Genomic DNA, 72,089 nt, shown 5'->3' with positions numbered 1-72,089 from the left:
TTATTTATGACAATTAAACATAAACCATACGACTTAACATGAACTAATAGTTATTTATGATATAAGTGTTAAAAGTACAATTTTAAGGCACGCATGTGCCTTAAAAATGTACTTTTTAACACGTATAGCATACAATATTTTTTCTACAAACGTCTTATATAACAATTGTAATTTATTCATTCTCAATTACAGGACAATAGTCAAGGAAATGAAGCTGAAAAAATGGCAAAACCTCGCAATTTTTTCGTCCAGCATCGATTTGTACAAAAATTTGGAATTAGCCTCATTATACCCTCTAGTTCATTTTCTATATTAAGCCGTTGTACGCTTTGGGTTTTTTAAGGGTGAAAACTACCCCTAATTGTAAAAAATTATAAAATAACATTTTAACCTTTAATATTGTCAATATTTGGTTCTTATTAGTTACATAATGATTGTTTTATGCTTTAAGATATACTATCATAATATTTCAACCCTTAAAACCACCCTTGTTGGAGCTATATATTATAAAAAATTTACTTATCCTAAAAGAATAATTTCGGCTTGCATCGATTTACATAAAAATTTGGGATTAGTATCATCTCACCCTGTACTTCATATTCTATATCATGCTTAAGGGCGTTGATTATTTTTAGGGGTGTAAACTACCCCCTAGTGTCAAAAATTATATAAAAACATTGTAAACTTTAATATGGGTAAAATTTGGTTTGATTGGTTAAATAATGAATGTTTTATACTTTATTTCAACCCTTAAACACCACCCTTAATAACATTACAGTTTTTACAAGTAGATATTTTAATAGATTATACAGAAAAAAAAGTAGAATTAAAGAATTACAAAAACATTTATTTACACAGAAATACAAATTTACAAATATGTACAAATACAAATACAAATAGTTTTTAAGTCATCTTCCAGTATATGATCCTTTTCTGTGGTATTGTACATACATTGAAAATAATCCATTAAGCGAACTATCCGAATTTTTCGAAAAAAAAATTGTTTTATAAACATATCTCCTTTATTTTTGGCGATAAAAATATTTTTCTATAACGGCTTTGTAGGAGTTTTCAAGAGTTATAAGATTGTGTAAACTAAATTCCGTAAGATCTCTTAGTTTTTAATTAGGGTGGGTTTAAAGGGCTCGAATAAGGGGGTGTTTGCTCGTAAATAGAGGTTTTAAATAGCTATATCTCGCTAGCTGTTCACTATCATGAAAATATATGTACAACAGAATTTTAGTTATTAAAAAAGCTACAATTTAGTAGTCCATCATTTTTTTCGTATCTCCAGTATTTTCGGAGATATTTTGAAGTAAAAGGTAAAAAATTGGAAATTCCAAAAAATTATTTTTTTTAAACTCCATTTTTCTAAAATTTGCCCTTTTAAATAGGTCAAACTTCTAGGGTGTATTGATAATACAACTATAAAATGAATTACAGAAAAGTGAAGACCAATTTTTAATTAGGAGGGTAGTTAGGGGGTTGTTTTCACTAATTTTTTCATAGATAAAAGCAGGTACCGACATTTTTTTTGATCATAAGTCGCTTAATTTTTAGGCTATAAACTTAAAATTATTATTTTTTAGAATGCCTAACTGTATGCTTGAGAAAATATAATTCAAGATTTCCTCGAAAAATGCAAAGTTTTTATTATTTTACTTTCATATACATTTCAAATTATGCATTTGACAAAAAAAGCTAACATTTAACATGTCGTATCTCGGTTTGTATTAGTCTTAAAGATATTACAGAAAAATAATTTGGTTTGTGTTACTAAAAGATATAATTTTGATATCTACAGTTTTTTTGATTAAATGCATATTTTTCGAGGTATTTTCAAAAACCCTCTAAGAAAGTCGATTTTTTCATCGAAAAACTGTTACTTTCAAGCGCGAATAACTCGAAAAATATTAGTTTTACGAAGAAAATGTAAAAAACATTTTTTTCTTAGAATTACTTTTTACATCGACATACATGGTTAAAAAGTAATAAAAAATTTCCGCCCCCGAGATGGGGTGGCAACCACCCCCAAGGTTTTAGCGTACAGCGGCATGATATAGAAAATGATCCTTGGACTATTCCCTACCTTCTGTGAAAATTTCAAGTAAATCCATGTTGGACGAAAAAATTGCGAGCCAAAATGCTTCATTTCCTCGACTACAATATCTACAAAAAATTTACTTGAACTTGACTGACATTCCAATTTTATATTTTTCTTGACATTACATCAAAACTGCCTATACTGTCAATACGTAAATCATAACAACTATAGAATAATAACATCTACTTTTATTGTTGTATATTCTAACAAATTTTAATAGTTTTTTTCTACAAACGTGTTAAAAGTGCAATAATACAGTTTAAATTAAATTTTAAAAAACCTTTTAATCCACCTTTTTCAAATTGCGTAAGTTGTATACTATTAATATTAATGTTAATAAATTAAATAGAAATAAAAAAAAAACAAAAAATTGAAGATGGTTATTAATTTTTAAATATAAATATTTTGACGTTCCAAATTTGACAATTCCCTTTTAGCTGCAGTGCCTTCAAAATTTTAAAGCACTAGTGCTTTAAAGTAGCATTTTTAACGCTCCTATGGAGTGCTAAAAATTGCATTTTTAACACGGTTGTAGAAAAACTAATTTAAGGGTGTTGTACCAAAAATTGCCCAAAAAAATTTTTGATCAAATTAATAAATAAAATAAATAGTAAATTTATTTTTAGTAAGGAGGTAAGACATTATTTTTCCTTCTTAAAAATTTACAGCAAAAACTTTACCTAACCTATTCTAATTTCCCTACATTTAAATGTAGTACGTTCTTTAACGGTCAAATATGACAAAACTTTTAATATAATTTTTAAAGAACCGCATGGATTGACATGAAATTTGGCAAACACATATCTAAGAAGTCAAAGAAAAAAGTGATATGGTGCCGATGTGTGCTTTTGCCCTGGGGGTGAATTTCACCCCATCTCGGGGGTGAAAAATATATGTCCAAAATAAGTCCGGAAATGGATAAACTGACTAATTCTAAGTAGCTTTTGTTCCATAGAGTTTTTTCACCAAGTCAATACTTTTCGAGTTACTTGCTAATTATAATTTGTTATACAGGTAGCTGTCTAAAAAAATACCAAGAAATTTCACAGAATCAACGGTAGGGATCTGGCTGTTATTCAAGCAGGGGTTGAAGAGCACCTTTATAGGATAACGCTACTGTTTAATCCACGTTAAAAGAGAGTAAATTAAAAGAGAATAAATTAGAGTCACACCAGGTTTTTATCGTAAGAAGATCAGAAGTTATAGTTGCATGAAAAGTTGTGATAGTTGGGTGGTTCCAACTGATACTGGTATCATCAGCAGAAAGAAAAATGTTTCCATCAATTTTTAAATTAGTGATGTCACTTATAAAGATAAGGAAAAGTAGAGGACCCAATACTGAACATTGTGGTACTCCACATACTTTTTGAGACTAGAGTCAGTATCGTTTGCTCCAACCAGCCGTTTTCTTATTATCCAAGTAAGATTGGAACCAATTCAAAGAAATACCTCGAATTCCATAGAAATTTAGTTTTGTAATGAAAATGTGATTTACAATCAAACGCTTTGGAAAAGTCACAGAAAACAGTGGCAGTATTTACAAAGATTATTGTTTAGTGCTTGGTAAACTTCATAAAGCACAGAAAACATGGCAATAGTGGTACATTTATTAGTTAAAAATCAGAACTGATTTTGTGATAAAATGTTGATATCAATGAGAAAGGACATACGTCGGGTTTTTATGAACCTCTAAATAATTCTAGAGAGCACCGGTAGTAAGTCAATAGGTCTATAGTTACAGGCATTAGATTTTTCACCATCCTTATGAAGAGGAATAATAATGTCTATCTGTATACCTTCTGGAAATTTACATTTTTTAAAGGAATCATTAATAAGTGAGACGAGGAGTTCCGACACATTTTTTGTTAGATTTGAGAAGATTTTTATGGATAGTCCGTCAGTACTACAGGATGCTTTGATTTTGATACTCTGGATCGTTTGGATCAGTTCAGATTTATCGACTGGTCTTATAAATAATGAATTCGAGACCATTCCTGAATTAGGGAGATAGGAAATAGGATCTAAAAATAGCAGATGTTATATCTTTACTCACATTAACGAAGTATTGGTTTTCAGGGTTTAGAGGGGCAAATGTTTGAGCTGCGTGAGTTTGATTTCGAAGATCGTTTATTATGGACCAAGTTCCTTTGGCAACACGTTTAGAGCTGACCAGACGATTTTGATAGTAGACTTTTTTAGCTGATTTAATGAGTTTTAGATAGATTAGATAGGTAGTTGGTGATATATTGAGTGACAGAGATGTTGGTAGCAAAGTCGTACTAGTGTATCCTGCAGTGTTCTTATTAATATCAGGATAAACTAGTTTGGTCTAGTGTAAATTAGTTCATCCTATCTCGTTTAGGACGAACTAGTTTGGGCTAGGCCAAACTAGTTTATCCTGAAATGGGGTTTGGCTGGTAACATATAACACCATTTTCTTTTTACTTTTTTTAAGCTATATTTTTGCTAAGAATATTTTTTTTGATAAAATAATTATTCTTTAAGTTATTTGCAAAAAAAAAGAAGGATAAAAAAAGTTATTTGCAAAAAAACCGTAAAAAAACGTGGTTTTTTGTTAACAAATGAACATATCCACTTGCAAATAACACGAAAAGTGTCGACTTCGTGAAAAAACTCTACATAACGAACGGTACTTAGAATTAGTTAGTTTATCCAATTCCAGAATTATTTTGAAAGTATATTTTTTCACCCCTAATAAGGGATGAAAGCACACATCGGCATCAATTTTTTCCTTTGACATGTTAGCTATGTGTATGCCAAATTTATGTCAATCCAAGCGATTCTTTAAAATCTGCAGCAAAAACCAGTGAGTATATATGGACTAACAGGGATTATATACCTGTAAAATGAGACCTTTCCATTTGTGTCCAAAAATGTGACCTTTCCGGTTAAGGGTTAATTGGGCTAGGACATAAATATTTATGACTTTAAATAGCCACCGTGTATAAAAAATAAAATTAATATTGAAGAATTTTTAATTTTTTCATTTTTATCCAAAAATCTGATATTCTATATTATAATAAAATAAACTTTTCCGCTTGAAATCGGATAAATCCTTAAAATCAAACATTAGACCCTAATCGCTCATTCTCCATTTTTTTGTGAAGTATATTAATCAGTCATGGGGGAACTCCTACCGGCCCGATTGTTTTCTTTCGCCATTGAAGGATCGGATATCGTGAGGCTCGATTTCACCCCTAAATTAATCAAGCCACATTAAAAATGAGTGGCAGTCGTGGGTTCAATTAATTTATTAAATTCCCAACTTCAAGCGATAATCTGAGTCGTTAAAATAACTCATAATTTTCATTTGGGTAACGGCTTACGTGAGTTCCAAATATTAATCGTCAACTGTGGTTCTCTTCAATATCACGCTACCGATTTGACACATGACAAAAAAAAACTTTTGTTTCAAACGGTTGACCACAGTGTGCCATTAGGAATTAATTAGGTGTAAAGCTTACTAAATATATATGACTCACTAGGAGAGCCATTGTATAAATTATTTTTGCCTATTTTTAAAGATGATTCAATAAGATCACTACCTGCATTTTACGGTATTGTCTTAGTTTTATAAATTAAAGTTCTATAAAAATTGGATAAACTGGGTTACGAAGCACGTACCATTTTTTTTATTTAGCTAGTGATTCTATTTTACTTTATGTTTATATAACATCTTTAAACTTTCTTTCCCGCTATGTCTAGGCATGTAGGCATAGCTAGTTAGCTCAATATACATAAATGATATGCTCAGTATATATTATTGATGGGCTACTAGACAGCTGAGACACATAAATTTAAATAAAAACAGTTTAATGTCCATGCATTGCTCCATATGTATGTGAAGGACACTATGTCATAAGTGTTGGCATAATGAATAGTAACGAAAGCATGTGCAATAAAAAATGCCATTTTGACATCCAGCCTTCGATAGTAATGGACCAAGAGCTAGCAACGTCGGAAAAACAAGTATTTTAAGACAACTGGTTCTTTTATTATTCCATATGTTTCGTCGAACACCGTACCGGCCATCTGGCTACTGATACAGGTTGCGTTCATTGCTGCGCCACACACTTGTACAGGTAAATATATCGAATTTAAAATTATTTTAAGACGAAAACTTTTTTGTCATTGCTTATTACTTTTTTGTCATTATTAGAAATATGAAGTATAATTGCCAGACATTTCTGAGATTTAAAAAGTAATGGCAAAAAAATGTTTCGTCTTAAAATAATTTTAAATTCAATATACAGGGTGATTGATAAGTGTGATAAAGCTGATTACATCCGCTATGGTAATAGATAGCAATAAAAGTTAATAACAAAAATTATAGCCAAGTTTGAGCTTCACATTAGAAAATTATTTAGAATGTTAAATGGTGTTCGATAATATAGTGGCAAGCCAAAATTTTGTTTTTTTTTTTAAATAGAATTCCCTATATTTTATTTTATATTCGAAATCTCCCAAACTTCTCCATCACAAAAATATAAAGGTTTGTTAAGTTATATAGGGCGTTTACAAAGTTATAACGAAAATTCTATGAAAATCGTAACAAGTTCAGCTCTCTGTATAAATAAAAATAAGCAAAACAGCAATGGTTTATTGGTGCCATATTATTTTGTTAATTTTGGAAATTTTTAAAAATTGTTATTATTGCTAATTGTCTTTATATCCTACAATACAAGGTGAGTCAAAACGCAAGTACATTCTTTTCTCAGAAATTTTAAATGGAACACCCTATATTTTATATCACTATCGAAAAGTAGCATTACCGTACTTTAATTTTTGTATAATATTCCCTACCTATGTCTAAAGTTAGTTTTCGAGATATTTTCATTTTTTAGAGCTAGTTATTCAGCAAATTAGCAATATCAACAATTTTTATAAATTTTGACAATCAACAAAATAATATGGCACCAATAAACCATTGCTGTTGTGCTTATTTTTATTTACATATTATACAGAAAGCTGTCGTTACGATTTTTATAGAACATTGGTTGTAACTAAAGGGCGGATTATATTTATGAAAATGTATGAAAATATGTAATAAACAAATTAACGCAATAAATTATATAATTGATATAACTATCCTGATAATGAGTTAAAAACAAACAACATTAATACTCAGCAACTTTATTTTTACATATTGTATATATTATATACCATATATCTTAACTATTAATATTGTAAAAGGAATGTACAACTAAATATTTTTCAAAATTTTCTAGGGTAAATGTTTGTCTTTTATCAGAAAACATATGTTTATAATATAAAGAGAAGCTGCGCTCCACATCTAGTGAGGTAATAGGCACATATTTTAATTTTGGCAACAGGTTTCCATCAATACACGTTTCTATATCAAAATGGCCTCTAAAAATGCATGACACATTCTGAATAATTTTGAAGCCGAAATGCCGAATAAACACGCCAATTAAAAATAAACGAAATGCAAACTTTTGTTTCTTTAAAAGTTATTTACAATTTTTGAACATGCCGTGCAGAACACATTTTCACCTTCCATTTGAAGTTCTGCGTACGGTTTATTCCACAGCACATTAAATTTCACTTTGGGCGTTTTCTTAACAATGTATTAACCACGTTTACACTCAACTAAGAGCAGCGCTAAACTAAAGTCCAAGAAAGCAATACTGCTTCGTTCCGGGAGCTGTAAGTCCATTCAAATTATAAACGAAAAATAAATAATAGTTCATTTTATGACTATTTCTGGTTAATACCAGGCCCCACATCCAAGTCGGTCAACTCAATTTGCGGAGATTAAGAATTGTTAAGATCTCAGTTAAATAGTATCTAGAAACATTGATTGAAAACTACCTAGCTAATGCTAGAAATAAACGGACAGGCCCTTTTCCATTGCAGAGTAAAGTGACGAAAATATGTAAATATATGTATTTATTAGGTAAATATGCACTTTTTTCAAAAAATCCATAAATATGTAATATAATATGTAAAAATATGTAACTTAAATATATAATCTGCGGCCTAGTTATAACTTTGTAAGTACCCTGTATAACATAACAAACCTTTATATTTTTGTGATGGGGAAGTTAAGAAGAGTTCGAATATAAAATAAAATAATATAGGGTGTTCCATTTAAAACAACAAAAGTTTGGTCTGCCACTATGTTATCGAAAACCCTGTAACATTCCAACTAATTTTGTAATATGAAGTTCAAAGTTAACTACAGTTTTTGTTATTAAATTTTATTGCTATCTATTACTATAGCGGATCTACTAAGCTACATCACACTAATCAATGACCCTGATTTTTTATTTACCTGTACAGGTGTGCTGCGCAGTACTGAACGCAACCTGTATCAGCAGCCAGATGGCCGGTACGGTGTTCTAGGAAGCATAGGGAACAATATGTTAAATAATCAGCTTTCTTAAAATACTTCCTCGAAATCCCTCTTAGACCATAAATAAAACTTTATGTGGAATGGAACTTTATGTGATATTTAAAGAAGTTAATATAATTCACATACTATCTAATTGAGATAACACTTTAAGCTAGAAGGGGAAGTAAATGATGAACCAAGAACATTACAACAGGAAGTTTTTTCTGCAACAACACAGATAAAAATGACCAAACAGTGAGCCCCAATATATGTATAAGGAGAACTACTCAAACTAATGGACAACAAATTACTTGCAAGACCCACAACTATACTCAACAACATATACAATTCGGGATAAATACCAACAGAATGGCTTAAGTCTGAGTTTATTGCACTTCCAAAAAAACCAGGAGCAAAAAATAGGAAGAATATCGTACGATAAGCCTGCCGAGCCATCCCTTAAAATTGTTCCTAAAGATAATCCATAAGATAATTTACATGCTGTGTGAAATTCAAATTTCCTCCAACCAGTTCGTGTTTATAAATATTGTTAATTGCGAGAAAGCGTTTGATCGAGTACAGCACGCCAAAATAGTGCAAATATTCAAAGAAGAAGAATTAAACAACCAAGATCTAAAAATAACTACTAACCTTTATTGGAATCGGACCGCAAATCTCAGAGTTGAAGGTGAACACATCGAATATATTAAAATCATGCGTGGAGTGAGGCAAGGCTTGAAAAAACTGAAAGCGGCATTCTACTAAATGGGTACATCCTAAACAATATCAGGTATGCAGATGATACCATAGTATTTGCGGGCGACCTAGAAGACCTACAATTTATTATTAACGTATTACAGTAGTTAACACTATGGAATAAATACAAATGTAAATAAGACAAAGCTTATGATTATTTTCAAGGAAAAAGTTAACAGAAATTCAACTCTATACGTCAACCAGACCCCTGTAGAAAGAGTGATTCAGTACAAATACCTCGGCACTATAATAAATGAAGAATGGACCAACAACTAAGAGATAAGAGCGAGCATCGGAAAAGTCAAATCCACCTTCAACCGGATGGGGACCTTCTTCAAGGTTTTTCAAGGACCACAACCTTTCTCTTGGCACAAAAGTAAGAATGCTGCGTGTTCTCTGTCCTTTTTTATGGTGTTGTGTCGTGGACCTTTAATGAAGATATGTACAGAAAATTGAAAGCATTTGAGATGTGGCTGTATCGAAGAATATTTATTGGGGTCAAAAATTGAGGAAATTTTTTATCCAAAACAAATCCAGATATGAACTCCTTTCTGCAAGCAAAAATATTTGGAAAGCAAGGTCCAGGAAGAAGAAGAACACCCTGGTTAAAGAACCCCAGAAACTGGTTCACCAAAACATCCATGCAGCTTTTCCGCGCTGCTGCAGATAAGATAAAGATTGCTTTGATGGTAGCCAACATTTCTGCCACGAACAGGCACATCAAAAATGATCTATTTGTTAAACTCAACATATTTATTAAATTAATATTTTTGTAAGCTAAATATAATGCATTTTATCTAATATTTTTGTTTTCTTTCTTCCTTGAAAATTTCTCTTTTTGGAAGTTTCCTTCAAAATAATGATTATTGTGCTAACTTTTACCTGTTTGTAAAAATCCTCTCTGTTTTATTAATTATTTGCTATCAAAAGTAATTAATAAGTAGAACCCGTACATACCGGTTATGTTAAATCCAGAATGTAGCTCTATGTAGCACTACCATAAATGTGGGCAATTCCAGACAGGAAACAATATCCGCTACGTATGTAAGAGCCTGTGGCAGCTCTCATATCAGATGGAAAGTATAATGAGGGCTTGTTCATTGAATTCAGGTAGTGTTTGTTTTCATACATTCGCTGACCAATAATTTATATAAATAACCCACTAAACGACTGCACTTTAGTTTCATTAGTTCAGTTGTAGTTTTCGTAGACTAATTTTCATTTATAACTTTGAGACTCTTTTTGTAAAATGCAAATGAAAATGCACGAACAGAAAAAATACAATTAAGAATATAATAGGTCGTATTAGGTATTCTGTTTGCTAATTTAAAGTATGTCCCATTGTACTGATTCAATCTATGGCATGCATTATGGGCGAGATGATATTCTATCTTTTACCTTTGATCATATATTATAATACATATGTATTAATCAGGGTATTGTCAAACTAAAATCTAATAACAATTTCTGACTGGAACATTGCAATGATTATTGTATCCACATAAACATTTGACGTTATAGACCCACAGTAGTTATGGACTATTATTGGGACCGTGCAAGTTCGGAAAAGCGACACCTGGTTTCTACACTCTACACTTTTATTCGCTCTTTTAATTATATTGGCCAATCACATGGTCCTTGTTACTGGATAATTGGCAAGGCCATAGTCCAAAAAATAATAAGAAGAAAAATAAGATTTAAGTTATGTTATTAACACGTAAACAATTGTATGTAGTAAATAAAATTAGTTATTAACATGCAGTACTGCAAGCAAAATACAATTAATTAAATTTACCTTTATATAATAATTGCATATCATATCAATAGTGTGGAGCAATATATAATTCTTGTCCTTCAATGACAGTAGTTGTGAAATGTACGTCAATTCGACAATTTCAATTGACACGAATTATTTAAGAAAGTTGCAATATTTTTCCGCTATTCACGCACGATCGTTTCGCGTATCTCTTCCAAGTACTTGCACACCGCGAATATTCGTAGACCCACAGTAGTATAATAAGGAAAAAATTACTATTTACAAAAATTTCTAAAGGTAATGATTGATAAGATAAATATTCTTCTTCTTCGTGTGCCACCTCTTCTAAGAAGGTCGGCAACCATCATGGCAATTCACACTTTCGATACCGCTGATCGAAAGAGATCAGCAGAAGTGCAGTTACATTAAATTATTTAACCAGGAGATGCGTCTTCTTCCACGAATATTAATAAATATCTAAAATATTAATTTAAAATATAGATTTTCAAAAGTTTCGGACTGGTGAAATTGACAGATAACTCCAGCTTCTTTACATACATATGTACAGGCTTTTCTTATAAGCAATAGGAATTTATCTTTTTATCAAAAATTAGGTTCGATAAACAACAAGAAATTACTTTGCTATCACAGTAATTTTAATAACCACAGCAATTTCGTATTAAAACCTTTTGAGTTCAGAATTTATAATTGTATTAAAATGACATTAACAAAAACGGATGCTACAAGAGCCGTGACTTTAGTGCGAGATGGTCACAGCCAATATTGTGCCACCCAGGTGCTAAGCACAAGATGTAACGCCATCGTGCTGAAGGTATGCATGGCCCAGAGGTAACATAGTGGGTTACAAGCGATGCCTAATGTAGAGGGCAAACCCGAGTGAAAAACAGCCTTGGCGGGACAAGGACGCACTGCCCCACTGGACCGATCAGCACGACCCAACTCGTGGGAAGAAAGATGGGACTAAAAAAGAAAAACAAAAACCGCGGGAGAGAGAGCGGCGGGGACGAAAAAGAAAACAGAAGAGGATGGAAAAAAGGGAATATGGAGAAAACTTTCTCAAGGGGAGAAAAGCTGGAGAAGATAAGTGGAAGAAACGGAAAAACCCGGATCCAGAATCATCGCAAACAAAATCAAAGAGAAAAACAGAGAAGATAAGACGGAAAATATGAAAGTAAGGGAAAAAACGAAAACCAAAAGATAAGAAGAAAGAAAGAGAACAGGAAGCGAGAAAAGGGAGACGAGAACAGACAGAATGATGGAATAAATAAAACGAAGGAGATTCAAAGGAAAGAAAATGTAAAGGAAGAAGAAGGGGACGCGAGCAGCTCGGACAGCAAAAGCAGCTCCGATGATGAATGGCGCAAGCAAAGAAAAAGAATAAGAAGATCAAAAAAGAGGGCAGAAACGAGTAGTTCGAAGGGATAGGAACAAACATCCAACTGCAAGGCAAGATCAAAATTGGAATGGCTCTAGGATAGTGTTGCGGCCCTTGAAAACTCATCGTCGAGGTGCCAACCAAATACAAGGATTATCATAAAGCAGGACGTTGACATCTTGAGAAATCGGTTGATCGATTATACAGGTGGAGAAAAACAAGAAGAAAGAAGAGGTTCCAAGGAAGTCTGATTGGACGCCATCCAGAGGTGCGCAGACGTATATGGAGCCATTAAAAATCAATAAAATGGAGACAATGGGTGATTAAATGGATCTAGAGAACAAAGAAGCCATTAAAAGAAGGGTGGACGCTATCACGAACAAAATGGTAATACGTACAAGGAGATATCAGAGTTCTTAAATGAGGACTGGTCGAAGGAGGTCCTCAAAAGAGCTGTAGTGAAAGAGGAGGACATCTCCAAAATAGCAACAGACGTGGTAGCATTTGTTACCAACAACGATGAGGACAACAAAGCCATGGAAACGATCAAAGGTATATTTCCTGATCTACCAGGTGCTCTAGCGGAGGTACTAGGAACTATGAGAATCACGATGCCGTCTCATATAGATGGAACATGGATTGACAAGGATAAATATGGATTCAACGTCTCATAAAAAAGGAAGGAAGAACCCGGTGAAGTTGGGTGAAGTTCGAACCAACACAATGGAAAAGGTGATCCAAAAGGCCAAAGAAGAAGCAGCAGGTAAAGAGCTGGTATGTGACATCATAAAAATCTTCATCATGTGACACAAGGAATAGCAGCGAAAGCAAGATGCTGGAAGATTTTAAAAGACTACACCGGAACGGTGCATCAGTCCATCGAATTTTCGATAGCCGGGACGGGGACCAATGACTCGGTCCGTGCGTCTGGTACATCGGGGAGCGGATACAGCGATGAGAATGACTGGCAAGTATTCGAGAAGCTGATTAAACGGAGAGTGAGCATGATGTAGGTTTAATTACTTACCGATGAAAACTTGGAGAGAATAATTCAAGAAGCGATGGAGGGAAGTAGCATGGGTCGCCGAGATGTAAACAGGATGCCCTACTGGTGGAATGCGGCCATAGAGGCACAAAGAAATTCATGTATATTCATAAAAAGAAGGTTAACGAAAGCAAAGGCAGAGCAGGAGTTGATCCTGATGTCATCGAGGAAATTGAGGAAGAGTACCGCTTAAGGAAGAGAGATCTTTACACGAAAATTTGTACAGAAAAAAAGGAGGCACTGGTGAGAGCTGTGCGAAAATCTAGATGAGATGTGTACATATATGGTGTCAGGGATACAGGATGGCTATGAAAAACAAGTTCCATGCGTACCCCTCGTACGACACGCCTATGGATAAGGCGCTCGAAGTAACACGAGAGTCCTTTCCCGCCGGCAGTTGGCATGGTGTAGGGAGAGACGAGGAAGCTGAGCGGGCCGTACCCTTTACCATAGATGAACTTGTCAAGGCATTGGACGCGCTAAAGACGTGCAGGTCCTCGGTCTGGATCAGATATCACCTGAGGCGGTAAGGAGTTTAGAACGTGAGGAACCTGCGTGGTTTCTAGAACACATGTATGCACTGGTGGAAGTACAGACCTTTCCAGAGCTTGGAGGATATCAAAGTTCGTACCGCTCCCCAAAGTTGGGGAAAAGTATCGACCCATCTGCCTTCTTCCCTGTGCCGGTAAGTTGTATGAAAGAATGTTGCGAGGACGCATTGTTAGCATGATTGAGAGATCGGGTGGTTTATTCCCGAGCCAATTTGGTTTTTGTAAAGGAAAAAGCACGATTGATGCAATCACGAGTGTATTCGACGCATTTAGCAATTGAGGGGATGAACACAGTTGGGTGACCATGTTGTTGTTCGATTTTAGGAATGCATTCAATACGCTACAGTAGGACGAGGAAATGATGGCAATGGAGGATAGGAAATGTTTTGGATAACTGATAAACCTGGTAGCGGAGTATCTGTCTGAGCAAGGAATTATGGTGGAGAAAGGCGCGAGAGACGATATGACGACAAGTGTTCTCCAGGGATCTGTCTTGGGCCCGACACTATGGAACTTGGTAAATATGGAGAGAGTACAACTCAATTCGCATTCGCAGATGACCTCGCTGGGCTGGTAATGGCGCGGGACAGAGCTTAAATAGCGGGTGCGGCACAAAGGAGGCGACAGAAGACCGAAGCGATCATTCTGAAGGAGAAAAAGAACAGGCAAAATGTGTAACTTCAGTATGCAGGGGCATGTCTAGTACCCAAGAAACACGTAAACTACTTAAGAGTGACGTTGCACCGGAATGGAAAGTGAGGTAGCACGTTCGGGTGGTGACCCGAACCCGCAAATAGTGCGGCTGCGTTGGGGTGGGTGATGTCCAACATTGAGGACCCAACTCCGAAATGAGGAGGGCGTTGCACGGTATTGTGGAGTCGATCTTCCTCTACCCTGCACCAGTCTGGAGTGGGCCGGTAGAGATACAGGCTTACAGGGGCTCATGACATGAGCGAACAGAACAAGTCTGCTGGGAGTGGCATGCGCCTACTTACAGGTCTTGTGGGCCATAACTGGATGTGGATGTGGAACAGAACTACATATATGTGAGAAGAGACCTAGGGCTTACTATGGCGGGAGAAGACAGGAAAAGAAAAGGTCAATTGAAAGATGTCAAAAAGAATTAAACAACATGAAGGATGCGGCACAGTGGACAAAGATGCTGCCCCCGAACCAAGAAGATTAGGTGAACGGTGGTCACAGGAGACTGGATTATTTCCTGACGCAGGTGCTCACAAGACACGGTTATTTTAGAACCTACCTTTCTAGGTTCGAAAAGGCTGACACTGATGAATACCAATACTGCAGACACCCGGTCACTATTATACATACGATGCTAAATTGCAACAGATGGATAGTTGAAAGGAACATAATGGAAAGAGAGCCTGGGCCCAGAGCACGCCAAATAGAATTCTATTTTGCTGACGTCACAAAATAGAATTTTCTAATGGGAGAATCGACGGTTGCTAGGCAACGTGACGTCACTAAAACAGAATTATATTTGGCGTGCTCCCGCAGCAGGTGTGAATTTTGTGACAGTGAGAGGAATGATTGAAAGAATGATTGAATATTGGAAATAAATTTAGTGGAACTAGTATACACAACTATATCCGTGGAGTGATCAAGAAGAATAAATAGGAATAAAACAGCAGTAAAACAGCAACGAAAAAGGTAAGAGACAAATATATTCTTAGTAGAAGGTAAAGGGAATAAGTTTTGATTAGAGGCGAATAAGTGATATAAATTGTGTAAGACAGACTGTCGGAAAGAAGCTCTAATAAAAAAAACAAAACATACAAACAAAAATCCCAATTTCGGGACCAAAAAGGGGAAACGGGCAAAAGGGAAGAGCATCCTACTGACAGTCTCTGGACGAATGAAGGTAAAGTACTTCGGAAGCAATGTCGACCTTACAGCGGCCATTTCACTTTCGGAGTGATGGATGACAGAGGAAGGTTTGGTTTAGCAAGTAGACATTTGGCGTATCCTCGGCGACGAGAGGGCGTTTTAAAGTACCTCGAGAACTATCGCTGGGGCTACGAAGGATGAATCCTGCAGTCAGGCAGCGTTCTGGACTGAGATGTCTTTTGAAGAATCCAGACTCCCCCTCTTTAAAGATTAAAAACAAAAAGGTGCTAGGTTTTAGTCGTTATGCTGTTCAAAGAGCCATTCAGTGGTTCAGTCATAACGTCAACAACTACACTAGTTAGTGATTAAGAAATAAACATCATAACTTAACTTGAGCTGGAAAATTTAAAATATAGGATGTAATTAGCTGACCAGTTCGTTAACTTCTTGAAGCGAATTTATTATCAAAAAGACCAGCCCCATGTTCATAGCTATTTGTGGAATACTCCTCATCATTCATCATTCTCATTTCCGCCATATGCATTCGTTGTTCCTCTTTCTTTTTCACTGCCCAACATTCAGTTCCGTGCATCATAGCCGGTCTTATGGCTGTTTTATAGAATTTTCTCTTCAGCTTCATTGGAATTTTTCTGTCAAACAACACACGACTCGCTTCTTTCCACATCATCCATCCAGCCCTAATTCTACTGCATGCATCTCCATCTATTTCTCCATTACTCAGTAATACCGATCCTAGGTACTTAAAACTATTGCTTTTTACAATCATTTCACCATCCAAAGGTACCATTTTATTTGTAGTAACACCATCTTTAAATGAACTATACTATAGAGGCATAGAGGAATACTATAGAGGCAAATTTGCTTTTGCAAACAACAAGAAAATTGGAAATACACAGACTGGAATAGTATTGTTTGATTCTCGGATGAGTTCAAATTTTGTTTGAAGTCGCCAGATGGCCGTAAAAATCTGGTGAAGACAAGGAAAATGATTTTCCCAATGCAATATTGCTGACAAAATAATCTAACGAGCACGCTCAGTAAACTTTTTCATTTTAAAATATTATTTTTTAGTTGTTAATGCAGCCCATCGCCTGCAACCTGCAACCTTCCTCATTAACAATTAAAAAAATACATTTTAGAATAAAACATGGCAAAAGTTCTTATCAAGACCTGATAGAAGAAGGTTTGAACTTTAATTTAGATACTTCGTAATTTTCAAAGTGATATCTTTTACTTGTGTTTTTGAGTCTTAAAAATCGTCATCTTCCGTTGTTGTTCCAGTCTTAAAGTTCTTTTTCTTCTTCTTCTTTTTGTGTAGAGATGTCTCTGTCTATTTTTCAGTGCCTCCAGCAACTTTTTATTCCATCGTTTTCTTGGTCTTCCCACTGATGGTCTCTCGCCGTCCCTACTACTCTACTCGTTGTCATTCGGCTAATTTGGTCATTCCATTCTACTCTTATGTTTTTTACCCAGTTATTAATGTTGTCTACCTTGCATCTCAGTCATATATCTGCACAGTGTTTTACCATCGATTTTTTGAATTTCTGCTATTTTTAGCATTTTTGTGCTTTCTGTATCAGGTCGGGATTCTACTGCGTAAGTTATTACTGTTTCGTAAATTCTGCCTTTCACTTCCGATATTTTTATTTCTCCATATTTTTTCATTCAGGCAACCTGCGGCTCTATTTGCTTTATTCACTCGATCTTCCACTTCTATTTCGAGATTTCCTTATCTAGCTATTTTATGTTCTGAAATGACTAACTTAGGTAACAGGTAATGAGTAGGTAACATAATACGAATTTTGTAAACTAACGTAGAGTGGTTATCTATAAAGCGGCTATTCAAATTTTTTAAACATTTATACCAAACGTTAAAAACTATATTTTAAGTGTTAAATATGTTCAAAATTTATCTACTCGATAGTAACGGTAAGTTATTAAAACCACTTTATCAATTTTTTTTCTTTTATTGATTAGGTATTAGTTTTTATTGCATAGTATATATAAATTATTATAATCACTGAATGCATAGTTAGTTACAAATAATCATATTAATTTAGTTAGTGAATTTTAAGCAGTTAACAAGTAGCGATTGTCCAAGAATATTCAAAAACTAGCAACCTCTATTTTTTAGATGAAATTGATACTCTATGATTCTACGATGTCACCTACAATGTTAATGTTTACGTATCTATAAATTATGATAATAACGAATAGCTTATTCAATTACAGTATGTGGAAAGCCGGTATTTTTGCCGTTTTAAGTCCGTATATCTAATTGAAAACTAAACGTAGTGTATACCCTTATTAGAAAAAAAAATATAATACATATTATAATAATATGCCTGAATTGTCAAAATGAATGGGTCAAATAAAATTAAACAAAACAAGTTTAAATTATTAATATTGTGTTTTGATAAGGATTTCCGAAGTGGAAATCGAAACGTAAAAATAAAAATTTTAAGTGTGGCTTATCCCCAACTAAAATAGTAACCTGCATAAGATGCCACAAGAAAATAGCTTCAAAACAATAATATTTAGTGAAAAGTTCTTCATAAAAGCTAAAGGCAAACTTTTTTATTCGTTTACATCGTTTGTTCCTTTGAGAGAGACCAAAGATAAAATTTAAAGAGTTTAGATGAGTTTTTATAAGTTTTAACCGCTAAAGTCATTTGGGGCCTTCGTAAAATTCCATTAACCACTACTTTTGATGAGTAAGTAATTGAAGACCTACATAGGAAATTGACTTTTAAGAGCAGTTTCTAGGAACCTCTAGAGAACATTTATCAGATATAATAATTACTGGGAAATCACTAGTTACAATCTGCGAGACGTACTGTCAAGTAAATACATTCTATTAAATTAACAATCAAATTAATCTACTTCCCTGCTAAATACTGCATCCTAGCATATACGAATAAATCTTTTATGCTATTAAATAAATTATTTTATAAATATAATATACGCTTGTACTGACATCATTTAATTTTAAGCTTTGTTCAGTTGTTGTATTAATATATGTATATAGGTGTATACAGGGTGAGCCAAAAGAAAAGAGTCCACCAAGATATTTGGCAGTAGTTATTAGATTTTAAGGAAATGCCGAAACAGGTCGATTTTTATTTTTATATTGCAATTTTTTGGCATATATTTCATACTATTGACGTCATTCATCTGAGTGTGTTGACGTAATCGATGATTTTTTAATGGGAATAGGGCTCGTGTGGTAGCCCATTTGAAAGGGTGTTCATTTCTCTATTCAGTAATATAACGATTAATATCATTATTTATACAGGGTGACAAAAAAATACTTTTTGAATTAAAATAATTAACGCAAAAAGAAGAATGTACGTAATTTATTTAACTCAACATAACTTAAATGGGTTGCATGTGAGAGTTCATTTTAAATGAAGTAAAAGTCAGACTTACTCTCAATCTTTATTATAACTTCTGACGACCGGTTTCGCTCTTTAAAATTTGTAGAGCATCTTCAGGTCAAAGGTAACAAGTTACAAAATGCTACAAATAAACAAAAACCAGAGTTAGGACATTGTCTGGTTGTAAAAGATGCTAAAGATCCATAAGATCAAGCCAATGTTGAATAACATACATAAAAGTAGCGAAATAGCATACCAATGGATATGCATGCAATCATGGGGGGGGGGGGTGGTTAAACTTCCCCCAAGCGCACAAACATGTGCAGAAGTATGCTATATATGATCATGCAATTATAACGTGTCGTACTTACATTCGGATACAAGGTGCTACCAACTCAGTATTCATTATCATGATGTTTCTGTTAAAGTTATGTTAACGGGGATATGGTGGAATAGACGGAGGATGCAGCAAAGGTAAACAAATTTATGGGATTTAGGAATTCTTGAGGGTGATGAGATAGTTGGTGTAAGTCAACCAACAAATCTGTGCCTGTTATAATGTTTGTGTAGATCAAATTAGTGAATGACATATATACAACTTTCATGTGTGTTGATTTTAAAGATTTTGTTTTAATTTTATTTATATTTATATATATATTTATTAAAGAATTATTTATATATATATATATATATATATATATATATATATATATATATATATATATATATTTAGCATCTCATGACGTCCCCCCATGTTAAACTGTAGTCTCTCGTGGCGTCCAGGTCTTCGTGGACTCCGATATACGGTTGCCACGAGGATTTTCTCTAAAATTTATCGCAGGTGAAAGGTACCACTTCCTACAATGCTTGAACAAAATATTGGCCGGATGTCCTCAGACACGTTATCTGTATAATAATATACACATTACTTGAGGCAGTTGCCGTCAGGCGCGCCACGTTCGCTTGCTGTATATCTAAAATCACTTTAACGGTTTTGATGACGTCCAAATATATATTTATTCATTTTAAGGTTGTCGCGGAATCCGTATATTTCAGTTAATGTCCTCATGGCTTCTACTACGCTGTTGCCACCTCAAATGTTGGTATTTAGACTTCGGATATTTTTATAAATGATTATTGTAGTATGTTAAAGCAATTATTGTTGTGACAGATTAATGATATTCTCTTTGTATAATTAACAGTGTATTTTTTTACTGCAAGAATAAAAACAATGAAGAAGTATGTTCATTAAAATTGATGAATTTATCATAACCAGTTGTCGAAACTGGTAGTCTAATTGCTCAATTGTAACATATTATAGAAGTGTTAGAATTTAATTCTTAATTCTTTATTAGGAGATCCAGATTTAGAAATTAGAACAACAAATACATTTAAAGAATATAAATATCTCGAATCTATATTACCTAAAGAAGGCAAAAGAGACATCGAAAACAGAACACAGCAGGGCAAAATAGCGGTAAACATTCTAAGCTCTCTACTATGGTCTAAAGAGATAAGACAAAAAACGACAATCTATCGTACCTTGGTAGAGCCTATTATGACTTATGGAGCAGAAGTTTGGCAGATCACAAAAAAAGATAGAAAGAGAATAGAAGTAGGTAGTAGAAATAGATTATCTAAGGAGAGCGTGTGGTATATAAAAGATCGCATCAGGAAGGAGGACAAAAACTGTATATTCCAGTGTAGATAGAATTGAAACGAGACAACTAGTGTGGTATGGTCACGTCAAACGAATGAATGAAGATAGATGGCCAAAGAAAGCTTTAAATTACATACCACAACAAAGAAGAAGAAGGGGAAGGCCTTCAGTTACCTGGGAAGAAGATGTACAGTACATCATGAGAGATAAAGCCATCAAAGAAGACGAATGGATGGACAGAAAAAGATAGCGGTCGAAATGCGAGAAGTAGCAGAGGCTATAGGAACCTCGCTTATAGATGCATAGATATAATTATTTATTACAATATTTTTAATAATATAATTTTTCTATTCTCATACTATAATATATCAATTATAATGTCACCACCTGTATAATAGATATAATCAGATAGATCATTAGATAGAACTAAAAACGCAGGACGAACTTCTCCAAGAAGTAATTACATAAAATAATGCCCTCTATTCGTAACGGAACATCACAAGAAATATGGGAGACTTTTAAACATTGTGTAACAACACCTAATCCTGTGAAACGGAAACACTGGATAACAGATGGAACCTTTCAAATCATTGAGAATAGAAGAAATCTTTGTCAAAGTGGTATGCATAGTGAAAGGAAAAAAACTAGTTTAAGAAACCTCAATAAAAAAGTAAAGCGAAGATGCAAGGCAGATAAAAAACTGTACTATCAAAGTATATGCAAAGAAATTGAGAGACATGATCAGAATAATCAGCCGAGAGATCTATTTAGAAAAGTACACTACTTAACAAGATACTTCAAAGCCAGAACTTGGGCCATTGAAGACAACACTGGAACTCTGAGAACAATCAGAGAAGATATAGCAGAGACATGGAGATCGTATTGCAGGTACCTATATAAAGATGATTAACCCCAAGAACCTGTTAACCAAATCTTTGATGAAGTAGAAGGAGAACCTGATATACTTGAAAATAAAGTAAGACTAGTGATCATTAAGCTTAAATATAATAAAGCACCAGGTCCAGATATGATAACAGCAGAAATACTCAAAGCCACAGAAGAAACTGGCGTAAAATTACTTCATCTACTCTGTAACCAAATATGGCATTCTAAACAATGGCCTGAAGACTGGACAAAATCTACAATAACAACAATTCATAAAAAAGGCAGCTTCCATAAATGCGACAATTATAGAACTATTTCTCTTATATCACATGCCAGTAAAATAATACTAAATATAATCAATGAGAGACTAAAAACATTCCTTCAAAGAGAAATTCCACAAGAGCAACCTGGATTTACCAAAGGTAGAGGTACTCGAGAACACCTGTTGAATATAAGACAGATAATCGAAAAATATAGGGAATTTAATATTCCACTGTACATATGCTTTATAGATTATCGTAAGGCGTTCGACAGGGTCAAGTGGAGACACTTATGGCAAATACTAAAAGAAGTAGGCGTACCCCAACACCTTATTTCGCTTATAACTGAACTATACGAACACACTATATTGGATCAGTTAAAGTGCTTGACACACTTTCAAAGGAATTTCATCCAGAACAGGGTGTCAGACAGGGATGTATACTATCTCCACGATTATTCAACATATATGAAGAGCATATTATGAGAAGAGCACTTGAAGGATGGGAAAAAGTCATCTCAATAAATAATCATAAAATAGACAACCTACGTTTCGCAGATGACACAGCCCTTCTTGCAAATAGTCAATCAGAGCTGATTGATCTTACACGACTGGTTGAAAACGAAAATCAAATATTTGGTCTGCAATTAAACATATCAAAGACATGCGTCTTTGAAGTAAGGGTCAAAATAAAGATGAAATTAGCCAAAGACAAAAAACGGAAAATAAACACAAGAATCGAATTCACAAAAAGATTGAAATTAAACCGAACAGCAGTGTCCCAACATGAGGAAACAGTGGAAGAAATATGGAAGAACTTCAAGGATATTATGCAAAAACTGCAAACGAAATTATAGGGATGAAAAAAAAGAGAAAAGAAATGGATAACCGGAGACACATTGTACTCCAGGGAAATAAGGCAAAAATATACGTTCGGAACACTTGACCGGCCAGGTTGCAAATGGATTTTTTGGATACTATATATCTATTACATTATAAATATAAAAATGTTCGTTACAGTTCGGACGATAATTTTAGTTATTAGCAAATAAGGGTCAAAAATGTCAGTTTTTGAATTTTGGTACGATTATTTGTTGCTTCGAAAGTTGCAAAATAAAACTTAAATTTCAAAAATAAAAAATTTGCTATGTGAAAACCGCATGAAAAAAGAATACTTATGTTTTCAAAGTTTTTAAAAAAATAATAAAAAGTCATTTTTATCATTCCGAAAATATTTTAGTAAAGTAGATTCATTTTTGGCTTATAAACAATTTGAATAACTTTGTTAGTATTGACTGCAAACTAAATTAATCGATTTAGGGATGAGAAAAACCTACCGGTTATAACCTAAAACCGGTTTTTTAATTCGAAATAATCGGCTTTACCGGTTTTTTTTGTCCCGGTTATAACCGGTTTTTTCTTTTTAAAGTAATAACCGGTGAAAAACCGAATAAGTTACCTGTGGAAAAAAAATTTATTTAGAGAAAAATGAAGAAATTTCTATCTATCTTCGATCTCAATCATATGTATTATAAATAATATGCGAAGTAATAAGTAATTAACCCAAACAACCATAATTCAACTTTTATTTACTAATAGAGAACTGGACGAAATTGTCACATCAGCTTTTATGAAACAATTTTGGGAATAGTTATTTAGTTTTAGATGATAATATAGTTACGTAAAAAAGTAAGTGATCTGCTTGAAATCGATATTCCAACCATCATCTAAAAATTGTTTATACTTGAGTACTTGAGACTTGAGAATCTTGTATGAAATGTGAATACCGAAATACGATTAGGAATCTCCAATATGTAATTTTTAAATATTAGGAAATAAAAGGTAGGTATTACAAACGTATTAAAAAATATAACCTACTGAAATTTTTTGATGGCAATAGAGAAGTAAATAATGAATTGGTTTATCGAATTTATTTTTAAGTAAAATATAAGTCATTTGGATATTTTTCTAAACTTGCTAGATCTAAGGGACATTCGGTAGATCGGGTAGGATCATCATTTTTGAGAATATCCCAATTATTGACAACGCACTATACGCCGAAGCCGTCTACAACGAGCGACGAATCAGAGATTGGGGTACTTTCGCCCATTTTTAGGGTAATTTGAGAGCGCCTAGGAAAATTTTTATAGGTTGAATTGGTTGGGAAATTTTTCGGGAGGAAAATTGAGCAAACTAAAGTGCAATATAAATGTAACATTATAACCTATTTGCTTTTGATTAAAAAAACGAAAACCGGTTTTTGGAACAACCGGTTATTTGACCGGTTATAACCGCCAGGTTAAACCGTAAGTAAAAAAAACGGTATAACCGAAACCCGGCTTTTTGTTCAACAACCGCCATGCACCATCCCTAGACTTTAGGATTTAAAAAGCTGGTACTTTTACATTATTATTGTATTATCGGTTTATAACCTTCTCCGTTTTCCGATACCCGTTCGCCGTTCGCCATTCCTCTCTGTCCGCACATTGATCTACTTACAGACCTCTTTCATCCATGGCTTTGTTTATTCCTGCCTGCCAACTTTTTCTCGGTCTACCTCTTCTTCTTCTACCTTGCGGTTTCTAGTTTTGCACTTGTTTTGTGATTCTATCTTCATGCATTCTTTGTACGTGACCCAACCATCGTAGTTTATTTCGTTGATTTCGTCATTTATTGTATGTGTGACCTTCATTATTTCTCGTATCCGTTCATTGGTGACATGTTCTCTTCTTGATCTTCCTGCAGCTCTTCACCAAAAATCCATTTCAGTGACATCTAACATTTGTTTTGATTTTTCCTTGATATGCCATACTTCGCAGCTGTATGCTATAATGCTTTTCACTACGGCGTTATAGATTTTTTCTTGTTTTGGTTGTTTATCTGCTTGTCCCAGAGTACTGAGTTTAGGAGCCTAATTGCTTTCCTGCCCTGAGTATTTCGTTCTTTAATGGCTCCGTCCAGTGTTCCATCATTCGTGATTTTCATACCCAGGTATTTATATTCGTTACATTTACTGATTGTTTCTCCTTCTTCTATAGTCGAGAAAATGAAGCATTTTGGCTCGCAATTTTTTCGTCCAGCATGGATTTACTTGAAATTTTCACAGAGGGTAGGGAATAGTCCAAGGATCATTTTCTATATCATGCCGCTGTACGCTAAAAGCTTGGGGTGGTTGCCACCCCATCTCGGGGACGGGAATTTTTTATTATATTTTAACCACGTAAATCGATGTAAAAATGAATTCTAAGAAAAAAATGTTTTTTTACATTTTCTTCGTAAAACTAGTATTATTCGAGATATTCGCGCTTGAAAGTAACAGTTTTTCGACGAAAAAATCGACTTTTTTAGATGGTTTTTTGAGAATACCTCGAAAAATATGGATATAATCAAAAAAACTGTAGATATCAAAAATGCATCTTTTAGTAACACAAATTAAATTAAACTTAAATAATCTTTTTAAGTATAATGATAGACCTTTCAAAAAATAATTGGTTGAGAAAGGGCGTAGTTAAGCATAGACTGAAGGACCACCAGCCATGGGCTGGAAAGAAAAGCGGTTTACACGTAACAAACTTTATTGAGTGAAGAATGGTGAATAAAAAGCTAAGATGGTAATGTCCGTATAACTATCGTATGACACTGAAGTACGGATAACACTGACGTTGGACTGTCACTTCACTTCACTGTATAACTACTTACAACGATAAGGTTTGCTGCGTACAAGAATGTTCTAGGCTACGAGTAACACTGGCAACATTGCTTTTGCGGGAGTTTTAGCGGCAAGAAAATTGCGATAGGCGACGGTTCTTTCTGAGGACTAATAGCGAACCTTTCTACTCAAGAGCTAGTTGCGAACTGAACTGTTTGGAACTGGAAAAAGCGCGGTAAACCTTTCGTTTTGGCGGCATTTGAAGGGACCGGTTAGGTCACTACTAAGATATAGCATTGGTTTGTGTAACGAACATTTCATATTTGTATACAGGGTGAAACGTTATTTCACCATTCTGGGGGGCGGCGGCGAACGAATACTAACAACTAGGCTTATCGTCCATAGGTAGAACGATGACCTTGGTGATGGAGCGTGTGTACTCTCCATCGGCCGTTTTTAATCTTAAAACTCTAACTTTACCGTCTTTACCGGGTATAGTGGCAATCACTCGTCCAAGAGGCCATCGCAATGGGATCGAGTCTTCACTTTTCACTAAGACGAGATCGTTAACTTGAACATTAGGCAAGGGGCGTAGCCACTTAGGGCGATTTTGCAAATTATTTAGATAATCGACTGACCATCGCTTCCAAAAGGATTGTTGAAGTTGCTGGCATTGTTGCCAAGCGGATAGTCGATTGGTATTTGTACAGGTTAAATCGGAATCAGGGTATGCCGTCAAGGCACTACCTATTAGAAAATGTCCCGGAGTTAGCGGCTGCAGATCATTCGGATCGTTTGACAGCGGATAAAGGGGACGCGAATTCAATACAGCTTCTATCTGAGTTAATATAGTGTACATCTCTTCGAATGTGAATCGCGAGTTACCAACTAAGCGAACTAAATGATATTTCGCACTCTTAACTGCAGATTCCCACAGACCACCCCAGTGGGGAGAGCGGGGAGGAATAAACTTCCAACTTATTTCATTTTGGGTTAAATAGGAGCGAATGTTATCGAAATTTGCTTGAGACTTAAAAAAGTCATACAAGTCACGAAGCTGATTATTAGCGCCAACGAAATTGGTTCCGTTATCACTAAAAATTATTTGCGGATTTCCTCGTCGTGAAAGAAAGCGCTTTAGAGCTGCTAAAAATGAATTTGTGGACAAATCACTGACCAACTCGATATGTATAGCTTTAGTTGCCATACAGACAAATATGGCAATATAACATTTTATATTTGGAGCTTTGCGTAAGCGTGAAGCACTAATATACACGGGTCCAGCGAAGTCTACACCGGTTTTACTAAAAACACGAGCATTCTGTACCCTATCTGGAGGAAGCGGAGCCATAATTTGAGATGCGGTCTGGGCGTTAAAGCGGTAGCAAGTTATACATCGCTTTATAATTCGTTTGACTTGTTTTAGGACACTTAGAGGCCAGTATCGTAGTCTTAAATTTCCGAGAACATTTTGGGGACCTGTATGTCCCAGCCGGCAATGTTCTCTGTTTATTAAGAGAGAAACTACATGATTATTAGCGGGCAACAAAATAGGAAACTTTTGATTATCATCAATCTGTGCATTCTGAAGTCTACCTCCCACTCTTAAGATACCAGTTTGGTCGATAAAGGGGTTAAGCGAAAGCAAATGTTTGTTATCTATAAGTTTACTACTAGACAGAAGTAACATTTCTTTAGAAAAGTGCTCTGACTGAACTTGACGTATAATAAACATGTGAGCATGCGAGAGTTCATCGACAGTTAAAGGACCAAACTTTCTTGTTTGTTTATCCCTTAAATTGGAAATAAATCGAAAAACATATGCTACTGCATTTTGTAGCTTGGAAAATTTCGAAAAGCGTGCGAACATTGTTGTCCACAAGTTCTCCACCTTATCTGAGATTACAAGAGAAATCTTTTTGGTTTCGGGCAAATTCTCAACTGGGGAAAACGTATTAAAGTTATCAAAATCAACATTATGCGTGCGCAGGAAATCAGGGCCGTGTAACCAAAAATCAAGCATCTTCTCTTCGAAGTTACCGCGAGTTAGCATATCAGCAGGATTCAAATGAGATCGAATATGTCTCCACATAGAAATCGTACTTAGGCTTTGAATTGAAGATACGCGATTGGCTACAAATGTCATGTAACTGTTTGCGGGATTTTTTATCCAGCTAAGTGCAATCTGTGAGTCGGACCAATAATTTATCTTATCGATTATAAAGCGTTCGTTTAAAATAGATAACATTTGATGAACTAGTTTGGAAAGGAGTTCCATTGCACATAATTCCAACTTTGGAATAGTAAGTTTATTTTTGAGCGGAGCAACGCGAGACTTAGCGGTAATTAAATTACTAGACAACGAGTTGTCACTATATTGGGCGACAATATAGATGCAAGCCCCAAAAGCGGTTAGGCTTGCATCACAAAAACCGTGCATATCAATTTTTGTGATTTTTCGATCTACAAAAATAAAACGAGGTATTTCAATATTATTTACTTTCGAGAGGATATGTCCTCTGCTAGTGCGAGTGCCAGGCCGAGTGCGAGACCGAATGCGAGAACGAGTGCGAGACCGAGTGCGAGTGCCAGGCCGAGTGCGAATGCGAGGTCGAGTGCGAGTGCCAGGCCGAGTGCGAGTGCCAGGCCGAGTGCGAGTGCCAGGCCGAGTGCGAGTGCCAGGCCGAGTGCGAGGCCGAGTGCGAATGCGAGGTCGAGTGCGAGTGCTAGCCAGAGTGCGAGACCGAGTGCGAGGTCGAGCGCGAATGCGAGTGCGAGTGCCAGGCTGAGTACGAGTGCCAGGCCGAGTGCGAGTGCGAGTGCCAGGCTGAGTACGAGTGCTAGGCCGAGTGCGAGTGCCAGACCGAGTGCGAGGCCGAGTGCGAGTGCGAGTGCCAGGCCGAGTACGAGTGCCAGGCCGAGTGCGAGTGCGAGACCGAGTGCGAGGCCGAGTGCGAGGCCGAGTGCGAGTGCGAATGCGAGGCCGAGTGCGAGTGCCAGACCGAGTGCGAGTGCCAGGCCGAGTGCGAGTGGCGAGGACTAAATACTCTTCTATGTTCTTTTTGTACTCTGTGAAAAAACTAGGGTTATTGGCAAATTTTTTCTCTAGCGTGAGAAAGCGTCTTTTTGCGATGGTGAATGAATCACCCAATTCTTTTGTCCCTGAACAAATCAGAGGCATCTCAACTTGATACCGACCAGACTCTAAAATTTCCGTGGTAGATGCAAAGAGCGTTTCGGCCATTTCTTCTTCCTTAGAACGAGAACATCTCGAGGGAATTTCCTCCAATTCCCAGAATTTTTCCAAATTTGCACAGATATCTTTTTCTCCACCTTCGGAACCTACAGCTAGATTATTTGCGTCCTGAACCGACAAAAAAGAATGCGTGTTTGGGGCAATAGAACTGATCTTTTTATGACTCAAATTAGGAACCGGTCCTGCAACTACATAGCCAAACGCGGTTTCTAGAAGCGTGGGTTGATTATGGCCCAGTGAAATAAGGTCGCCTTTTAACAGGCTAAAATAGAGATCAGCACCTATTAAAATGTCAATATTGCTGGGTTCCCAGAAACGAGAATCGGCCAGCTCGTGTATTATATGATCGGGTATTTTTAAACCATGAGGATTTAAAGCGATTTGCGGTAATCGCTCAGTAATTCGATCTATTACTGAGCAGGAAACATCAAATTGTTGATAAGGATTAAGTTTGGAGTGTAACACAATGTCTAAAATTTCATTGGATTGAACAAGGCCATTGTTACCTAGACCGGAAATGGATAATTTTTGCACTCTAGTTGGGTACTGTAATCGATTTGCTAAGTCTTTCGATACAAAACTTTGCTGACTTCCCGAATCTAAAAGTAATTTGACAGAGAAGGGTTTACCAGTTCTGGAATATACTTTTGCTTGGGCAGTAGGTAAAAGGATTTGACAATTATTTTTACTAAGGGCGGATAAGTTAGTAGTACTTGTAGAGGAACAAGCTTGACTGCTAGCGTTATTTGCGTCGGATACCGATAAATTTGCGGGCGAATTTTGCGTAAGAAACGTACTTTTTTGCGTCAAAGATGGATTGAAGTCCCTATTAAAAACATTATTTCTGTTCCCAATATGTCTCGAATGTTGATTATTTTGTGCTACATTTTGACCCCTCTGCTGATCCCCCACGCGTTGCGAATTAGTTTCTAAATGAATAAGTGAATGATGGTCCCTACCACAGTGGTGACACCTAGACAAACTCTTACAACTCGACAAGATATGCATACTAGAAAGACAATTGAAGCAAAGCGATTTCGATTTTACAAATCGATGTCTCTCTTGCGGAGATAACTTCAAAAATTTCGTGCACACGTAAGTGGAATGCGACCGTTCATTGCAATAATTGCAATATTTGCCGGTGGAACTGATGTTCCTCGTATTTGGATCAGACACGTTTGCGTGAAGGTTTATCTTAGGTGAAGACTTATCTGAATTTTTTGTAAAGTTATTATCGTGCTTTGAATTACCGTCAAACATATTTAAATTTTCTAATATCGTATAGCGTTTTCTTAAAAATTCGAAAAATAAGTCTACCGAGGGGAGCGTGGTCAAATCTCGTTCACTTTCAAAAGCTCGCCGACTTTGAAAGTCCAATTTTTTCTCTAACAAAAATACAAGAAGCGTATCAAGGGTATCGTGATCAGATAGTTTAAGATTTTTTACTAAATCCAGCGTTTTTTTACTCGTAACGTAGAAACTCCTTATCTCGCTAGCATTACATTTGTTGATCGGCTTTTGATCCAGTAACGTCTGATAGAGAGAATTCAATAGCTTATTCTTATCTTCATAATTGTTTCTAAGGGTGGATATAGCGACTTCTAAATTCTGGTTTGTAACTGGTAAAGACTCTATTAAACTAAGCGGTTGACCTTTGAGCAAACTTTTCAAATAGTAGAATTTCTCACTTTGTGATTTTAATTTGGGGTTATTCAAAACAAGGGATGAAAAGAGATCGAAAAAGGGTAAAAATTCTGCCGGTTTCCCTGAAAATGGTTTTATTTGGATATCCGGTAATTTGACATTTGACACACTATCGATTACTTTGTTTGGTTTTGACAACTTTTCGATTAATTCTTGTAACTGAGCCAAGGCAATTTCAAATCTATCAGCCACGACCTCATTTTCCTCACTATCGGACGCCACTGAATCTGGTTCTTTTAACATTTCAATATCGCTTTGGATTTGCTTATATTTGTTATAGTTTTCAGCCAAGTTATCAAATTTAACTCTAATTAAATGGAGGTTGTCAGAATCACCCTTTATAAACTTTTCTATACGTGTGAGTTGCGCTTTACAAGTGCTGCGCTGACTTTTTAACATCACTGTATTATTATTATTATTAGCCATTATTCCAAACTACGTAACTAATTTACAATACGACTCAAAACAAAATCCTTTACCAAAATATTAATTTGCGTGATTCAATTATAAAAACTATAATTATTAGCGTTGAAACAAAGCGATGTAAAAAACAAATATTAAATTTAACATGTATAATGAAAAGGTTGCGGAAACTTTATCAAAGATCCAAATATATTTTTGCGTGGTTCAACTATAAAAAATATAGCCATTAGCGTTAAAACAAAGCGATGCAAAGAACAAATATTAAATTTAACATGTATAATGAAACGGTTGCGAAAACTTTATCAAAGATACATATATATCAGCGCGAGCGTGATTCAACTATAAAAAATATAATCATTAGCGGTAAAACAAAGCAATGCGAATACAAATATTATTGAATTTAAATCGTACAATGCGAATGATGCGAAAACTCTTGATCAAGGATACAAAATATATTAGCGTTAAAACAAAGTGATTCAAAGAACAAATATTGAATTTAAATCCTATAATGCGAAAACTCTTTATCAATATACAAATAATATTAGCGTTAAAACAAAGCGATTCAAACAACACATATTGAATTTAAATCGTATAATGCGAAAACCGAAAAATCTTGTCAAAGACAGAAATATATTTTTATCGTTTCTTGAACAAACAACTATAAAAAAGGTTCTTTTGCACTTTGTTAGAATAAATACCGGTCTTAGCTAGGACAGGGCATCAGCTAAATCTCTCCCCTTACTCCTCTGTGTCTGGTTCAGCCACACTTCAGGTTCACAAAAACTTGTTTTTCATGTATCTATGCGGTTGGGTTTTCAACTTTGTTGATAAATTGTTGCATTTTCCGAAGTGAATTTCTGGCCCGGTGGTGCAATGTTGCCGTTGTGTACACTAATGTCCAGGTTTTAAGGAAACTTATTTGCGATTAAAGTTTTTTGAAAAAGTGTTTATGCGAGCTGGGTTACAATCCGTCTCGACATGGACCAAAAAAATGGTTGAGAAAGGGCGTAGTTAAGCATAGACTGAAGGACCACCAGCCATGGGCTGGAAAGAAAAGCGGTTTACACGTAACAAACTTTATTGAGTGAAGAATGGTGAATAAAAAGCTAAGATGGTAATGTCCGTATAACTATCGTATGACACTGAAGTACGGATAACACTGACGTTGGACTGTCACTTCACTTCACTGTATAACTACTTACAACGATAAGGTTTGCTGCGTACAAGAATGTTCTAGGCTACGAGTAACACTGGCAACATTGCTTTTGCGGGAGTTTTAGCGGCAAGAAAATTGCGATAGGCGACGGTTCTTTCTGAGGACTAATAGCGAACCTTTCTACTCAAGAGCTAGTTGCGAACTGAACTGTTTGGAACTGGAAAAAGCGCGGTAAACCTTTCGTTTTGGCGGCATTTGAAGGGACCGGTTAGGTCACTACTAAGATATAGCATTGGTTTGTGTAACGAACATTTCATATTTGTATACAGGGTGAAACGTTATTTCACCAATAATAATATCAAGCTCCTAGCATGAAAATTAAGCGACTTATGATCAAAAAATGTCGGTACCTGCTATTCTCTATGAAAAAATCAGTGAAAACAACCCCCTAACTACCCTACTGATTAAAAATTGGTCTTCACCTTTCTGTAATTCCCTTTATATTCGTATTATCAATACAACCAAGAAGTTTGACCTATTTAAAAGGCCTAATTTTAGAAAAATTGGACTTTAAAGAAAAATTGATTTTTTGCAATTTCCTATGTCACCTTTTACTTCAAAATATCTCCGAAAATACTGGAGATACGAAAAAATTATGGACTATTAAATTGTAGCTTATTATTTAATAAGTAAAATTCTCTTGTGCATGGATTTTCATTACAGTGAACAGATAGCGAGATACTATGGCTATTTGAAACCTCTATTTACGAGCAGACACCCCCTTATTCGAGTCTTTTAAACTCACCCCAATTAAAAACTAAGGGATCTTACAGAATTTAGTTTTCACGGTCTTAGAACTCTTCAAAAATCCTACAGAATTATTTTTGAAAAAACTTTTTATCGTCAAAAATGAAGGAGCCATGTTTAGAAAACGATTTTTTTTAAATATCGAATAGGCTGCTTATGGATAATTTTCAATGTATGTATAATACCACAGAACCGGTTGATATACTGGAAGATGACTAAAAAACTATTTGTATTTGTACATATTTGTAAATTCGTATTTTTTTGTAAATAAATGTTTTTGTAATTCTTTAATTCTACTTTTTTTCTGTATAGATCTATTAAACTATCTACTTATAAAAATTGTGATGTTATTAAGGGTGGTTTTTAAGGGTTGAAATATGATAGTTTATCCTAAAGTATAAAACAATCATTATTTAACCAATCAAAACCAAATTTTACCCATATTAAAATTTACAATGTTTTTATATATTTTTGTCAATAAGGGGTAGGTTACACCCCTAAAATAATCAACGCCCTTAAGCATGATCTAGAATATGAAGTACAGGGTGATATGATCCTAATCCCAAATTTTTATGTAAATCGATGCAAGCCGAAATGATTCTTTTAGGATAAGTAATTTTTTTATATATAGCTTCAACAAGGGTGGTTTTAAGGGTTGAAATATTATGATAGTATATCTTAAAGCATAAAACAATCATTATGTACCTAATAAAAACCAAATGTTGACAATATTAAAGTTAAAAATGTTGTTTTATAATTTTTTACAGTTAGGGGTAATTTTCACTTTTCACATTTCTATGTTTATATTTGTATTCTCCATTGCCTCCCATAACTTTACCGAAGGTACACTGTCGTATGCCTTTTTCAGATCAATATAATATACGAAATGAATCTCTTGGTTAATCGCTGTTTTCTTTTCCATGACTTGTGCGATTGCAAAAAGGTGATCAATTGTAGATCTTCCGGCTCTAAATCCTGCTTGTTCTTCTGCTTCCATTTTCTTGTATTCGTCTCTATTCGGTTTTTTAAGATCCTTCCGTATATTTTGCTGATTGTTGGTGTACAGGAAATACCCATGTAGTTATCACATTGTTTTCGATGTGTACTTTTACATAAATGTTAAAAAAAACATTCACCTTGGTTAATTACGGTCAAAGTTAGCCACTTTTTTTTATTAAGAAAGCTAACTAGCGCTAGTTTGAAGTTCAAGGTATGTATATAGTTTATATGTAAAAGTTTGAGTAAACTTGAACAGAGTGGTTAATATATCTTTAAAAATAACGCCCTAACGAAATCGACTCGTGGTCAGTGGAGGGGAATTATTAAAATCCGTGCACTCAAAAAATGAAATTTATTTTTCAAAGATATGTTGCTCTTTATATCTCCAGAGATAGTTGATGGATTTTGATCATTATTTTTTTAAAATTTATATATATTTCTTGTAGTCTTGTAGAGTATGTTATGTACACATATACCTACCTAACAATACAAAATGTTATGGGGCCGATAATTATGATTCTAAGACCTTCGAGTATACATATATAATTTCATAAAAATCGTTCAAGCGGTATCGGAGGATTATGGCAACTAACATTACGACAGGAGAATTTTATAGATGTAAATAAATAGATGGCTATTAAAAAATAGGGTCTTAGTGATAGAAGGGTGAAAATTAAGGGTTGTATATATATTGTTAATGGTACATACTATAAAATTAAGGTAGACAATTTTTTCTAAAACAATAAAAAAAGTGGCAGAGGGTAACCCCCTTATAACTTATGGGTATAAATAATAGATTACAATCTATTTTCAATCCTACAGAATATATGTGTAAAATTTCATAAAAATCTGCCAAGCCGTTTCGGAGGAATATGATAACTAACACTGTTACAGGAGACTTTTATGTATATAGAAGTAACTGTAAATTAAATAAGTAATAAAAGTGGCTTAATTTGCTCGTAATTAACCTAGGCGAAAAGTTTATTTTTTTAAATTCGTGTCAAAATATCAGCTTTTCAAATCCCAACGCAGATTTAGTCAATATGTTAATATGGTTATTCAAATTGTTTATAAGCCAAAAATGATTCTACTTTCGTAAAATGTTTTCAGAATGGTAAAAATGACTTCTTATTGATTTTTTAAATAAGTTGAAAATGTAAGTATTCTTCTTTTCTGTGGTTTCCACAGAATTGCTGTATCATTATTATTTTCTGAACAACAACATTGCAAAAAACAAGAATCTATAGGTCGAGCAAGTCTCGTAAATTTCACGATTGCGAGCCACGCTTCACGCAACCGTGTTTGCGTACTTGTGTTTCGAGTTGCGTGGTCGTGCGGAGTTATATTTACCAAATTTAAATACGTTCCCAATGCTGCCAAAATTAAATCAATATGTCAATATGGCTACTGGCGTGGCTACTGGCTGTAAAAGATAAATCTTATTCTATCTGTTCTTAATGAGTTTTAGATAATTTTAGTTGTATTTCTTTGTAATTTTGTGTTGTACAAAGATTAATTTAACATTTTCTCTGGAAGTATTAATTTAGAAAGATAATATGCTTCATTGGTGTTGTGTTTTGAAGTGTGAAATGCAAAGTAATTGTGATAAAGTCAAGATAAAGTTCACTTTTAAACTGAACTAAATAAGGTATCTGAGAGACAACAATGGTTAAATGCAATACAATGTACAGGTTTTACTAGCGAAATGAAAATTTTCCTGTCCTGTCTGCTGTAATCATTTTATATCTGGTAAGTTACAATTACAACAGTAACGATTTTTGAAGATGTTAACATTTTAATCTTATAGGAAAACCAGCCGACTTAATCGATAATAACAATCTCCAGATTGGGTTCCTTCAATAAATATGGGCTATAAACACAATGAAATAAGTTCCCCAAAATCTAAAATGGAGTGATATCAAAGGAGAATTAAAGGAAAAAATATTCATATTGAAATTATTTATAAGGCACTGGACTGTCTTAAATTCTACAATAATACTAGGTGGGTAAATGATTTTAGACATTTTTCATTAAGAGTAGATTAAGATTAAGTAGATTTTCATTCAGTAGATTTAAGACTTGTTTACACAGGTAGAGTAATGATGCAAGTACTTGATAGAGTAGAGTAACTCTACCTGTAAAAATGCTCAGCACAGTAGAATAGCTGGTAGAGTGTATAGTTGGAGTTAAAGTAGAGTGACTAGCAACCTACGGCAAAGTAACTACTCTATGACCACCACTACTGCCAAAATGTCTACTCGGCTGCACACTCTACCCATGGAACACGCTCAATTATGGCAGAATAGAGTAGGTAGGAGAGTACATGGGGGCGCTGTCATTCTGGCTGGAATTGTGTTTTGTGTAAATAGTGAAAATGAAGTTCACCGAAGATGAAACTTTAAAACTTGTAGAGCTATAATACGGCGAATACCAGTGTTTATGGAATTTAGGTAGTGTATACTACAGAAATAAAAGTTTGCAGTAAGCTGCGGAGGATGAAATCGTCGAAAGAATGGCAAAGGGGGCTTTGGAGTAAACGAGCTTAAGCAAAAAATTAAGAATTTAAGGTGCACTTATAATCAAGAGTGTTTAAAAATACAAAAATTGGTTTCACTATACTAGCATCAGTACTATACTTGTACTCTCCTCATGTGAATGGTATCAAGCCATTTTTGGTAGAGTACTACCGCTACTCTACTCTCCTCAAAACTCTACCCATGTAAACAAGTCTTTAGAAACAGTGGAAAATGAGGTAGCTAGTAGAGTAAAATATACTGGTTTAGCAAATTACAATGTTTTAAGGTAATACAGTAGCGATAAACAGGTAGCCAAAACGTGTTCCAAGATTGTCACTGTAATTTTGAATATTTTTTCGAGGCATTTGGCACACATATTCGTAAAATAATAAAGAATGGCGGTACAGAGCCCAATTTGAAAAATATATTAATATGTGGAAATTACTCTGTAATTATACAATATTTAAAAAACGAGCCTGTACCGCCATTAAGAAGAACAAAAAAATACACTTTCTTCAAATAAACTTTTTTATCCGATGCCTAGATTTTGTGTAATTTTGGAACTACTAATGAAATAAAAAATTTTAGTAGTTCCAAAATAACACAAAATCGGATAAAAAAGTTGTATTTGAAGAAAGTGTATTTTTTTGTTCTTCTTAATGGCGGTACAAGCTTGTTTTTTTTTATATTGTATTTAATTACAGAGTAATTTCCACATAATAATATATTTTTCAAATTGGGCTCTGTACCGCCATTCTTTATTATATTACGAATATGTGTGCCAAATATCTTGAAAAATATTCAAAATTACAGCCGCAATCTTGGAACACATTTTCGCTACCTGTTGATCGATACTGTTTCCTCTTAAGATAGTTTTAATAGTTATTTATGATATAAGTATTAAAAGTACAATTTTAAGACGCGCATGTGAAAGTTAACTTGAAAAAATAGTTTTATTAATGTTTTGACTTCCACATCACATGTCATTGTCAAAATACAAAATATTTATTATTATTAGGGTTGTTCTAGCAAACAGTCAAAAACCATCAGCAAACAGTTGGTCAGTAAAAGAACATAATACAGTCACCAGTGCGATCCCCTCTACTCGCGCTGGTCCACTATTCGCTGATGGTTTCAAACTGATGCTAGAACAAACCTATTATTATTATGCATATCATTATCTGTAAATAATATTTCTTCTGATTGTTAATTGTAAAGGATAGAAAAATTACCATTTGTTTCATTTTTTTTAGAATCAGCTGAGAGAAGTGGTCTACAAAAAACCAGGAAGGAAACGGAATATGTGGCTACGAAAGGCAAAAGAAAGGTTTACAAAGCAAATGTGACACATTTTTGTGAAATATTTAGGAATATCAGTAAATTGCATTAAAAAAATGTATGAAAAGATTTTGTTCAATAAAAATGTTTATATTTATCAAGGATGTATTATTTGGTATGGCCACATATCGTCAGTGATGTAATAATACATCCTATCTGTTTTTTCATGAGTTTTGTAAGAGAGACTAAAAACTTGTCTTAGGGTCACCTCCTGTTTTCATATCATATTTTTTGACTTGTTTTGTAGTAAATTAAACTATCTATGAACTACAAAACAAGTCAAAACTTACATATGAACACAGGAGGTGACCTTAAAACATGTTTTTCCATCTCTCATACAAAACTCATGAAAAAACAGATAGGAGGTATTGTCACATCAGCAAGGATGTGCAGTGATAAGTGGCCTAATAACCGGCAAAATATGGGCAACATATTTAGTTGTGAGATAAAAAGAAATGAAACTAGTCGAGCTGGGAAATTTAGCGAAATTAACCTTTAAATTTACGTTATATTGATCCCACCTTTACACATATCGGAGGAGTATGTCAACTAAAACTGTGACAGTGGTAGTTTCCAAACTCGTCTGATACGTCTGAAGGTGGTACACAATCAATACAATCTAAATGTATAAGTTAATATCGCTAAATTTCCCAGCTCAACTAGTTTCATGTCTTTTTATCTCACTACTTAATACATCTTTTGTGCTATTTTGCCGGTTATTAGAGCGCTCATCACTGTATTTCTGGTATATCCAGGGAATGTCTACAAAATATATTTTGAATGTCCAGAGAACATTCGTGGACATTCATGGAATGTTCCAATAAGACATTCAGGTAATGTTTAAAATGCTGACACAGGATTTTCCTGGGATGTTTAGGGAACATGTTTTCGGGGATATTCCAGGAATTTTTCAATGTCTGTGTACCTTCTATGGACCTATATGGAATATTTTGGTGTTATTACCGCCGCACTCCACTTGCGATTTGTAATCAGGAAGATTGAACACATTGTTTCAAATACAAGTCAATCCATTTGTGACTAAATAATCATGGATTGACTTCTATTTGAAAGAATGTGTTCAATCTTCACAACTACAAATCGCAAGTGGAGTCCGGCGCTTAGGGCTACTTCCTCTTCGGTATTATGTATTATACTACAGAAATCAGGAACTTTCCTTCTAAATATATGTATGCATCTTGGCCATCAAACATATTCTTCCAAACATTTTTTTAAGGGGTTACATAGGTCTTGTGGGTAAAAAAAGTGACTTTTTAAAAAAATTATATCTCGAAAACTAAAATTTATTTTTATTTATAATTGGAACATGTAAAAGTATAGTACTTAAGGTAGTCTCAAAAAAAGTTTCAGCCAAAAATATTCATTTTTGTAGAGTTGGCAGCATAACTAGTCTCATCTGAAATCAAAAAGTTTCTTGTAGTTTATACCTCTGGCTAGAATATGAACGAAGGAATTAAAAAAAATGAAATTTGAAGATTTTACATAAGTTTAAACACATTTTTGACCCCAATTTTTCTCATTTTTAAAGTAGTTTTTTTTATAAAACAAAAATGACCTCATCTAATAAAAAATCCTTTGTTCATTCACTAGCCAGAGGTATAAACTACAAGAAACTTTCGATTTCAGATGAGACTGGACTTGTTATGCTGCTCACTGCAAAAAAGGGCTGTTGTCGAAAAATTGCAGTCAACTCTACAAAAATGAATATTTTTGGCTGAAATTTTTTTGAGAGTACTATACTTTTACATGTTTCAATTATAAATAAAAATAATTTTTAGTTTCCAAGATATAATTTTTTTAAAGTCACTTTTTTTACCAGCAAGACAACAACTTAACAAATTGTTGATTTCAAATTGTAACAATTGTTTTGCAAAGTATGCTGCCCTCTTGTATTTTCTGTGTTATCTTCATCATACAATTACTTCATCTAAAAACTTTCTGCGATATATTCGCAACAACAAAAACAAACAAAACAAAAAAAATAAAACAAAAGTTTAACCACCTTCACACCACAGAATCAAGTTACACAAATTTTCAAACACCTCACCTGACACAGCGTCTCAAGTACGATTGCGCGAATTGGTAAATATAACTCCGCACGACCACGCAACTCGAAACATAAGTACGCAAACACGGTTGCGTGAAACGTGGCTCGCAATCGTGAAATTTACAAGACTTGCTCGACCTGTAGATTCTTGTTTGCAAAAAAGTTCTGTGTGATAAACAAATCGAATGCAATTTAAACTAATTGACAAATCGTCTTGCATTTTTTTATGCATTATGTGGACTGTTTGACTCAACATTTCATGCAATATCAAAGTCTTAAGTTCATTTTTGCAAAAGTTATAGCAATTTCTTTATTTTCGAAATTTAGTTTTATTTTGCAATTTCCGAAGTAACAAATAATCAGAACAAAACTCAAAAACTTCCATTTTAAACCTTTGCTTATCTACTAAAAGATGAATAATCTAAATAAGATATTTAATTACGTTATTTTTACGTGTAGCCATTTAAACGAAAAAATTGTCATATTTGACCCTTATTTGTTAATAATTAAAACTCTCGTCCGAACTGTGACGGGCATTGTTGTATTTATAATGTAATAGGTATAACTCTAAAAGAACTATTTGCTACCTGGCTGGTCAAGTGTCCTGACAAAAACCTTATTTTAAGGAAAAGTAGTAGAAAGGAAATACAAAGAAAAATATAGCGGTTAAAAAGCAAGCCAGAAAAGACAAAAGATACTACGTAAATCATATGGTAAAAATGTCAGAAAAAGTTGCGCAAGAAAACGACCATCAAATACAGTACAATATCATCCGAAATTTGACAGGGAAAACACTAAACAGTAATAAACAAATCAAAGATGAACAAGGAAATAATATAATTAAATCAGAACATAAAATAATACAAAGATGAAAAGAACCCTGCGAGGAAATATATTCCAAACACCACATATAGACGGAGATAATGTAATACAGGAAATAAACATTAGAACAGTTGAAATTACCAAAGAAGAAATACAAAACACACTGAATCAACTAAAAAAATGGCAAAGCCGCTGAAAGCGACAAACTACCGATAGATTTAATAAAGGCGGACCCAAACGAATCAGTACAAATGTTACACAAATTCTTTAACAAGATATGGGCCGACCAGGAGCTCCCACAGAAATGGAACGTGGGTTTAACCATTAAGATACCAAAAAAGGGCGATTTAAATAAATGCGAGAATTGGCGAGAAATAACACTGCTAAGTGCCACATTCAAAATAATGTCAAATATCATATTGAATAGACTGAAGCCAGAAATAGACAAGAAACTAAGACTAAGAAACAACCAAGAAGGTTTTCGCGCAAAACGCTCCACTATCGACCACATTTGTATTATATCTGTACCTACCTCTGTATCTTGTCCCTGTACCTCTGTATCTCTTGTACTCTATAATTATCTTGGAACAAGCTGGTGAATGGCAAAAAAATATAAACATGTTTACTTTCACTTTGACTTTGAAAAGGCCTTCGATGGTATAAACAGAGAACAAATGTGGAAGATTCTAAAACTATATGGACTACCGATAAAATAAATCAACTTAATCAGACTATTTTACAGGAAATATAGAGCCAGACTAGAACATGCGGGAAAAATGGTAGTAGATATAGCTATACAAAGCGGAGTTAAACAAAAATGTGTGCTATCCCCGACAATATTTATAATAAAAGCGGACTGAATCATGCAGAAAATAAGCGATAATAAAACAGGTATTAGATGGAAAATGCATAACTAGTTGGACGATTTGTAGTTCGCAGATGACATTTGTCCCCTAATCGAACATAGCAGCCATAAGCAAAAGAAGATCGACAAGCTTGCAAAATACTCCCAAGATAATGGGCCTGAAGATAAAGACAAAAAAAACCAAACTTAAAAAAAAAACAGCAACCAAGAAACTAAAATTAAAATACAAGGAAGACAAATACAGGAGGTATGTAGACAACTTTACATATCTGGGATCGATCATGGAAAATGGCGCTAGTAGAGCAGTTGTAGAAAAAAGGATAGTAAAGGCACAATATGCACTCATTATATAATCATATAATACATTAAGGTGATACAGTAGCGATCAACAAGTAGCCAAAACGCGTTCCAAGATTGCGGCTCCAATTTTGAATATTTTTTCGAGATATTTGGCACACGTATTCGTAATATAATAAAGAATGGCGGTACAGAGCCCAATTTGAAAAATATATTAATATGTGGAAATTACTCTGTAATTAAATACAATATTAAAAAAACCAGCCTGTACCGCCATTAAAAAGAACAAAAAAATACACTTTCTTCAAATAAACTTTTTTTCCGATGCCTAGATTTTGTGTCATTTTGGAACTACTAATGAAATAAAAAATTTTAGTAGTTCCAAAATTACACAAAATCTAGGCATCGGATAAAGAAGTTTATTTGAAGGAAGTGTATTTTTTTGTTCTTCTTAATGGCAGTACAGGCTCGTTTTTTTAATATTGTATTTAATTACAGGGTAATTTCTACATGTTAATATATTTTTCAAATTGGGCTCTGTACCGCCATTCTTTATTATATTACGAATACGTGTGCCAAATATTTCGAAAAAATATTCAAAATTACAGCCGCAATCTTGGAACGCATTTTCGCTACCTGTTGATCGCTACTGTTTCCTCTTAAGGAAAATCTGGAACACAGGCGATATATCACAGTTAACCAAAATCTAAATATTAATAGCTGGAGAAGAACTGTTGCAAGAGATCATGAAAGAATTGGCGTTGAGATGAAGAGAAGTCAAACAAAGAGCGAGAAACAGAGAGCAATGGAAAATACTTGTATAGCAAATTTCGAAAGAATAAAACAGAAAAGAATGCGCTAATCCTGCGAATCAGCCATCTTTGATTTTTGGCTAAGAAACGCAAGAGCGCCCAATACTTCATAATAAGGGAAGGTATTACAGGGAGAGGGAGGGAGAGAGAGAGAGAGGGAGAGAGAAATAGAGAGAGAGAGAGAGAGAGAGAGAGAGAGAGAGAGAAACAATACTGATTATTTATCAAAATAAAATTTAAGGTAAACCTAACCTAACCTATCGAAAGGCTCATCAAACAATTATTAACTAAAAAAAAAACATTTGTCAAGGGTATATAGTGGTATTAGGTATATTACATTATAACTTATTCCATCGAAATCTTCCGAAATCCATAATCTTCCATCGAAATAAAATAGAAAATTTTAAAGTCTAGAAAATACATTATTCATAACTACACCCAAGAAATAAGTTTTTCTAACCTGATTTAAGAGTATAAAACGAAAACAAAGAATTTACAGCAAATCTTTATCGTATATCCGAGCAAACCACCTAGTTGGCAAAAGTTATAAATAGAATTTGTCTGGGTTCTTCAACTAAATTCTCACGTAAACACGACCAAGGTTAAATATTTTACTTGATATTATAAGTACATTGTTGCCAGTATAACGGATGCCAAAGCGAGCGCTAACTGTATGGAATCATTCTTGTTAATATACACGCTGTATATTGATCGGAAGTCACGAAGAGTCAAAACTATACAGAAGCCACGAGGGACGCAAATGCAATATATATATATATATATATATATATAAATATAAATAAAATTAAAACAAAATCTTTAAAATCAACACACATTAAAATTGTATATATGTCATTCACTAATTTGATCTACACAAACATTATAACAGGCACAGATTTGTTGGTTGACTTACACCAACTATCTCATCACCCTCAAGAATTCCTAAATCCCATAAATTTGTTTTCCTTTGCTGCATCCTCCGTCTATTCCACCATATCCCGTTAACATAACTTTAACAGAAACATCATGATAATGAATACTGAGTTGGTAGCACCTTGTATCCGAATGTAAGTACGACACGTTATAATTGCATGATTATATATAGCATACTTCTGCACATGTTTGTGCGCTTGGGGGAAGTTTTACCACCCCCCCCCCATGATTGCATGCATGTGCATTGGTATGCTATTTCGCTACTCTTATGTATGTTATTCAACATTGGCTTGATCTTATGGATCTTTAGCATCTTTTACAACCAGACAATGTCCTAACTCTGGTTTTTGTTTATTTGTAGCATTTTGTAACTTGTTACCTTTGACCTGAAGATGCTCTACAAATTTTAAAGAGCGAAACCGGTCGTCGGAAGTTATAATAAAGATTGAGAATAAATCTGACTTTTACTTCATTTAACTCAACATACTTTGTACTATTGTTAGGAAATAAAAAATATTTCACAAATAAACATTTCTTTTCGGTTAAATTAAATGACAAACAGCCTCCCAACTGCCTCTTGGCAGTTTAAAAGCATTTAAGTTAAGCAAAAAGCAATGTTTCTTTGCCAATTAAACATATTTTTCTATTTTCTGACAGCAGCAGAACGTATTTTGAGTTAAATAAATTACATACGTTCTTCTGTTTGCGTCAATTAATTTAATTCAAAAATTATTTTTATGGCCAGCCTGTATAAATGATGATATTAATGTTTATATTACTGAATAGAGAATTGAACACCCTTTTAAATGAGCTACTACGCGATCCCTATTCCTATTTAACAAAATCATCGATTACGTCATCACGCCCAGATGGATGACGTTACTTGTATGAAATATATATCAAAAAATTAAACATAATATAATATATCATTATTATATACACAATATATGTTCGGAAACGTTTCCGCGGTTAATACAATGAAACAAAGCTAAAATCAATATTAATAATAAAATTAAACTCACCAGATTTCCGAGTTGCACCGCATCGCTGGTTTCTAGGCTGAGCTTTCGACGTCCTCTCTGACGTCATCTTTAGGGCTTCTGGGGTCTGAGAGTCCTGAGGCTCCAGATACTACACTCATTACTCACTACTTCACTCACTACAATACTAGGGTGTTGTATATTTTCTAGTATAATTATATAATAAACGATGTTAAATAATCGAGCAAATATATATATATATATATATATATATATATATATATATATATATATATATATATATATATATATATATATATATATATGTATTTATAAGGAAAGTTTTTAGCAAAAACTCGCAAAGTAAATTTGAATACAAAAGACGGTATTATACATAAAATACATAAAAATATGGAATGCAACCGTATATGCGTATTTCCGCCTAGTTGAGTATCATCATTAGGACATAGCTAAGTTACACAAGGAGCATTGTAACTTGGAAAAGCATCACTACAGAAGCACTGTTACCATTTTTGGCCATAATGTTATAAGACCCTGTTATCTAAAGGCGACAACTAACACAAGAAGGTAAGACCACAGCTAACCTCACATTTACTGTTGTCTTAAATATATTTTGAATTTGAAGAATTATTGTAAAAAATTGTAAATTGTTTTTCTTATTTGAAAATATTATTGTTGGAAAAAACTATATGGGGAGGTTGGGGGCGTATTTTCAGCACTGGAACACAGAAAAACTGGCATCACCTATGCCATTCTCAACCCCTGTACATTTTGCATAACTTATCCTAATGATGAGATATCTAAAAAATATTTTATTCGGTATAATGAACAAAAATCTATAGTAGAAAAAATTTCTTGTTATTTCAAATACAAGCTAAACGATACTGATATCCATAGCAATCATATTATAATGTATTTATAATAAGAAAAATCAATAGTACAAAATATTCTTTTAACTTCAAAGACAAACGAAACGATATTTTTTCCCTAAAAAATACATTATAATATTTAGGTATCCGTTCGTTTTATACAAGGATACTAATAGATACGGTATTAAACGTGGTAAAATAAAATATGCATAAGTATAAAGTAAAGTATGCAACTTTTGTAAATTTCGTTTTTTTTTATAATAACACAATTCTTCATTACGTACAATCTGTTTTAAATAAAGATGTTTTCCTCTTTTAACATTTTCTCGAAAAATCTTATTGTTCAAGCGCTTATTAGAAAATATACTCTAGTTAGTGTCTGTTTGTCTTTCCTTCGCTAAAATATCTCTCATTGAGCACACCACTGTTTATAATTGGACCGAAAATTATATCCAAGTTTCGTTCCGCCTACGGCTCTTTTTGCGCCTCGAAAATTAAGCTTCGAGTGCGGCCCTCAAGAAAAGACAGAAATTTATGCTGAGGTTTCGTAATTAAAACATGTACTTGGTTGTTTGTTACAGAAATTGTTTTTAAAACTCAATGAAATTTCCTTCTGTATTTAATGAACAATTGAAAGAAGATACTGGAAATAACAACGAACAAGTATTCCTTTAATTAGTTTCCTAAGATTACTTAAGCATGGACAATAAAGCGCAATATATCAAAGTGCATAATATCAAAGCGTATCGTTTAATATTAAATTCATGTATTATTAATGTTTTTTTTTATATTAGTTTCCCTTATGTGATAGAAATAATCAGAACTAATAAAGCAAAAGCGCATTTTTTTTAAACATGAAATCAAAATAGTAACGAGCTAAGAAGATCTAAAACTAATAGATATAGTATGCCAATAAATGTTGCAAATATCCTATTATACTTTATTGTCTAAAGTCTAAAGACTAATTAGAATAATTATATAAAAATACTACATTTATTATTTAAAAGACTGTACAATAAGTACTGCTACAATAAAATAAAACCATTAAAAATATACATCTATAAAACAATAAAACGATAGGATATACTATATTAGGAATTCCTATTGTAACGTACCTATAATATGGAGATTTCGGACCTACCCCGAATAACGGTTCCAACTCAGCACGTGTTCTCGAAGCACTAGCTATATAGATGCGAGGGACGAGTTGTTTCAGAAAGTACGATCAAAGAATATAGACGGAGAGTATTAATATATTCTTTGGTACGATTATCAGGCCAATGAACTAGCGATGGACCGACCACTCTCGATTTTTCGTTAGTTAATAAGATAATTTCGAGAGTTAGTTAATAAGATAATGTCGAACTGTAAACTTCTAAAATAAATAGTTTTATATAAATTTAAACCTCTAGTTTCATTTAAGACCGTTACACTATTCACAGTGGAAACTACTTAAAAATTTCTTCAAAAAGAGGAAATACATTAAAACTGGGTACCAGGGAAGAACAATAAGTGTAAAAAATGAGCAAGGAAACCTGACAGTGGACGAAGACCAAATGTGTGAAAGATGGAAAGAATATTTCGACAAGTTACTAAATGGTGGAGTGACTACTGAAAAAAATCCGTTCCTGAATCCCAAATAGTAGTAGACGAAATACCAAATCCCACAAGAAAAAAAATTGGAAAAATAATACAGGAAATAACGTAATTATACAGGAAGCAATCTGGCAAACAACATTCTCAAAAAACACGACGCTCATGAAACAAGAGCTACCAAGCATAGTCAGCAAAAAAATCATAGAAAAACCAAATTTAAGAAAAACATGGCAAAGAACGCACGCGCCTCAGGACAAAACTAGACTCAACCAGGCTACACTTCAACTCAAAACTCTTCTAAATAACTAGAAAAACGATGGGAAAAAAGAATATCTTAGCAATTTATCAGCAACAGAAAGTGCAGACTATTCTCTATGGAAGGCTACGAAAAAGTTTAAACGACCTCAATCAACCAACCCTTCTATTCTCGCAGAAAACGGCGAATGGACCAAAAGCAATAAAGAAAAATTAGAAGTGTTTGCAAAATATCTCACAGACGTCTTTCAACCTTTCCCTGGTGAGAATAATCAAAACTTTGAAGCATCCATCCAACAAGTTCTAGAATTTTCATACCAGCTAGAATCTCCACTGGAAAAGTTTAAGGTAAATGAAGTGATCAAAATAGTACAAAATCTTAAATCGAAAAAGTCCCCAGGCTTCGATCTTATAACCAGTAAAATTATTAAACAACTACCCAGGAAAGGAATTGTGTACCTTACTCAATTATTCAATGCAGTATTAAGAACCGCATACTTCCCTCTCCTCTGGAAAGTTGCAAAAATTATACTATTTCCCAAACCAGATAAGCCTCTGGAAGATGTCAAATTATATCGATCCATAAGCTTACTGCCGATAGTGTCAAAGATTCTAGAAAAACTGATACTCTCAAGAATTCAACCACTCCTCTCAGATCGAGAACTAATCCCTGCACACCAGTTTGGATTCAGATCTTAACACGCAACCATAGAACAGGTTCATCGGATATGCAGAACTGTTAATCGAGCATTGGAGGACAAAATGTTCTGAACTTTCGACTTTCTAGACATCTCGCAAGCATTCGATAAAGTCTGGCACACTTCCTAATTTTAAAGTCACTTCCTAATTTTAAAATCCTACCTCCATATCCGTTACTTTTTTGTACAATATGGAGATGAGCGCACGTCTCTATTTCCAGTTGGATGCGGAGTTCCACAGGGCAGTGTTTTGGTGTCAAATTACAAAATCTATGTACACAGCGGACTTACCAACCAACTTTAAAACCACGACAGCTACATATCAGGACCCACGGATAGCTTCCTCAACTTCTGCGAACCAGCCTCAACAAAATGCAGACTTGGCTAAAACGGTGGCGTTTTCAAACAAATAAAACAAAGTCGGTTTATATTACCTTCCCAAACCGTAAAGCTCACTGCCTGCTAACAACCATCAACATGATGTATATATCAACAACCACCAACAAAAACAGTAAGAAATAGTCAAATACCTTGGAATGCACCTAGACCAAAGATTAAACTGGATAAAACACATTTTTATGAAGCGTAAACAATCTGGTCTCAAATTACAAAATCTATACTGGCTGATTGGTCACAAATCATCACTTTCGATGAAAAATAAAGGAAAGTGAAATAAATGTCGACTGGATTCTAGTTTTCTGTTGACCAAGATATGAAAATATCAAAAGGCACCGCTAGGAAAATATTCCAAAAATGCGGTTCAGAGAACCTATATGAAACGAGTCTTTGTACTCTCATACAGAGTATGGCATTAGTAAAAATACAAAAATAGACGATATGAGAGTATAATAGATGGTATGAGAGTACAAAGACTCGTTTCATATAGGTTCTCTGAACCGCATTTTTGGAATATTTTCCTAGCGGTGCCTTTTGATATTTTCATATCTGGGTCAACAGAAAACTAGAATCGAGTCGACATTTATTTCACTTATTCCCCGTTAGAGGGCGTTCGAACCTTACTCCGGTATAAATAGTTTTATTGTATACCGAGAACTACGGAAGTTTTGATGTAAATGTGTCTTCTTGCATAGCCTCCTTGATAACAGGTAGACCTAGAAATAGCGCTATTGTGGGATAGCAGGAGACAGATTTAAATCAAAACGAATCCGTTTATTTTTGTATTTAGGAAAAATAAAGTACTTGTCTACAAAGCAGTTTTGAAGCTAATATGGAGTTACTGGATCCAACTTTGGGGTACTGCATCAAACTCCAACATCAAAATCATGGAGAGGTTCCAGTCGAAGGTTCTTAGAATAATCACAAATGCCCCATGGTATGTTGCAAATAATCTTATTAGCACAGAAAAAATTATAACTTCGCACAGAAATACGAAGACAGATTGACACAACATCCAAATGTACTAGCCAGAAACCTGATGAGACAACCAGTCAGACGAAGACTTAGACGAAATACACCTAGTGATTTACCATCGCGATTTTAGTTATATGTGCCGTAATTACCAGAGACAAACAATTTTATATCTATGTAAAATATTTGTAAAGAAAATGATTAATGAATCATTTTCTCCAAGTCACCTACAATAGTGTTCACAACATTTACTCATTGTAAGTTGTTTTACAGATTGTAAATAAATTGGGTGGTTAAATAAAAAAAAATAACAATAAAAGATATAAACAACCAAAAAACCTCCGGGGAGAAAGGACGCGGAAGAAACACTGAAATAAGTTCTTTATAACGCTAATATACAAAAAGGGAGATTTGAACAAAAATTGAATGCGCAAATTATAGAGCAATATATTTGTTAGAGGAAGATAATATACAAAGCGCTCGCCATACTAATCAAAAACAACTAGAAATATATGGCGAGAATATGGGACAGAAAAAAATTAATATACACAAAAGAATTCTAAGTACCAAAAAAAATAGTAAGATTGGAAAAAATGACAACTAGAAAACCATTTGTACTGTGAGATGCAATGGTATTTATAGTCTCAGAAGAATTCGAAGTAAAAAAATGTGTTTGCCAAAGAGACTAGTTGTCTACCTTTCTATTCAATATAGTTTTAGTAAAAATTGTGCGGGATAGTGGGATAAATAAGTCAATAAGTCCGGTACCCTTTTCTACACAGAAAACCACTGCTTAACGTACGCCGATGATGTGGTTCTCATTCGAAGAAATGAAAAATAACTAGCAAGGATAGCAAAAACATTGATTACGGAAAACTCTAAAGTGGGACTGAAAACATGAAAACAGGAACAAACACTAGGGGTTACACACACACACGATGCTATACGCTGCCGAGTCATGGACTATGAACAAAATCATATAGAACAGATTGAAAGCATGGGAAAGAAAAATACTTCGCTACTTTCTACTACCAAAAGTAGTGAAAAAGACTAAAATGGCTCGGACATCTAGAAAAAACGCAAGGTAAACGACAAGTCAACAATATTGGTTGGAAAGTACCTGCGGGCAGAACAGAGAGAGTATGGCCAAGAAAGAAATGGAGACATGTGATGGAAGACGTCAGAGATAGGGGCATTAAAAATTGGAGGCTTACAACTAAGAAAACAATTGAAATTATCCATCCATCAATTAAATATGTATAAGGACTGTTAACGCTATACATAGGTACATAAAAACTGCAATATCCTCGATATTAAGGAGATACATATCAACGTACTTCGAAAAAATATTATCCAAGGAAATATTGTAAACAAAAAATATAGGTAAAAAAAAAATATAGTTGAGGAATGTAAGAGAGTGGTTTGATTGCAGCTGCAACAAATTATTTTTTAAAGCAACATCCAAAATACAAATAGGTGTGACGACAATAAAATATAAAAGGGATTTAAAGTAGAATAAGATTAATTTAATCTATCCTAACCACATAAAAATTGCCTTATTTTTACAAAGGACGAACATATAACACCACCGCTTGTGACTGACTCAAGATTTCTGGAAAAGGAATAAAGGAAAATTCCCAAGTTTTAGCATCTTTTTATATATCTGACGACTTATTTTGTGGGGTTCTTATGCCCCTATATTACGTCAAAAAACATTTAGAAGAGCGAAATAGGTATTTTGGTGAGTTTCTTATTATACCTACCTCCGTACACTTACTGAGTTTTTGTATAAAATAATGAGAGAATGCTTGAAGAGTTAAAGTAGCTGTTTTTAGTTTGTTTTTAACAACGCGCGTTAAGTTTAAACTGGCGGTAATCAAAAATATCCTGAAGGTCCATTTTACAGAATCACTTTGTTTTGTACTCCATTCATTGTAGTAATTACATTTTTAGAAATACATCCGTATATAATTACAAAAATAAACGAAATACTAAAAGTACAAATAACTTAATAATAATTCTTAATTAAATCTTTAGAAAAGAAAATTGTAGGAGAAATATTGTCGTGCGAAAACGTTCTACTGTTTTTTGTGTCTTTAATACTTAAAGAATATCGTTTCCTTAAAACTATATATATATATATATATATATATATATATATATATATATATATATATATATATATATATATATATATCGATAAAAGGTACGTTGTCGCCTCGCGGTGAAAACTATGACGACCTCGCCTCACCCTTTTGTAGTTATTTTTTTCAAAAAATATATGCATATATACAATGAGGGGAACTTTCTAATTAAGAATCTCTAAAGAGGGGAAACGATTTTAAATATTTTTTTTATATATAAATTTACGATTAAATCCAATGCGCTGTCGCCTCACAACTATATATGACTAAGAATGAAAGCCGGTACGTTGTTGCCTCAGACGGCGTTGCCAAATATTCGAAAATGAATAAAGGATTGAGTGGGTCAAAATTTGGTGCACAGCGAGAGGTAGTATAGGTATTTATTACGGATATAGGTAAAGAAATAGTGGGAATTTGTTCACATGTTCTATTGTTGTTTACATTAAAAGTAAAGGATGGTTATTTTTGATATGTTTAAAATTTTTTTATTAGTGGATATTCCAAAGCTAGAATTTTGCAATAAATTAAGCTAAGCCAAATTATTTTGTGTGAATTATTGCTCTTATACAGTAAAATTATAAAGGCTCTTAACGATAAAATTTATTATTTGCAGTAAACATATTACTTATCTCACAGAAAAAAGTGTCAACGGTTTATTTAAAAATTTTAATTAAAAACCAGTGAATTAGTATACATAGCTGTAAAAATGTTCCAACAAAACGTATTCTTACAGCAAAGTGTACGAAAATAATTTATAAGTTGGTGAAGGTGGGGTGGTTTTAAGGGCGAAAATGGTCTTGTGAAATTTCTGGCTAAACATTGCATCGTTTAAAAAAATTCAACGCAAAATCTGTGGGCGATAAAAAAATCTACAATTTGTGTAATGGTCTTTTTATCCTGATCTCAAAAAATTTTGAGAAAAATTCAAAACTAGGTTTTAGGTACCTATTTAATTTTTTTCTTCTACAAAAATGATTTCATTATGTTTTGTTTAAATGTCAAACCCTTTAATTGAGGCGTTGGTTAGATGTTTATTATATCTAATGTACAAGAATTCATCTGTACTCATTAGATATCTTTTAAAAACACCCTTTAATTATCTACGCTAATTTCTTTCGGTTATTTAAATGTCATCATAAACAATTCTAACCTTCTTTCGTTACATAAACATTGTTGACCTAGATCGTGAGGTGTAATTATACATACAGCCACTATAAACAATTTTCAGGGTCGACGCTGACTTTGCACTTTTAAATATATTTATACAACCAAAACATAATAAGGGAATCCTCATTACACATTCCACATTCGTCATTCTATTTTATTAGATGTAAGATTATTCACATTAAAAGATAGTGTCATCTACACTCCGCGAGACGACGTTACGTAGGTTGCTACCAGCTTGTACTCATGCGAGTATAATAAAACAACTTCAACAGTGAAACGACTATTAATCATTCCACCCCTCGGATAAGGGTTAACCACCCTTACCGGGAGAAGATAGCCCTAGTAATCCTGGACTATCATATGGCGATCCAAGACCAGGGAAGAAACTGAAGTAAACTGGAACGAGAAATGGAAAGAAAAACGTCTATGGCTAAGGATCTGGTACCTCGACCATCCTAGAATACAGTGTGGTATGTAGAAAGGATGGAGACAGCAGGCCTGACATGGAACTAAATGGACAATGGTATGGAGATGGAACATCGTGGGACAATGGACAATGCCAGGGAACGTGGATCGAGAACTTTTGGTGATACGAACACAAACGTTTAAAGTGGTGAGTCTATATTTGGTTCTTATGGTATTTCCACGATATTTCTTAACAAATGAATGATATAGCAGTAATGTAAGGTATATTTCTAGTATTTTTATCTATTTCTTTTTAATTATCTTTATGGGTATTATTGGAATTTTTTTTAACACATATTAAAGTTATTCACATGGCATATTACCATTATTATTTGAGGTATATATTATTTATATTATTTATTACGAGGGTACATTTTTGCAATTTTTTTATGATTTTAATATTTGCTATCGTAAATATACACTATCAATATAAATATACGATATAAATATATAACAAATATACGCTATATGCATAATACATTTACATTATTATTCTAACTACTTATTTACAAGGGTTAATATAACGTTATTTATTTTTGAACTATTATTTATTATTATTGCAATTTTTTTTTTACATATTTTTACCATATATTGACGTATTATTTTATCTCGTTATTTTTTACTATATATCTATATACCACATATTTATATACACCGTAAGACTATCGAATTTATATTTTCGCTAAGAAGTGCAGGAACTGAGGATAGAAAATTATGTATAAATGAGTAGCAACAAAGTTACTTGGGAAGATTTTGTCAAAATAGTTGAGGAACTTGCACAAGAAGTAGGAAGACAGAGCAGAAGGGTCTTAAAGAAAAAAGTACCGAAATCTAAGGACATACAGGAAGAAGTAACGACACAGCTAATTAAATCCTATAACAAGTTCACGCACTTAACTAAGAAAAACTGGGAAGCACTTTCGGACAAACAGAGGGAAGCGTGCAACAAATATTTTGGAAAAATCAGAGACAAAGTTATACGCTCATTTCAAGCAGTAAATCTAAGAACAGTGGTTCCAAATTCAATACATCAACCAATCGACGAGGAAGTAGAAGAAGGAAAAAGCGACAAGGAAGTAGAAGAAGAAATAATTAACGACGAAATAAAAGAGGAAAAAGGTGACATAAAACAAGATATAACAATATTATACATGGCTCTGACAATCAATGAATTTTTGAATATCGCAAGCAAGATATTGCCCAACGAGTTCGATGGAAGCGCAGGGAAATTACAACCATTTTTGGACGCATTAGAACTACTTGGAAAATTGGCAGAAGGTCATGAAGACACAGCTGTAACGCTAATAAAAACACGACTTACCAATAAGGCTAGGAACTTAATAACCACGGAAGATACGATTCCACGGATAGCTGAAGCACTGAAGAAAGAACTAAGAGGTGATAATCCGAAGAATTTAATAGCCAAATTAGCCAAGAAAAGGCAAGGGCATAGAGATGCAGCAGTGTACGCATCTGAAGTGGAAGAGTTAGCAGAACAATTAAAAGTAGCATACATAGCGGAAGGAATGCCACTGGAGTTAGCGAAGAAATATACGACGGAAACAGTAGTAACAACAATGAAACGAAACGTTAATGCAGAGAAAGCTAAGCTAATACTGGAAGCAGGTAACTTTACATCACCGCAGGAAGTAGTATCTAAATTTTTATCGATCGATACGACTGAAGAAAATGCACAAGGAAGAGTCTTAAATTATAGGACAAACTACGAGAATAGGAGAGGACAGCAGCAATACAGAAGAGGATACCATAACAAATATGACAGAGGAAGAAGAAATAACTTCGGACAACGGAACGAAGGAGAAGCAACGGACAATCAACGAAATTATTCGAACAGAAGATACAGACAATTTAACAATCAAACATACAGAGGAAACCAGAGAGGAGGACGTAACAGAAACGTAAGGTTACTAGAGATAGAGGACAGTCAAGAAGAACAAGAAAACCAGCAGTTGGGGTTTTGAATGAACAAGAAGTTGGAAGCACACAGGCAGAAATAAAATATAACATTTACAACTTTGACCTGAACCTAACGAACTTTGTACGAATGAAAACAGGAATCCTTGAAAACACAAGCACCTTTATCATAGACACAGGAGCTGATATTTCAATACTAAAATGTTCACAAGATTTTATGAAGAAACAGGTGAAACCAAACACAAAGGCGAAAATAAAAGGAGTCACTAAAGGAGAGTTGCAAACAATGGGAGAAGTTGAGACAACGCTAGAAGTAAAAGGAACTCGATTCGAACACATTTTTCAATTGGTAGAACCTAACTTTCCAATTCCAACAGACGGAATCATTGGGAGAGACTTTATTTCTAACTTTCAATGTATACTGGACTACGCAAACCTTAAAATTCACATTAAAGAGGACAACGATTGTTACATTAGTACGAAAATTCTGGATAATATAGATAACGACACCATAATAATACCACCCCGATGTGAAATTTACAGAATAGTCAAAATTTTTCAAACGCTAAGGAACGACAGGATAGTGGAGCAACAAGAAATACAACCAGGAATATTCATAACGAGCGATCCACAATTATTGGGATCAAAGCTAGCCGTGCAAAAAATTACGTATGTCTTGTTTTAATCTGAATTTATATCATTGGTTTATCAGTTAATTTTGATTAACATTATAAAACATAAAAATTCAGTCAAAACCTTTACACAGAACTTTAATCAAAAATAAAAAGAATTAACAAAATTATTAGTAACAATAATAAATAAAATCAAACAAGATGCTGTATAATCCACCACCATATCTACATAACCTAACTTTTCTTGTTAAGTTGACGTACACTGCAAAGTTGACGTAAACTGGAAAGTATATCTGAATTAAGAATAGACATGCACTGTATAGCTATCTCTGTCGTTCAGAGCCACCTATGGTGACAATAATTTTGGATCACACGTTAGCAAGAGCAATTATTTCAAGTAATAATCCATACATCAAAATTTTGAACACAACATACGAAACAGTAAATGTAGAGGCAAGCACAATCAGGACGTTGGACATTAAACTATTCAATATATATAGACTAGTCAACGACAGCAAGGATAGGAAAAAGGAATTACGAGAATCACTGAAATTAGACATACCAGAATATATACCAGATAACTTAGTATCGTTATGCGAAGAATATGCAGACATATTCGCCCTAAGGCATGATATGTTAACCTGTAACAATTTCTACGAACAGAAACTAAGAGTTAAAGACCAAACTCCGGTATATATCAAGAATTATAGGACACCTCATGCGCAAACAGAGGAATTAAATCGACAAGTACAAAAACTAAGAGACCAAGGAATCATAGAACGATCTACATCCGAGTAAAACAGCCCAGTAGTACTGGTACCGAAAAAAGCTATAGATGGAGGAAAAGCATGGAGATTATGCATAGATTTTAGACAATTGAACAAGAAGATAGTTACGGACAAATTCCCATTACCAAGAATAGATTCGATATTAGATCAACTAGGAAGAGCAAAATGGTTTTCAGTTATAGACTTAATGTCAGGTTTTCATCAAATACCATTAGAAAAGTCATCGAGAAAATACACATTGTTTAGCACGGAAAACGGAACATTTCAATTTACCAGATTACCTTTTGGATTAAATGTAAGCCCGAATAGCTTTTCAAGAATGATGTCAATAGCATTTTCAGGATTAACACCAGACAAAGCATTTCTTTACATGGACGATATCGTAGTAATTGGAATATCCGAAAAACATCACCTAGACAACCTGAAAAAGACATTTGAGACATGTCGAAAATTCAATTTAAAACTTAACCCAGGAAAATGTCAATTTTTTAGGAGGGAAGTAACATATTTAGGACATGATCTTTCTCAAGAGGGAGTACCCGACAAAGTGAAGTATGCAGCAATTGAACAATATCCGACACCTAAGACAGCGGAAGAAACAAAGAGATTTGTAGCATTTTGCAACTATTATAGACGTTTTATTAAAAATTTTGCGGAAATATGCAGACCACTCAATAGATTATCGAGGAAAGGAGTAGAATTTTTTTGGTCTGAGGAGTGTGAAAAAGCATTCAAAAAGCTTAAAGCATCTCTGACGAAACCACCAATTTTAAAATATCCTGATTTCAACAAACAGTTTATCCTAACAACAGACGCATCCAATGAGAGTTGTTCAGCAATCCTAAGTCAAGATTACAACGGAATAGACCTACCTATAGCATATGCATCAAGAAGTTTTAGTAAAGGAGAATGTAATAAACCTATAATCGTTAAGGAATTACTAGCGATTCATTGGGGAATTAATTATTTTAAATGTTATTTATATGGAGCACCAACATTCAAAGTAAAAACAGACCATAAACCTTTGGCACACCTATTTGCAATGAAAGAACCAACCTCAAAACTCACGAGGATCAGATTAGACCTAGAAGAATATGACTTCGAAATAGAGTATATAACAGGGAAAAGTAACTACGCAGACAGCCTTTCAAGAATAACATTGCATCAACTAAAGAACCTATACATAGACAACACCCATATACTAGCTATAACAAGAGCTCAAGCAAGAGAAAAGGAGAAGGAAGCAAGACAAACAAAGGCTGAAAGTGAACTCGCACTACAGCCAGAAGCCACCAAACAGACAGTAAGGAAGGTACTAAATAATTTAGAGGCGCATAGACTACCAATTTTGTCCTTTGGAGCAGAACTAATCTCACCAAGACTGAGCATTAGGGCCAAAAACAAAATAAAATGCAGCAAAAGCATAGCCACATGATTGGATCATTTCGATTTAAACCAAGCGTTGGCACAGCTTGATAAGCTGGCGGTAGAGAATGCAGTACGTAAAGTAAATATATACGTAAATGATATTATTTTTAAATTAAAAAAAAAATATAAAAATAGCAACAAAAGGTAAAAAAAAATATTTCTATATTTTCACTTAAGCATCATATAAAAAACTTACATATGCCATACATATTTTATTTCACTTTTATAAGATGTTGAATTTTTGATTTTATAATATTGGAATTCACTTTTTTATCTAGATGGATATACGCCATCTTGAATATAATTTAAAAAGTGTTCTCTTAAAAGGTTTGTTTTTTAATATTTCTTATTTGTGGAGGCACATATGAATCGCATTCGGAATCTTCCCGTGCTTGGTTTTTTTATGATTTGAGTAGTTTTTTATTTGGATAGTACTTATCGTCACTGTCCGTTTTAAATTCTTTACTTGTTTGAGACAGAACGTTATCTTTTGCAACCAACGCTTTTCTTTTTTTAACTTCTTGCATACCTGCAATACTTGGAAAATTAATATTCGTATTTGAAGATTGCTTTTTTTATTTTCTTCCGCATTTCTAAATCGTGGTGAAAATCGAGTTCTTCAAGCGATTTTCCTTTATATTCTAAAGGAAGAGAATCCCTTTCCATTACTATTAAAAATTTTGACAATTTTACGGTTTGATAAATGTCAGCAGGGAGTTCATATCATTCATCATGCATTTTTTCGTCATGCCCCATAAACTTGGCAAATTCTTTAGTTTGATTTTTGGACATACTTAAAATTTGTGCTACTGTTGGAATATTTTTGCGTAATTTGTTGCTTGATATAGCTTCAGGGTTTGTTAAATTCATTTTGCTTGTCAATTTTCGGATCGAAACATCCCCTTTGTCCCATTTTAGCTTACTGCCTGGAACTGCAAACATATTATAGTTATTAACGAAGGACGACGTCAGACATGTATTTATGTCTATGTTTTATTAAAGTTTCTATAAAACCTTGCAACATTTTTGGAAGTAAAATAACAACAGCTCAAGAACCTTTACCAGAACACACTGGAATTTTGTGTCCTCTCGTAAGTGCCTTTTCTCCTTCAGTTAAAACATTTTCAAAATCACTGAAGTCCGTTTATCTTTCGTTACTAGATTGCTGAATTTTTAAATACTGAACATCACCTATTCGTCTTCTGTTAAAAATAATGGCTAATGCTAGAGCATAGTTAACTAAATTTTTATGTTTCAACATTATCAATATTGGTTTCAAACGTCTTCTGACACTTCACACCAATGTTAATACTTTCTTCTCAGAATATTTTAATATCACTCACAAGTGGTACGAGCTTTGGTAATTTTTGTTCTTGAATATCTTTGTTAGCGAGAGAAACTCCAACGATTTGTCAGCAACGTTTTCAAATTATGTATTTATAGCCCTTGGCCAATTCCTGTATTTGTCTTTCTGCTGTACACGTAAAATCAGCTGATTCTTTTAGTATTAAATGGAGGTGTTCATAGCAACATAGTTTAAGGTACGTACCCAAGTGCAATGCGATAATACGAGTAGGAGAATTGTAGGTCTTTTTAAAACTATTATATACATATAAAACTAAAGACTAAGTAGTTTTGTGTTGCAACGAAATTGAAAATGGTTATTCATTTTTTATTTACATGTTTACTCTGATTAAAATACGAAGGAAATCATTCTCGTTGGAACTTTACCGCGCTGAGCAGATGAGACGTGAATTATAAATTGTAAAATTCACTCATCTTCCTTAGTCTCAGCATCCGTTATGGCTTGCAAATTTTAGAAGCCTCGGAGGTGTAACCAGAGAAGGTTCCCATTATTTTCAATCTGGTAGGATGTGGAGCAACATTTTTGGTGTTGTTTTATGTGCTATTAGGTTGAAAACTTAGTCTTTTGGTAGCAGTTGCCGCTAGGGTATCCCTGCCATTTCGTTCGTTGCAATTCGTGACTGCACGCCGGGGTTTGTCCTAGTTGGGTCAGAGAGAGCAGCATATATGTGCCTCCTGATGAGAGACTAATAAGTTTCGAAACCTGTAGAGGCGCTTGCAGCGCTCTCTGATTGGACTAGAATATGATGCGCCTGTAGTTACGCGTTGCAACGAAATTGAAAATGGTTATTCATTTTTGACATATAAAATTCTTGGAGCACTTGAGATCGTCAAAATTTTGGGGTCTTAAAATATGCTTTGAAGCAATCGTATTATTATTTACCATCGTTCTATGCTTAATAAGAAATATAGAGATTGTTCGCATTCTTTCGCTACATGCGTAGTTTATACCCTATCTCTTATGGTTTTTTAAGTAAGAATTACCAAAATTAACGTAAATGTAAATGCTATACATCTTTCGTTTTGTCGAAGACTCTTGTTCTTTAACATTTAATTTGGGGACAACGTTTTTTGGATCCATTACACAGGCTGTAAGGGTTTGCGATTCAGAAACGTAATTATTACTGGAACCACCACGGTTTTTTGCTTGCAAATTCTGTTTTGTCGTTTAAGATGATACCGTCATTTGCTAATAGTCTAGCTAGAAGGCTTACAAGACATAATCAATAAAGATACAGAAGTGAGTCAGCGTTGTGGACTGAATCCTAATATTAAGAAACCTAAATATATGAGGATCAGGAAAGATAACGCATCAGTTGAAGGGCTAGAAAAAATCGTAAACAAATAAGTACAAACATGCAAATTACCTATAAGGATATTAATCTGGTGAGCAATATCAATGTTAAATAAAATTAATAATAGAATAAGGCTACTTCGATGATATGTATTTCCCGTGTTTTCTTTACATCGCCATCTATCAAGATCTTATTTTCAGTTATTTTGTTCGTTTCATGTCTTGTCAATGTATTTTTGTTGGCTTCTCATTTTATCGTCCTATATTTTTTTTGCTTGAAATATTACTGTTGTCATTTCTATTCAAACATTTTAATGTCAGAATACGGGTTTTTCTTTCAGAGCAGAAGTAGCAAACTTCTGATGTTGGATAGTGTTTTGTTGTTTCATTTTTGAGATTTTTGAAACTGTTGCTATTACTAACTGTTCAATGATAAATTCCTATACGAAATTTATTAAGATTGACTCCCGTTTGCATGTCACCCACATAAAGATATTTATTTTGGTTTTAGTTTTTTTTATTTGAGTTAAGCCATTCAGGTTCATTTTAGTGTTTTTCAACTTTCTGTAATTTCGATAGTATATCAGTGTTTATCCTCTGTCATAACTGTTATTTTTTTTCCTACTGCTGTTACAGAAAAAATCATTTATGTTCTTACTTTTGTAATAAAGTCACATAATATAATGAATGTTTTATTTTTTATAATTAAATTAATGACTGGTTAGAATTTTCCTATCCTTTCGTCTTCATGATCATTTGGGGCATAGACTTGTTCAGTTCCATATTATAATAACTACTTAAGTATTACATACGCTCCATGATTACTAATATTCTCTTTGTAATTTTTATTAATTCCTATGCGACCAACTAACATATTTTTATTCCGGCATGCTCTCTCTCTCTTATAGAACTTGTTTATACAGGGTGTCTCGAAACTCTACCTACAAACGAAGACAGGCGATTCCTCAGGTATTTTCCTAAGACAATTTAACCCAATTCACCTAGTCCGAAAATGCTTCCTAAGGGAGCTAGAGCTCTTGGAAAATGGCATCTAGTAATTAGTTTTTCTTAAAAACCTCCAAAACGCTTCTATTTAGAAAAAAATTTGGTAAGCCTATTCATCTTCCAGGGATAAATCGATTCCATCCATTGTGAATTTTTAGTACCGGTTATAAGCGTCCATTTTGGGTAGGGCAACGGTTATTTTACAGCATAACTTTTTGTCTTTAGCGTTTAAGTATTTTTGACTCTGGATTTTTAAATTGTGAGGTATTCTAGAATTAAAAGGTACTCTTGCTTTCAGTCGGTAGGACACATCGATTCCTAGAAAAATTTATTTGAAAATTTTTCGTTTTTTGAATTTGAAAAGAATTTAACAAAACGGTGTATTTTACCAACTTGAAGTAAAAGTAACTTTTAGTACCAGAATACCTCATAATTTAATAATCTAGTGTCAAAAATGCTTAAAAATTAAAGACAAAAAAGTTATGCGATAAAATAACCGTTGACCTACCCAAAACGGGCGCATATGACCGGTTCTAAAAATTTGCAATTAATGAAACCGATTCATCTCTATATAAACAAACGTACCAGTTTTCGTTTTCTAAATAGTTTTTTTTTAAATTTTTTTTTAATTCAAGAAAAGAAAAATTTTCAAATCGATTTTTCTAGAAAATGGTATATTCTATGGACTCTAAGCTAGAGTACCTTTTAGTACTAGAATAACTCACAATTTAATAATCCATAGTCAGAAATGCTTAAAAATTAAATACTTTTTTGCATGGGATAAAATAACCGTTGCCGTACCCAAAACGGGCGCCTACGACCGGTACTGGAAATTCACAATGAATGGAATCGATTTATATCTGGATGATAAATATGCGTAATAATTTTCGTTTTTCTAAATAGAAGCGTTCTGGCGGTATTTAAGAAAAACTAATTACAAGACGCCATCTTCAAAGAGCTCTAGCTCCCTTAGGAAGCATTTTCGGACTAAGTGAATTGGGATAAATTATCTTAAAATTATCTGAGGAATCTTCTTTTTTCGTTTGTCGGTAGAGTTTCTGGACACCCTGTATAAGGGCAACAATTTTAAATCGTAAGCTGCAAATTATATCATAAACTTTTTAACTGCCTTGTTACGGTACCTACAGCGCATATTTTTATATTTCACGACCTAATACCCAATGCAAACTGAAAGCGACGTTGCCAAAATCTGAGGCAACAAGGTACCGGTTGTTAACCAAAAAGTAGAATTTATATGCTGAGGCGACAACATACAGCCAGTCACTGTTGCAATGCCGATACTAGCGCCAGTGATATACTGCCGAACTAACGTGCCTAAAAATAGTGAAAAGGGGTACATTGTCACCTCAAAACTATTTTTTGCATATCGACTCATAAGGTGGTTGGGAAGCTGTCCTGAAATTTTCAGCCCAAAACGTTGTCGCCTCACCAAAGTGAGGCGACAACGTCATATATGAGGCGACAGCGTCTACCGATTCACTGTTTCTGAGGCGACAAGGTACCCCTTATCAATATATATATATATATATATATATATATATATATATATATATATATATATATATATATAGTGTATGTGTATATACCCAAATAGGCCGAAACACCGGTGTATATAGTTGCACAAAAATGTATGGAATGATGACCCTTCATCATTTTATATATTTCCAACTAAATTCACATTCACTTTACGAGTATTAGCCAATGATTTTGCTTATTTATTTTTATATTTGTACTCGATTATCCAACATCATTTTATTTAATAATGTTATGGCTTTTCATTTCCTCAGGTAGCTTTACCTCCTTGGCAATGTTAGTTGTAGCCTTGCGACTGCGGGTCTTCTAACAACCTGACCAAAATTGGTAACCTTGCTCCTGTAGTAATCCTTTTACAAGTTAACAAACAACTTTTTTAACTTGCTACACTATACTGACGAAGCCCAAATAGGCCGAAACACCGGTGTATATAGTTGCACAAAAATGTATGGAATGATGACCCTTCATCATTTTATATATTTCCAACTAAATTCACATTCACTTTACGAGTATTAGCCAATGATTTTGCTTATTTATTTTTATATTTGTACTCGATTATCCAACATCATTATATATATATATATATATATATATATATTGTGTATATATATATATATATATATATATATATATATATATATATATATATATATATATACATATATATATATATATAAATATATATATATATATATATATATATATATATATATATATATTTATATATATATATATATATATATATATATATATATATATATATTGATACATGTATCCATGTGACTTCCAAAGTAGATTCTCGTAATACGTTGTTACTTCATATATACCGTTATGACTTCCGATTTCGGAAGTCACAACGTTTTGCCTATATTTTTACGAATTTGGCTACTAGATGGTATCAGAAGGCTTATATTAAAAATTTCGCTGGAAGTCATATCGTATCTAACATACTCATAAGATCAGATTTTAGTTCGACGGTATATCACTAGCGCTAGTGTCGCTCCCGTGCTACTGTACAGGCTATGTACACATCGCGTAGCGTCTTCCGTATACCACACCGCTCGGTGTGACTTCCGTTTTTTGGCAACCCTGTGTAACGGTTTCCAGACATTTATCTGTTGTAGATTCGCGGTCCTAATCGTACTTAGTGTTTTGTGTGCCTTTTGTTTTTAAACATGAATAATAGCAGATCTGCTTTACTTTTAAAGTTAGCCTTAAATGAAGGTACAATAAGTGATTATATATCTCTATAATTATATATATTTTCTGTACTTATTTTAATCTATAATATTTACTTACCTATTTACTTATATAAATTCATTTTTCTCGTGTTTTTGTTTACTTCCTTTTTTACAATGAACTTCTAATTTAATCTACACTCACCGGCACGAAAAACGGGCACCCCAAAAAAATGGGTAATTTTTGATGTCTCGTATCTCCCAAACCAGTTGTCCGATTTAAATTTTTTTTAATATGTTATAGCCTTATTCTTTAACAAAATAGCTATGATAATATTGTTGATAGACAGGTAAATTTTCATTGTATACCGGGTGTACCAATCAAACTGGGTTTTTTTTCTCAATTTTCACAACACCCTGTGGAATATTCTAGCCTTTATAAAATATTTAAATCAAAGCCTAACTATAGCTCCAGGTTTTATTAACATTCTGTTTTTTTATTCATTCGCTTACGTTGGATAATAAAAAGTTAAGGACTTTAACAACTAGCCATGTTCTTTATCGATACAGGTGTTTCTAAATATAAGTGCGACAAACTTTAAGGGGTAATTTCTGCATGAAAAAATAATGATCGTTTGGCAAAAGAATTTTATATTTGCAAGCATTTGCGGACATAGCTTTATCAAGTAAACGATCATTATTTTTTCATGCAGAATTACCCCTTAAAGTTTGTCGCACTTATTTAGAAACACCATGTATTGATAAAGAACATGTTTAGTTGTTAAAGTCCCTAACTTTTTTATTATCCAACATAAGCGAATGAATAACAAACAGAACGTTAAGAAAACCTGGGGCTATAGTTGGGTTTTAATTTCAATATTGTATAAAGGCTAGAATATTCCACAGGGTGTTGTGAAAATTGAAAAAAAAAAACCAGTTTGATTGGTACGCCCAGTATACAATGATAATTTACCTGTCTAGAAACAATGTTATTACAGCGATATAGTTAAAGAATAAGGCTATAGCACAGGGGTGGGCAAAAGCCGGCCCGTGGGCCGGGTCCGGCCCTTTCGCTTACTTTGTCCGGCCCGTTGAAAAACCCCGCAAGTACCTAATCTTTTAATCCCTTTTATGTGATTTTGTTGAAATCAACAGTAATAGTTTGCATAGTGTTCACATAAATTATTAAATATATAAATAATAGAGAGTATTATAATTACGAACAGCCTTAGCTAACTATATTTTTAAAAACTGTTTAATTGTAACTATTTACTTTAAATTTCTTTTAAAATATAGGGAAATCCCCGGAGATTCATAATTGTTTATTCGGTATTAATAATCGTATTTAACTCTCAAGGTCTCAAGACAAGCACTCGGTGTTTGGGTATCTATTTCAACCATATCACTGACAGTTTATGATCTAAATACCTCAGCACTTTGGTCCCAATAATATGATTCTTTATTACTTTATTTATTAAATCTGAATTAAGTATGGTTGTTTGGAATACCTACTTCAGTATAAAATTCATTGTTACCGATTTTTGCCGAAGTTTTACAACTACTTCGAAAGACGCGTATAAGTTTATTTTGATTTAGCACTGGTCGTATTTCCTATTACTCCTCATATTTCTTTTGATACAGTGTGTGTTATTTTGCAAATATATAATAAATTTAAAAAGTGGAGGACATTTTGTAAGTAAAATTTGAAAACATTGTTTTTATTTTATTGTATTAAAATATTTATTTGTAAGCATTTGCAAAATGATACAATCTAAAAAAAGAAAAGTTGATTTGGAATGCAGAAATTTTAATGAAGCATGGACAGAAAAATACCTTTTTACGAACATTGGTAAGAAAGCAATTTGTTTAGTTTGCCATTAAACCATTGCTGTTTTCAAGGAATATAATTTAAAGAGGCATTTTACATCAAAACATCCAAAATATGCATCGTTTTCTTTAGAAGAACTTAAAAATGCTGCAGACAACAGCAAAAAACTTAAATAAACAACAAAATATTTTTAGCAAACAAAGTAACATCGAGAAATCTACCACACAAGCAAGTTATGTTATTGCACACAAAATTGCTAAGTTATGTAAACCTTTTTCTGAAGCAGAATTTGTTAAACAGTGCATGGTAGAAGTGTCGGAGATATGTTGTCCTGAAAAAAAAACATATTTTTGAAAATTTAAGCCTGTCAAGGAGAACAATAGTACGACGGATCGAAAATATTTCAGGAAATTTACTCGACCAGCTAAAAACAATAATTGCTGATTTTACATATTGTTCTCTGGCGTTGGATGAGTCCTGCGATATTACTGACACAAGTCAATTATTAATATTTATTCGGGGCATTAACAAAAAATGTGAAATTCGCGAGGAACTTCTTAGTGTGCATCCAATGAAAGATACAACTATCGGTGAAGACTTCTTTAACGCTGTTGAAGAGTGTTTAGTTAAAGTAAATTTACCTTGGAACAAAATAGTAAGCATCACTACGGATGGCTGTCCTAGTTTAACAGGGAAAAATGTGGGCTTACTAAAACGAATCAGCGACAAAGTAAAACAGTTGCAGCCAGAACAAGACATATTATTTTTACACTGCATTATTCATCAAGAAGTGTTATGTAGAAAAGTTTTAAAATTGAATCACGTCGTTACTGTTGTGACAAAAGTTGTAAATTTTATCCGGGAACGTGCCTTAAATCATCGACAGTTTGTTGAATTTTTGAAAGAAATTGAAAGTGACTTTTACGAAATTCCTTACTACACTGAGGTGAGATGGCTTAGCATCGGTAAAGTTTTGGACAGATTTCAATATTTGCTTGATGAAATAGTATCCTTCTTGTCGATAAAAGAAAAACTACATGATTTTCCTGAATTGCAAAATGAGGCATGGCTAAACGATTTGTCGTTTTCTGTAGATATTGTAAAATATTTAAATGAACTTAATGTAAATTTACAAGGGAAAAACCAGTTCGCTTTCAATATGCACTCAAATGTCAAAGCATTTATGATAAAACTAAACTTATTTGCCGAGAACTTTAATAAAAAAATATTAAACCACTTCCCATCATTACAAACACGACGAGAATTATTGAAAAATTCTGATTTTCTTAAATATAGTTCAGTAACACAAGACCTGCATACTGAATTCCAAAGAAGATTTCAAGATTTCAAAGCTATTGAAAAACCTTTGTCATTAATTAGTCAACCTTTCAATTTCGATGTGCAAGAAGCTCCTGTTGAAATTCAGCTAGAATTAATTGACTTACAGGCAAATAATTTATTAAAAGAAAATGTTCAATCAAACGAATTGAGTGCTTTCTACGGTGCTTTGAATACAGAACATTTTAAACATTTTTTAAACTATGTTCAAAAATACCTAGTTTTATTTGGTTCGACATATATTTGTGAAAGAACTTTTTCGTTGATGGTTTCTACGAAAAATAAATATCGATCACAAATTACTGACGAAAATCTACACTCGGTATTAAGGATTGCTACAGGTGATTTGGATCCCAATTTTGAAGAAATAATATCACATGAACATTCGCGATTTCACGTTTCGCATTAACTATTATAGAAGTTATACTTATAATGAGTATTCTATTAATTTTAACGTTTAATGTTTGTCTTTTTTTTTATAATTTTATTTAACATTAGGTATATTTACAAAATATGTATCAATATAAATTAATTTGTATCGTTAAAATATAAATAAATAAGAAAATAAAATCTTTCAATAACTGATTTATTTAATTACCATTAATTTATTATTATTCTTCTAACGCCGACTCCACTAATAAAGGTTGGCTAAAACACCATTGCAAATTCGTCTCTATTTTCTGCTTTTCTTAAAAGCGTCTGTGTGTTTAACCCTGTCCAGTCTCAAATGTTTTCAGTCAGAATATTTGTCGTCTACCAGGACCCCTTTTTCCTTCGAACAACTCGTACATATCATTTCTGAGCATGTGCCGTAAATATGCTGTCTGTCTCCTTTTAATGGAGGTCAAAAGTTCTCTGTCTCTTTCCATTTCGTGCAACATCATTTTGTTCGTATATGATCGGTCCACGGTATTTTCTAAATTCTCCCAAAAAGCCACATCTCAAAAGCTTCCGGCTTTCTCATTAAGTCAGCATTAACAATCCAAGCTTCGGCACCATAAAAAAGAATAGAGTGGATATATGTACAACATTTTATCAACTAATATCAGATTTGCAGATTGAGTCTTTGGTGACTCAGAAATGTCCTCATCTTCAAAAAGTCTACCCTCAATTGCTCTATTCTTGATCGAATTTATGATTTCGAATTTAAATCTTCCGTAATCCAGACTCCTAAGTAAGTATTTCATTTTGTCCACTTGCTCAATATCTTCATTTTTTATCTGGTTCTTTTTCTGGATCTTCTTATGATTTAATATAATGACCATTTTTTTTTTCAATTACGTGACATATTTTACTGGGCACAAGTTTTTCGCATGTATTCCCAAGTAGGACAATTTATTATTACCATTTTCTAATTATTAACAGTCAAATTTCTTTGTCCAAATGCTTTAAAATAATACTTATAGTATTTATTTCTTGAGCAGGGAATAAACTACACCAAAAAAATTCGCGTGAGCACAGCGTACATATCCGGTATAGTCCTCCGGCCCGAGAGACATTTTGAAACTTTCATTTTGGCCCGCGCTTAAAAGTAATTGCCCACCCCTGATCTAAGCGGTTTTTTAAAATTTATGGGTTTTGCAATATTTTACCGTCAGCGAACGGACTAATAGTAGAGGATCCGATATAAGGCCGATCTGCATCGATCTATTTAATGGATAACGTGTGCGTGAAGTAACAATGTATTTTAAACGGGATTTACTTTTTCGCACTGTTTTTGACACACTTTCATATAATCAAATATCCTTAACTTTCGCGTTGTCATGGTGATGACATAATGAGCAATAAATTACAAAAAAAAATTTGACAGTTTTGTGGTTTGAAAGAAATTAGAATGTTTAAATAAGTTCTAAAAATTGTAGAATAGGAATGAATTCCAGTGATGAAGAGTTACAGTTTTTTTATTTGTTTATCGTAGATAAAATATTGTATGAAACTGTGCGTGAAGTACTTTTTGCGAACTTAAGCGATGTATAGCACTCGCTCCGTTGTCGCTTGTGCTCTAAACATCACGTGCATTCGTAAAAAGCATACTTCACGAACTGTTTCATAAATAACTATTTTCATATATTAAAAAAAATGTTTCGACCCGGGTAGATATTATTCCAGATTTTCAGATTTCAGCACAGTGTTAGATGGTTGGGGCATATATGGAGAGCAGGTAGCGTAACAACTATAAACTCAATTTTACAATGGAAACCCGGAATTAGAAGGAGACGCGGAGGAACTAGAATAAATGGTTACAGGAAGTAAAGGAAAATTTATATAGGGCAGGAATTAGAGACTAGCAGAAAAAGACAGAGGATAGAAAGAACTGGAGAAGCACAGTCAATAGTATCGAGTAGCAGACTGGGACTAATCTGCTCTAAAAAGATGGACCTAGATAGCTTTTTAGCAGCTCAACCCCACCTGGTGTATTTAGCCATTTAATTTTCTTATTACACATTATTATTGGTACATCAAAAATTAAAAGGACGGTGCCTGTAATAAAATCTAAAATTCAAAATTTAATCAAGAAAAATAATAAATATTAAAATTTCCTATAAGTTCAAATTTATTTATTAAAATTTTTGATATAATTTTCATAAATAAATTACTTACTAATAACACTTTTTTAATTAATTCCAAAAAATTCATTTTGCAGCAATAATAAAATATTAGTATTTGTAAAATAAATATCAATCATATCATAAATAATACAGGTTTACAAAAAAAACTAAATTTCGGACTATTTGACGAAACCATGTTACAAGGAGGTTTTTGGGGTGGCTGATCACGAATCCGGGGTCCGCTCACCTCTTTCACGCCAGGTAAAGGTCATTTCAAGGTCAAATCAAGATAAATCGACAGTCGCTCTGAGAAAGTATATTAGGGCGTTTTTGGTGTCGCTGATGACGAATCATTAGTCCGCTGACCTCTGTCACGTCTAGTTCAAGGTCAAATCAACATAAATCGACACAATCGCTCTGAAAATATAGGGGTTTTGGAGTCACTGATCATGAAAACTGCGGTCCGTTGAGCTCTACCACGTAAGGTAATGGTCATTTCAAGGCCAAATCAGGACAAGTCCACAAAACTGATTTGACCTTGAAATGACCTTTACCTGTCGCGGTTGAGCTCAACGGACCCCAGTTTTGTTATCAGCGACCCCAAAAACCCCCTAATATACTTTTTCAGAGCGATCGTGTCCATTTATCTTGATTTGACCTCGAAATGACCTTGAGCTAGACGTGATAGAGGTCAGCGGACACAAATTCGTCATCAGCGACCACAAAAACCCCCTAATATACTTTTTCAGAGCGACTGTCGGTTTATCTTGATTTGACCTTGAGATTACCATTACCTGACGTGATAGAGGTCAGCGGACCACGGATTCGTGACCAGCGACCCCAAAAACCCCCTAGTCATATGGTTTCGTCAAATATTCCGAAATGTATTTTTTTTGTAAACCTGTTTAATCAAAAGAATATCAATCTTTTAATTTAAATAGACAACTTTAAAACATAGAACTGCATTCACAACTGTATTCACAGTAAAAGTTTCAAAAGATCACACATTACGCTTAAAGTAAGAGGTAAATCAGCAGACGAGTCGTTGTGACTTCCAAAATATGACAACACCGCTGGAAGTGACAACGCACCTTGAACTACCCTATATATGGAAGCCATAACGTATGCTGTACGCTTCGGTATATACGTATATATATACAAAATTTATTTTGGTAAATCCTTTCCCCTCAATAGGTAGACCCATTTTATAAGCCCCCCTTTTACCAAATACACAATTTTTAAAAAATAATTCCTAGTAGAAAAGGTGGAAGTCGGACAGCCTCTTCTGTATACCGGAAGTCACAACTTAACGTGCATCAATATATATATATATATATATATATATATATATATATATATATATATATATATATATATATATATCAAAAATGAATAACCATTTTCAATTTCGTTGCAAAACGAAAATACAGCCGAACCATATTCCAGTCCAATCAGAGAGTGCTGCAAGCACCTCTACCGGTTTCGAAACTTATTAGTCTCTCATCAGGAGGCACATATGCTGCTCTCCCTGATCCAAACAAAACAAACCCCAGCGTGCAGTCCCGAATTGCAACGAACGAAATGGCATAGATGCCCTAGCGGCAACTGCTAGCAAAAGACTAAGTTTTCACTCTAATGGCATACAACATATCCCACCAGAATGAAAACAATGGGAACCTTCTCTGGTTACACCTCCGAGGCTTCTACAATTTGCAAGCCATACGGATGCTGAGACTAAGGAAGATGAGGGAATTCTACAATTTACAATTCACGTCACATCTGCTCAGCGCGGTAAAGTTCCAACGAGACTGGTTCCCTTCATACTCCACACAGAGTAAATGTAAATCAAAAATGAATAACCATTTTCAATTTCGTTGCAAAACGAAAATACAGCCGAACCATATTCCAGTCCAATCAGAGAGTGCTGCAAGCACCTCTACCGGTTTCGAAACTTAT

General features: G+C 33.8%; 1 protein-coding gene and 1 long non-coding RNA gene across 2 annotated transcripts; one reads left to right on the top strand and one right to left on the bottom strand.

Annotated features, from left to right (window-relative positions):
• Positions 1-28,826: 28,826 nt before the first annotated feature.
• Positions 28,827-31,069, bottom strand: LOC126886173 (uncharacterized). Its single transcript, XM_050653024.1, has 2 exons — positions 28,887-31,069; positions 28,827-28,845 (listed from the first exon to the last, which is right to left on the bottom strand). Exons 1-2 carry the CDS (start codon positions 31,067-31,069, stop codon positions 28,827-28,829), a joined length of 2,202 nt encoding a protein of 733 aa, XP_050508981.1.
• A 4,343-nt stretch (positions 31,070-35,412) lies between these two features.
• LOC126887028 (uncharacterized) lies at positions 35,413-38,030 on the top strand. The gene is made up of 3 exons (XR_007698924.1): positions 35,413-35,777; positions 35,836-36,030; positions 37,798-38,030. It is a non-coding gene; the product is annotated as an uncharacterized LOC126887028 (long non-coding RNA).
• The last annotated feature ends 34,059 nt before the right edge of the window (positions 38,031-72,089 follow it).

Source organism: Diabrotica virgifera, chromosome 6 (genome assembly GCF_917563875.1).
Source record: "Diabrotica virgifera virgifera chromosome 6, PGI_DIABVI_V3a".
NCBI classification, from domain to species: Eukaryota; Metazoa; Arthropoda; class Insecta; order Coleoptera; family Chrysomelidae; genus Diabrotica; species Diabrotica virgifera.
This window is presented reverse-complemented; position numbering and strand designations above follow the sequence as displayed.

What these genes read in the sequence shown, in the direction of transcription:
- LOC126886173 (XM_050653024.1), bottom strand. Translation starts at nt 31,069, where the DNA reads ATGGCTAATAATAATAATAATACAGTGATGTTAAAAAGTCAGCGCAGC.